This window comes from Benincasa hispida, chromosome 12, assembly GCF_027475165.1.
Source record: "Benincasa hispida cultivar pf3 chromosome 12, pf3_genome.v1.1, whole genome shotgun sequence".
NCBI classification, from domain to species: Eukaryota; Viridiplantae; Streptophyta; class Magnoliopsida; order Cucurbitales; family Cucurbitaceae; genus Benincasa; species Benincasa hispida.
The window spans coordinates 85814712-85886800 of NC_143489.1; the positions used below are offsets into that span (position 1 = coordinate 85814712).

At 35.5% G+C, this 72089-nt stretch overlaps 3 protein-coding genes across 3 annotated transcripts; 1 reads left to right on the forward strand and 2 right to left on the reverse strand.

Moving 5' to 3' along the window:
* Positions 1–26665: 26665 nt before the first annotated feature.
* LOC120068210 (Protein kinase superfamily protein) lies at positions 26666–29410 on the reverse strand. The gene has a single exon (XM_039019917.2). The coding sequence runs from the start codon at positions 29269–29271 to the stop codon at positions 27301–27303; it is 1971 nt and encodes a 656-aa protein (XP_038875845.1). The 5' UTR covers positions 29272–29410; the 3' UTR covers positions 26666–27300.
* A 7026-nt stretch (positions 29411–36436) lies between these two features.
* Positions 36437–49698, reverse strand: NTMC2T4 (Calcium-dependent lipid-binding (CaLB domain) family protein). Its single transcript, XM_039018477.2, has 13 exons — positions 49322–49698; positions 49152–49243; positions 48924–49051; positions 48137–48238; positions 47204–47254; positions 46607–46727; positions 39082–39203; positions 38876–38974; positions 38626–38706; positions 38440–38525; positions 38126–38351; positions 37429–37593; positions 36437–37088 (listed from the first exon to the last, which is right to left on the reverse strand). The coding sequence occupies exons 3-13, from the start codon at positions 49026–49028 to the stop codon at positions 36714–36716; spliced, it is 1533 nt and encodes a 510-aa protein (XP_038874405.1). The 5' UTR covers positions 49029–49051; positions 49152–49243; positions 49322–49698; the 3' UTR covers positions 36437–36713.
* A 6892-nt stretch (positions 49699–56590) lies between these two features.
* On the forward strand, positions 56591–60516 carry LOC120092530 (phosphorylated adapter RNA export-like protein). Its single transcript, XM_039050640.2, has 5 exons — positions 56591–56837; positions 57657–57916; positions 58115–58220; positions 59331–59474; positions 59983–60516. The coding sequence occupies exons 2-5, from the start codon at positions 57669–57671 to the stop codon at positions 60241–60243; spliced, it is 759 nt and encodes a 252-aa protein (XP_038906568.1). The 5' UTR covers positions 56591–56837; positions 57657–57668; the 3' UTR covers positions 60244–60516.
* Positions 60517–72089: the final 11573 nt, after the last annotated feature.

Consider the following 72089-nt stretch of genomic DNA (forward strand, 5'->3'; position numbering starts at 1 on the left):
GCAATATCCCCTCCATTCTTTTATTCAATCGTCGCATGCACAATCACCACAAACGTATAACTACAAGTCCCTGTGTTCGACCTCGAATTACTCGAGAAACTTGCGCCCATGTTATACTTGGCGTGAACGCAAGAAAACTTGTGGTAGGACGCATGGTCATCGCATACATTTATTAACTCATATTCATTCCAACACATGACCATCGACACATGACTATCAACGCATATCTTAGGAACCTGCATTGCATACTGCATCTAAGAAAAGTTGGTTGTCGAGTAAAATTGACTTCCAATTTCCCATCATCAATATGCGAGCAGAACCTTGAACCCTACCCAAACAAATTACACTACCACCGAAAAAGAACTTTTTGCGGTGATCGCTGGAGAAATTCAGAGCTTACTTGCTGGGATACAAAGTGATCGTTCACACCGACCACTCAAAAATCAAATATTTAATGACAAAGAAAGACGCAAAGCCGAGGTTGATTCGATGGGTTCTCCTCCTTTAAGAATTCAACATGGAAATCATTGATCACAAAGGGACGGAGAACAAGGTTTCGGACCACCTATCAAGATTAGAAAATCTGGAAGTTAACCGCAACTAGTCAGAGGTGAATGAAACCTTCCTAGACGCTGTTCAAAATTGAAGAATTACCATGGTACGCAGATGTGGTAAATTATCTGGTATGTGCACAATTCCCAGAAAACTACACAGCCCACCAAAAGAGGCAGCTCATGCATAAATGTAAATCCTATTATTGGGACGAGCCAAATCTTTACAAGAGAAGGTCAGACCAGATTTTGCGCCTATGTATATCAGAAGCTGCTCACCAGCGCATACTATCCCAATGCCATGACTCACCATATTATGGAGATTTTGGAGGTCAACGCACAGCAGCAAAGGTATTACAAAGTGGATATTTCTAGCCAACTTTATTCAAGGACACGAGGGACTATGCAATGAAATGTGAAAGGTGCCAACGCATAGGCAACATTTCACGGAAGAATGTGATGCCGATGAATATTATCTTAGAATTAGAGTTATTCGGCATATGGGGCATAAACTTTATGAGGCCATTTCCACCATTAAATGGTCATAAATACATCCTATTGGCCATCGATTTTGTTTCCAAATGGGTTTAAGCGGTATCGTGCATCACAAGCGATACGGCAGTAGTCTCTAAGTTCTTGCGGAAAAACATCTTCACTCATTTTGGCACCCTATGTGTCATATTAAATGATGAAGGCTCCCATTTTGTTATAGCGTCATCAACAAATTGCTTCTCAAGTATAATATCCACCATAAGGTCACCACTGCATACCATCCACAGAATAACGGCTAAGCTGAGGTGTCCAATAGGGAAATCAAGCTGATCCTAGAGAAGGTGGTAAAGCCTTCATGCAAAGATTCGATCATGAAACTGGACGATGCACTGTGGGCATATAAGACTGCCTACAAAACACTTATAGGCATGTCCCCGTATGCGCTGGTGTTTAGAAAGTCATGCCACTTACCGCTTCAATTGGAACACAAAGCAATGTGGGGAGTGAAAAAGCTCAATTTTGATTTAAAGGCCGCAGGGAGCCAAGGAAACTTCAATTGGTCGAACTAGATGAATAGAGAACTCAAGCATATGAGAATTCCAAGATCTACAAGAAGCGTACAAAACATTGGCATGACAAATAACTATGCGAGAAGAAGCTCCAAGTCGGATAGAAGGTCTTATTATACAATTCTCGGCTACGATTTTTTCCCAGAAAATTAAAATCACGATGGTCTGGTTCATTTATAATCAAAGAGGTTTTCCCGCATGGAGTGGTTGAGTTAACCAATGAGAACGGGACCAACGCATTCAAAGTCAACGGGAAAAGAGTCGAGATATATCACGGAGAAGATTTACATCGCGAGAAAACCTCCGTAGACTTGAGGAATTCCGAATAAAGAAGAAGTGGGCAGTCCCTGTGCAATCATACGATTCAAACTCATCATGGACGCAATCTTTTTTAAGTATCCTTTGAAATCTTCATTTCATGAACTTACTCTACCTTCTTATATCCTTTATCCTTTTTATATCCTTTTTTTACATCATCATTTCAAAAAAAAAAAAATTAACTCTGTCTTTATTATTTTTTACCCTCTCGATGTTTTTAGCAATGATCATGGTAAACGATTGCGAGGGAACTACGCGATAACCGAAAAACGTGACTAGTTCGTTCAGCCATCGCAATAGAACAAATCAGCTCCCCGCAAAGAAGGATGCGATGATAGTTGATGCGGGCTACAGAGCAAATTTGGGAGTTGTATCTTTCTTTGACTTTGTCAACTCCAAATTTTACACTCTTGCATCTCATTCTTAACATTGATAATTTTATCATCGCATCCTATGTAGTTGGCGCAATCATTAAATTTTGATTACTTTATTTAGTCACTGCAATATTTTCCATTCCAAGTATGATTTCAATGATGAAACGCATGCCTCTATTTCTTATCGTATGTACTAGAATCAACTCAATTTCAGGACAGTCAATTCATGAAATATTTCTAGAAGTTAGTGGTCCACCACCTTTCTTTCAAAGTGACTTTTACAAAACATCCTAAGAGCATTGCATGAATTCTTTCAATCTATAAACAACAAGGACATTGCTGCATTTAAATTTAGGGGTGCCGGTATTTATTTTCAACCTTACTACTTTTAGACATTTGAAAAAAATAATAATAATAATAACGTTGAGATCGGATCCTACTCGTAGTTGGATGTTCGCATGAAACCTGTGAAGGCAAGCCAAAACGAAGGTAGGAATCATGATCAATGCATAAAAAAGGTGATCAAAACTCCGCTACCAAATGGGCATGAGTTTAGACTGAGAAAGAGCACCTTGCTCGTAGTTGGATGCTTGCATGACACCCGTGGGGGCAAGCCAAAACGAAGGCTAGGCACTTAGATTAGCGCAAGGTCACAAAAAGAATATCTAAACCGCGCAAGGATAAAAATCATTTGGAAAAACCGCGGTTGAAAAAAGTTTTGAAATAAACCGTGTGATGTCCTAGAAACAAGTAAAAGTCTTTTTGAAGGTTAAACTTGCGGTCCCTATGTTTTAGAAATATTTAGGAAGAGACCAAGATAGAAATCTTGGTTCATAAAATTTGAATAAGGCGCCTCGAGAAATCTAGGTAAGGAAGAGGTGGCTGACTCTCTAAAGAAAATCTTAGTTTATGCTTGAGGACAAACATTGTTTTAAATTTGGGGGTGTGATAACGGGCAAAAATGCACGTTATTACAACGCAAATATATAAAACAATGTGGGTATGCGACGATAAAAATATACAAAATCGTGTCCAAAGGCATTAAGTTGAGAATATTGTGGTCGCATTCGCCCATCACATTAAAGTAGCTAATTTACTAATTTTGTGCAGGAAAATGCGTTGGCGCAAAGCAAATTGCGATCCAAGGAATTCGACGCCCGAGTGTATTAGAAGATTGCAACCGCAAAGCCATGCGATCGTATGAGCTCACGAAGATTTGCTTGGATCACAATTTGCTTTGCGCCAATGCATTTTCCTGCACAAAATAAGTAAATTGCCTGCTTTAATGCGATGGGCGCATGCGATCGCAATATTCTCAAACTTAATGCCTTTGGACACAATTTTGTATATTTTTATCGTCGCATACCCACATTGTTTTATATCTTTGCATTGTAATAACGTGCATTTCTGCCCATTATCAGGCACATCTCATCGGAATGGTGCAGCAGAGAGGAGAAACAAAACCTTGTTAGACATGCTTTGGTCGATGATGAGTTATGTTTCCTTATCGAACTCGTTTTGGGGTTTTTCAGTGGAGACTGTAGTGTATATACTCAACTATGTTCCTTCCAAGAGTGTTGTGAGAATACCTCTAGAGTTGTGGAATGGCGTAAAGCTAGTTTACGTCACTTCCGCATATGGGGTTGCCCAGCACGTGTGCTTGAGGCTAATCCAAAGAAATTGGAACCATGATCGAGGTTGTACCTCTTTGTAGGCTACTCCAAAGGTACTCGAGGGGGTTACTTTTATGATCCTATGGAAAACATAGTGTTTGTGTCTATAAACGCTACCTTCCTAGAGGAGGATCATATTAGGGAGCACTGTCCACGTAGTAAGCTCGTGTTACATGAGCTTTCCAACGAAACTACTGAAACTTCAACAATAGTTGTTGAAGGGCCTGCTTCATCAACAAGATTTGTTGATGATAGTTCATCTGGTAGGTCGGTTTCACCTCAAGAGTTGAGGGATTCTCGACGCATTTGCCGTTGGCAGTTTGAGACAGATCCTCTATGCATCTGTCGTTGGCAATTTGATGTATGCGATGCTGTGTACTAGACCGAACATCTATTACACTGTGGGGATAGTCAGTAGATATCAGTCTAATCCAGGATAGGGTCACTGGACCGCAGTCAAGAATATCCTCAAGTATCTTTAGAGAACGAGGGACTACATGCACGTGTATGGATCTAAATATTTGATTCTTACTAGATACACGAACTGTGACTTTCAGACTGATAAGGTTTCTCGAAAATCCACTTCAGGCTCAATGTTCACTCTTAACGGAGGAGCTATAGTATAGTGAAGCACTAAGTAGGGGTGCACCGCCGACTCCACGATGGAGGCTGAGTACGTAGCGGCTTGTGAAGCTGCTAAGGAGGCCATTTGGCTCAGGAAGTTCTTGAAAAATATGGAAGTTGTTCCAGACATGTCTAGGCCCATCACCCTCTATTGTGACAATAGTGGTGTTGTGGCGAATACCAAGGAGCCTAGGAGTCACAGGCGTAGTAAACATATAGAGCAAAAGTATCATCTCATTTGCGAGATAGTACATCAAGGGGACGTGATAGTCATGAAGATCGCTTCGGAGCACAACGTTGTTGACCCATTTACGAAGGCTCTACAATCTACAATTTTTTAGGGTAATCTTCAGAGCATGGGCCTATGAGACTGCTCGCAGCTGGACGATGGCAAGTGGAAGATATTTGTACTGGGCCTTAGTGCCCTAGTTTATTGTTATGTATTAGTTGTTTGTACACCCCACTCACTTTAGGATAAGTGGGAGATTGTTGGGGATGATGCCCTAAACTCTCGTTGGGTCCTGTAGTTTGTAAACATAGTATTGAACAAACGCTTATGATATAATAATATATGATATTTTCTTCACTATTGTCTATGGAATATTAGATGTTTTAATTGCTTTACCACAAAGAGATAAACTAATATCCTTGGTTGTCATAGTAACTTAAACATTATGTGGAGACATATAGGTGAATCATGTCTTAAGTGATAACCAAAATGGTCTACAGTATATGGAAACCTTATCATGTTAACGCTACGAATGTGGACCGCTTTGTAGAATAGTTACAAGTGTTGTGACTTGCAACAGATGGTCTGTTCCTGATCATTCATGTGGAGACATGCGAGCGAGGGTGTCCTATACAAAGGCGTTTGTATAAGACCGAACCATGAAGTGTATAGTCTCGTTATATAACATTGTTCATGATGGAGACTTCACTTCACTAGGATGACCATAGGTAATATGACCTCAATCCTGAGTGGGTTGGGAACTCCTGCCTTCGAGGGCGGTCCTTTGATTTGCATGGGTGCGAATGGCCAGATCGCCGACTCAAACCTACCACTTTGGGGATTCATCTTATTGGGAGCTGGAAACTCAGCTACATAAGATGGAATTCACTTCTTCCTCGAAATAAGGGTAAGTAGATAGATTTCTCCCTTAAGGGCTAATTTCAGGGCTTGAACGATGTGGCGCCACACATCTTCTCATGGCTCGAGAGGTACCCACACATAGTAGGACTACGTTGCATTGTTCATTAGAGGGATCAGTGGTACTTAAGGAGTTAGATGTAACTACAGGGGTAAGATGGTAAATTGGTCCAACTATACTTACGAGCATTTGTGAAGGGTTATCGCACTGTTGATTGCTTATATCCAATGGATACAGAAATATATTTGTGGTGAGAAGAGTGCAGCTATCGGTCTTTAGTGGAATGTTTGGCAGTTAACGAATCGTAGATTGTGGCTAAATAGTTTAGTCAGCTATTCACGTACCGTTGGAGCTTTATTTAGAATTCGTATTCAGCATTTTTATTTATTTGTAATTATTTACGATTATGACCCTAGGGTTGCACTATATAAACTCTCTAACCCTAGAAGCGTTGTTTTGATGTAATTTTCTGAAAACATTCTCCATAATAATATTGTTCTCCCTCTGCCCATGGACGTAGCTAACACACTGCTAGTGAACCACGTGATCTTCTCTCTCTCTACGTTCCTTTTGTGTTCTTTAATTGTCGATTTCGTAACAATATAATATGTCAATTCCACTCACATTTCTCCCTTAATGTTCACATGGTGAGATTCATGCTTGGCCTCGTGGTGCCCTGGGAGCATCTGCCTTCAGATAATGTTTGCATGAGTCAATATTAAGGTGGATGGAGAGAGTATTTATAGTAAGTGGATAAAGGATGTGTGTCAATATGTCCTGCGGCCTTCTTCATTGGTTTGCACCGTTAGATCTTCTTGCACGGCCTCGTGGCACTCTAGGAGTGTCCCCCTTCGGATGGTTTGTCCAATTGGTCAATATCAAGGTGAACTCCATAAATGGATAGGGTCGCTTTAGTTTTTGCCCCAGTCAGATTTTTTCCCTTCGGATTGGTTGCTTGGGTCGAAAATCTAGGATCTAAAATGAAGGGTCACACTTATGCAAAATTATTAAGCAAGTTAATGATTTCTTGATCAAATCAATGATGGCTAGTCATTATAACTGGTTGAACGTGTCTCAATTCAGATGAGGGATAAATTGACTACCCTTCGGTGGCTTTTGTCCTAAACCACTAAAGTGTTATTGCAAAACTAGATGTCACACGAGATTCATTTAGATTTTACTAAACCAGTTTGGATTTTGTTTTTCAAGAGTATTTGCTAAAATCTAATGTAGATCAATGTGTTTGTTTTTTCAGCAACATGTATGATTTTCTGTTAGTTGCCTCTTTTACTTTGATCGATTACATACATTGGAAATAGTCTCTTAAAACATATTTCGTGGTAAACGACCTCGAGTTTGTCATGGTTTAGGAGTGTCCTCAAGTCCTGACCCTTAATGCACCGTGAAATGTTTGTAATGCATATGAGGTGTCAATGAAGGCTAACTCATTAGCTCGACTTCACATTTTGGCTAGCATATCTTATGCATTAGCCAAAAGGGTTGAGAACATGGTCATTGCACGTGAGATCATAGACTCGCTGCAAAAATTGTTTGACCATCAGTTCTCACTTTTTGAGCAAAAAGGGATCGATGACAAAGATACCAGTAGTGTCAGTTCCAAAGATAATCTCCAGTTATTTTTTAATGTCAAGGCACTAAAAGAGAAAACAATTGTTGCTGACTTTGATGAAGTTCATCGATGAGAATTGAAAAGGAACTTGGAGCTTATTTAGGTTCAGATACTGATCTCACTACTCTCCAAAAGAGGAAGAAGTCTAAAGACAATAAATGTGACTTATTAGTCTTTGAGATGTGCTTGGTAGAGAATGATGATTCTGTCTGGATACTTGATTCAGGTGCTACTAATCCCGTAAGTTCTTCCTACCAAGGATTTAGTTCCTGGAAAACGTTGGAAGATGGAGAGTTGACTCTTCGAGTCGGTACAGGTGAGGTTATTTTAGCTGTTACTATAGGCAGGTTGAAATTATTTTTGGACAAGAAACGTTTTCTGTTACTAGATAATGTTTCTGTAGTTTCTCATATCAAAAGGAACTTAATCTCGATTTCTTGTCTGATTGAACAAGGTTATACTGTCTTCTTTTCTTAGAATAAAGTCAAGAATGGTATGGAGATTGGTTTTGGTTCAACGGAAGATAACTTGTATGTACTAAGGTCGTTAGTCATAAAAGCCTTTCTTAATGCTGAAATGTTCAAAATGGCAACAACTGCAAAAAGACCAAAGGTTTCTCCTAAGGAAAATGCCTATCTTTGGCATCTAAGGTTAGGTACATCAACCTCAATAGGATTAAAAAGTTGGTGAAATGTGGACTTCTAAAAAGTTTAGAAGAAAACTCATTGTTGGTTGTTGAATCATGCCTTGAAGGCAAGATGACCAAACGACCTTTTACTGGAAAAGGTTATAGAGCCAAGGAAACCTTAAAGCTTATACATTCAGACCTCTGTGGCCCGATGAGTGTTAGAGCTCGAAGTAGGTATGAATACTACATCTATTTCATAGATGATTATTCAAGATAAGGGTATCCATACCTAATGCAACATTAGTCTGACGTTCTTGAAAAGTTCAAGGAGTATAAGGCTGAAGTTGAAAAGTTGTTAGGTAAGAAGATAAAAACACTATGGTCAAATCGTGGTGGAGAGTATATAGACCTCGAATTCTAGAACTATATTATAGAACATGGAATTACGTCCCAACTCTCGGCCCTAGGTACACCTCAGAAAAATGGTGTATCAAAAAGGATAAACAGACACTGTTGGACATGGTTCGGTCTATGATGAGTTATACTCACCTTCCATATTCGTTTTGGCATTTGCAATGGTGACTGCATGTTTTATTTTGACCAACGTTCCCTCAAAAAGTGTTTCTGAAACACCTTTTGAGCTGTGGAAAGGCCGTAAAAGTAGTTTACACCACTTTAGAATTTGGGGATGTCCTGCCCATGTGCTCATGGCTAACCTTAAAAGGTTGGAACTGCGTTTGAAAGTTTTCCTCTTTATAGGGTACCCCAAGGAAACAAGGGGTAGATACTTCCATGATCCGAGTGAGAATAAGGTGTTTGTGTTGACAAATGCTATCTTCTTGGAAGAATACAACATCAGAGATCATAAACCACGACGCAAGCTTATTTTACATGAGATTTCTAGTGAGACTTTGAGAGTTCAACAAGGGTTATTGAATAGACTGATAGATCAACAAGAGTTGTTGATATCGATTCATCTAGTCAACCATCTCAAGAGTTGAGACTGCCTCGACGTAGTGGGAGGGTTGGAACCCACCAGAATGCTACATGGGTTTGACTGAAGCCCAAAACATCATGTCTGATGATGGAGTCGAGGATCCATTATCTTATAAGCAAGCAATAGAGGATGTTGACAAAGATGAGTGGATTAAAGCCATAAATCAGGAAATAGAGTCTATTTACTTCAATTCTGTCAGGGAACTTGTGGATCATCCTCATGAGGTAAAACCTATAAGGTGTATGGATCTACAAGAGAAAACGAGGCGTAGATGGAAAGGTGCAAACCTTTAAGGCTAGATTCGTGGCAAAAGGTTATACCCAGATTTAGGGAGTGGATTATGAGGAAACTTTCTCACCTATTGTCGTGTTGAAGCCTAACAGGATTCTTCTATCCATAGCCACATTTAATGATTATGAGATATGAAAAATGGACGTCAAGACTTCCTTTCTAAATGGTAATCTTGAGGAGACCATCTACATGGCTCAACCAGAGGGATTCATTGTTCCAGATCAACAGCAAAAGGTTTTCAAGCTTAATAGGTCCATTTATGGGCTGAAACAAGCATCTAGATCATGGAACATTAGATTTGATAGTGCGATCAAATCATTTGGCTTTGATCAAAATATTAATGAGCCTCGTGTTAACAAGAAAATTATCAACAACTTAGTAGCTTTCTTGGTGTTGTATGTGGATGATATCCTATTCATTGAGAATGATGTAGGTTTTCTGACTGACATTAAGAAGTGGCCAGCTGCCTAATTCCAAATGAAAGATTTGGGAGAGGCGTAGTATGTTCTAGGGATCCAGATTATTCGGGATCGTAAGAACAAGAGGTTGACCTTGTCTCAGGCATCATACATTGACAAGTTGTTGATCAGGTACTCGATGCAGAATTCCAAGAGGGGTTTATTACCCTTCAGGCATGAAATTATTTTGTCTAAGGAATAGTGTACTAAGACACCTTAAGAAGTTGAGGAAATAAGATGGATTCCCTATGATTTGGCTGTTGGAAGCTCATGTATGCAATGTTATGTACTAGACCTGACATTTCTTATGCAGTAGGGATTGTCAGTCAATATTAGTCCAATCCAGAATTAGATCACTGGATGTCGGTCAAGATGATTCTCACGTATCTTCGGAGAATGAGAGACTATATGTTCGTGTATGGAGATCAAGATTTGATCCTTATAGGATACTCAGACTCTAACTTTCAGACTGATAGAGATTCTCAGAAATCGACATCAGGGTCAGTGTTCACTCTGAATGAAGGGGTTATAGTTTGGCAAAGCATTAAGCAAGAATGCATCGCGAACACCACTATGGAAGCCGAATACGTAGCCACTTGTGAAGCTGCTAAAGAGGTTGTTTGGTTTAAGAAGTTCCTTACAAATTTGGAAGTTGTTCCAAATATGTCTATGTTGATCGCTCTCTGTTGTGATAACAGCGAGGCTGTGGCAAATTCTAAAGAATCTCAGAGTCACCGACGAGGCAAGCATATTGAACGGAAGTATCATTTGATCATGGAGATTGTGCATCGCGGTGATGTGATAGTCACAAAGATCACATCAAAGCACAACATTGTCGATTCGTTTACAAAGGCTTTCATGACTAAAGTGTTGGAGGGTCATCTGGAGAGTCTAGGTCTATGAGACATGCGGCACCTTGTCTAGGGCAAGTGGGAGATGATACTGGGGTATAGAATATACCCTAGTTTATTATATATTGTACTATTTTATGTATTGTACATTAGACTCCCAAGGCATTAAGATAAGTGGAAGATTGTTGGGATTGGTGTCCTAATTCTCTCAGTGGTCTCGTAGTTTGTAAACGTTTTGTACACACTTTGTTATTAATAAAATAACTGTTATTTTATTTGCATTTACTCAAATCCAATAAACTAAAATCCGTGGTTATTTCATGTAACTTAAGCATGTATGTGAGACATACAAGTGGATCATGCCTTAAGTAATAACCTAAATGGTCTGTAGTATAAGAATAAAGGAAGGATACCTTATTTTGGTGACACTACGGATACGACCCACTTTATAGATGTTTACAAGTGTTATAAAGTGCTACAAATGGTCTGATCCTGACCATTCATGTGGAGACATGCGAGCGGGGGTTTCCTATACAAAGAGTTTGTATAAGACTGGACCACGAGATGTAGTATCTTTATATAACGTCGTTGATAATTGAGACTTACATTTTACTAAAATGACCATAGGTGACATGACCTTAATCCTGAGTGAGTTGGACACTCCTGCCTATGAGGGTGGTCCTTTGATTAGTACGGGTGAGAGTGGCCAAACTGCCAACTCAACAATCCTACCTTTTTGGGGATTCGTCTGATTGGGAGCTAGGAACTCAGTTACACAAAACGGAATTTACTCCTTCCCCAAAGCAGGGGTAAGTAGATAAAATGCTCCCTTAAGGGCTGATTCCGGGTCTTGAACATAGTGGTCACACCCTTTCTTTGGAAGAGAGAACTCAGTCATGGTAGGACAATGACTTATTATACATTAGAGGAATCAGGGATACTTAAAGAGTTAGATGTAACTACATGGGCAAAACAGTAAATGGACCCAATTGTATTTACGAGCGATTTGTGAAAGATTATCGCACTGTTGATTGGTTATATGGATAAAGAAATATATCTGTAGTGAGAAGAGTGCAGCTGTCAGTCTTGAGTGGAGTGACCAATAGTTAACGGATGGTGGATCTCATGACTAAAGAGTTTAGTCAATTATTCACATACCGTTTGAGCTTCAAGCTACAGGTCCATGAGGTCCCCTTGGAAGCTCAATGGGTTCAAGTTGAGAATCAGATTTTGGGTTAGTTTGAAGTGTTCAAATTAACAAGAGGAAATTCAATTATATGTGATATAATTGATATGATGTATTAGATACATTAATTGGAAGAATTAATATAAATATGATTTATATTAAGTATCATAAAATAGAAAAAGAATTATGGTTTTTATATGTTTCATATGATGAAATATTAAAACAATTGGTTATAAATATAATATGATAAGTTGGTTATCATATTTATTTACAATATATTAATTATATGATAATTAATTCTTTTTCTCTAATAACTAATTTGAGTGGGAGGTTATTGAAAGTGTTATGGTAATCGTGAGATAAAAAAGAAAATTGTTTTCCAAAATTAAAAGTTGATTCATTCGAAAAAACTCACGGAAAAAGGCTATCAAGTAAAAAAAGTTTTTAATAAGCGATAGCGTTGACAGAGTCTACACGATCAGTTAAGAGTTGACTATACAATAGTTACTCTTTTGATCGTTGCTACATGATCGAGTAGCAAAATCTATATGGTAGACTTCATTTTCTAAACGATCAAGTACATCATCAATACGATAGACGGTGTTCATATCTCCCACTTACTCGATCGTCTACTCGATTGTATACCTCCTGTCTTCCTTAAGCCAAGATCATACAGAGCCCACAACTCCTGAATTCTCACACCGAGAATACCAAGGTAACACTTGTGGTGGTGTTCTAACTCAGTTTGTGAATCAAGTTGGACTCGACTCGTGTCGAGGCTCATTCAAACGTTCGTGGAGGTATCAATCCGTTTGTGAATCAAGTTGGACTCGACTCGTGTCGAGGCTCATTCAAACGTTCGTGGAGGTATCATTCCGTTTGTTGCGTTCGAGTGCATTTATGGACGCATTGGAGACTGATCGAGGGATATTTGAAGAATAGTTCTTCAAATGTACGCTTACTCTATCCCTAGTATTATCTTGCTGTAATTTCTTTTTATGCATAATCTATTTATTTTCTATTAGACTGTGATTGTTGTGTTCATTCTGAATGGGATTTGGAACGATCCACTTCCGCTGCTCATGGAGATCTCTGTTTAAGATTTCCTTCAATTGGTATCAAAGCTAAGTTATTCTAATATTCCAAATTCCATTGTTGTATTGAACTTCTTTTACAGTTGTGGTGGGTTTTAAGTTTTATACAATGCTTTCAAGAGTTAAATGTGTTTGTGGATGTGTTAATGGATGTTTACAGGATGGTTGCCTCTGTTTAAACCTTCCTTTGAGTTTACAAAGTGTTAATTTGTAAAGGCCCTCATTTTTTGGCATAATTAACAAGCAATCGAGTTTGTATTCAAAGTGTTTGAAGTTTTTTGAGTCATTGGTGATGAAGTTTCGAAGCATGGAGATGCAGTTCTCGTCGAGGAAGAAGACCAAAGGTTGGTCACATTGCATTCCAAATAGTCTTCCCAACCCCATCTCATTCCATTGATCTCACACAAGCTTGTTGTCTGTTACTGAGGAATCATCACATTGCATTCCAATGCATTACACATTTTGTCAATGCATCCTCCCTTTCCAACCTCTTTCACTTGCATGTATGTTGATTTAGTTTAGTTTATAATCTCAATACACATATCTATACTTGAATCATCACTGCGAAAGTTCATTTAACCATCTTGCATTTAGTACTAACTAATCCTTTCGTTCGACCCTGGGCTTGCCAGAAAACTTGGGCTAGGTTTATATTTGGATCTAACTCAAGAAAACTTGTATGGAAATAGAGCTTTGTATGGAATATTAATCTCAATCACCTAATGCATTGACTCAAAATAAGAAAGAAAATAGGCACAAGGGAAAAATGACAACAAGTTTTGGTGCCGTTGCCAGGGATTAGGCAACGTGGCTAATAGTTATTCGGTTGATTGAATCTTTCTTGCACGACTCTCAATCAATGGAGTATTACAAGCTGAACCTGAGCTTGTAAATGTTTTATAAGCACAGAAGATACTTCTAAGCCGAAATATGACCCTGAGATTGAAAGAACCATCTGTCAAGGAATCATAGCTAATAGAAGGTGGAGGCAAAGGCAAAAATAAAAGGTTGACGATCAAAATAACTAAAACATGGCTCAACAATTAGCAAATATTATCAATAATCCCATCTTGATGGCGAACAATAGCACGCGAGCAATGCGTGAATATGTTTCACTTATTCTATATGACTTTGCGCCTGGGATCATATATCCAACCCCTGATGGGACGCGATTTGAAATGAAATCTGTAATGTTATAGATGTTACAAGCTGTAGGAAAGTTTGGCGGCGCACTTAAAACATTTCTAAGAGACAAGCAGTCGCAACATAGGAATTTCATGGTTCAAACCAACAAAAGAGATTGTAGGATATATTAACACATATCTTTCACCCACTTACTATGAACTACTTCCCCCATTCACTTTGGTCTTGATCTATGACGAACACTTTCCGTATGGAGGTCACTCTCAGGGTGACACGAAGTGCTGCACGGATCTCACGGTGGCAATTATATAGGGACATGAGAATTGAAATCAATATATCATATATGTGATTTTCCATTGAACAGCTTCTCCTCATTCACCATGATCAATTCAGCAAACACTTTCTGTATGGAGGTCACTCTTAGGGTGACACGAAGTGCCGCCTGAACCTTTTGGTGTGAACATCTTGAGAACGTGACAATTTTAAAATCAAAACATCATATTTGATTTTAAAGTGAACAACTTCCCCCATTTACCAAAATCTCGATTCATGTAAACACTTTCCATATGGAGGTCACTTCCAGGGTGACACGAAGTGCCACATGAATTTTTTATTGTGAATTCTTAGGGACGTGAGAGCTAGAAATAATCATATCATATATGTTTATTAATATCCCACTGAAGTGTTCTAACATATCATATGAAGGAATTATTACCAAAGAGAACCCATGAATGGAAGCACGATCGATCCAAATTCATTGTGACAAAATTACAAGCATTCACAAATATACAAACTAGTTATGCATCTTTAACAAAATTACGACATGTTTTATAAATTAAATACAAAAAAAGTGAGAGACTTACCTTTGAAGAACTCTTCTTCCACATATCTCTCACTCTCGTGAATAACTTGAAACAACAACCTCTCATTGTAGCTTAGCACGCCAACCCAATCGTCTACTAGTTACGAACAGTCTTCTCCACGAACAAGTAACCTCTTGGACACCACCACTCAGTAACCTTGGTATTCTTGGAGTGAGAATCCAGGAGGTGTGGGTTCTATTATGAATTTGGTAGAGGGTTGGAGGAAACTACGATCACACTATACGGCCAAGCAAGTGGGAGAAGTATTGTTTATCATATAACTTTGTGTGCTTGATCGTTTAATAAATCTCAGCAGGTACACGATCGTTTAGAAAAAATAGGTTTGATCGTTTATACGATCGTTTAGTGAATATCGCTAGCCATGCGATCATTTAGTAAAATTTTACACAATCGTTTAGAGAAAAGCACATGTACACGATCGTTTAGACAAACACTTGAAGGTTGTCGTGTAGTCTCTCGTGAGCTAAACGATTAGCAGTGTACTTAATGAAGCGATTCTTTACAAAATGAAATCATCTTCCATTTTATCCTTCGGTTATGAAAACTAAATATAACCTCCCACTTTCACGCACGGTTAAAGGAGAAACCGCCTACAATTATCTCATAATTGTTTTAATTATAAATCAATATAATAACTAACTAATCATATTATATTTATAACCTATAGTTTTAATATCACATCATATGTAACATTTTAACCATAGTCCTTTTCTCCTTTACTTGATATAAATCATATTCATATCAAATTCCTCCAATTAATGTATCTCATACATCATATCAATTATATCACATATAACTGAATCAGTTTCATCATATCATAATAATTAAGCACTCTCATGTCAATTTGAACACTTCAAACTGACCCAAAAAATGATTCTCAACTTGAATCCATTGAGCCCAAGGGGACCTTATGAACCTGTAGCTTGAAGCTTCAACTGTACGTGAATAGCTGACTAAACTCTTTAGTCACGAGATCCACCATCCGTTAACTGTCAAACACTCCACTAAAGACGGACAGCTGCACTCTTCTTACTACAGATGTATTTCCGTGTCCATCAGATATAACCAGTCAATAGCACGATAACCCTTCACAGATGCTCGTAAGTACAGCTGGGCCAATTTACTGTTTTGCCTTGTAGTTACTTTAACTTCTTAAGTACAAATGATCCCTCTAATGAATAATACATCATAGTCCTACTATGAGTGGACACCTCTCAGGCCTTAAGAATGTGTGTAGTGCCACATCGTTCAAGCCCCAGAATCAGCCCTTAAGGGAGCAATCTATCTACTTACCCCTACCTCGGGGAATAAGTGAATTCCATCTTGTGTAGCTGATTTTCCAGATCCTCAATCAGACGAATTCCCAAAGTGGTAGGTTTGAGTCGACAATCTGGCCACTCGCACCAATGAAAATCAAAGGACCGCCCTCATAGGTAGGAATTTCTAACTCACTCAGGATTAAGGTCATGTTACCTATTATCATTCTAGAGGAATGAAAGTTTCTGTCATAAACGGCGTTATATAACGAGACTAAACACTTCATGGTCCGGTCTTATACAAAATCCTTTGTATAGGACACCCCCGCTCGCATGTCTTCATATGAATGATCAGGACCAGACTATCTGTAGCACGTCACAACACTTAGTAACTATCTACAAAGTGGGTCACATTTGTAGTGTCACCAGCATAAGGTTTCCCTCCTATATCTATATACTACAGACCATTTAGGTTATCACTTAAGGCATGATCCACTTGTATGTCTCCACATACATGCTTAAGTTACAACGACAACCAGGGATATTAGTTTATTGGTTTGTGGTAAATGCAGATAAAATATCTCATAGTTCATGGATAGTAGTGAAGAAAATATTTCATATTATTACATCACAAGCGTTTGTTCATACAGGTGTTTACAAACTACAGGACCCTACGAGAGTTTAAGGCATCAACCCTAACAATTTCCCACTTTTCCTAAAGCGAGTGGGTGTACAAGATAACAAGAAGTACAAAACAATAAACTATGGCACTAAGGCCCAATACAAAAATCTCCCACTTACCCTAGTCCAGCCATGGGCGGTCCTGTAGACCCTTGCTCTGAAGGTGACCCTCAAAAACTGTAGTCATGAGAGCCTTCATAAACGGGTCAGCAACGTTGTGCTCTAAAGCGACCTTCGTGACTATCACATCCCCTCGATGCACTATCTCGCAGATGAGATGATACTTCCGCTCTATATGTTTGTCGCGCTTGTGACTCCTAGGCTCCCTGGAGTTTGCCACAGCATCACTATTATCACAATAAAGGGTGATGGGCCTAGACATGTCTGGAACAACTTCCAGAGTTCTGCATCGAGTACTTGAGAAACATCTTGTCAATGTACAATGCCTGAGATTTGAATACTAAGAACAAACTGAGCCTCTCTCAAATCTTTCATTTGAAATTAGGTCGCTAACCAGTTCTTAACTAATGTCAGTAAACCTACATCATTCCCAATGAGTAGGATATCGTCTACATACAACACTAGGAAAACTACTGAACTGTTGATGATTTTCTTGTAGACACAAGGCTCATCAACGTTTTGGTCAAAGCCATACGATTTTATCGCAGTATCAAACCGAATATTCCAAGATTGAGATGCCTGTTTCAGCCCATAAATGGACCGATTCAGTTTGCAAACCTTTTGCTCTTGACCTTGGGCTATGAATCCCTCAGTTTGCACCATAGAAATGGTCTCCTCAAGATTACCATTCAGAAAGGCAGTCTTGACGTCCATTTTCCATATCTCATAGTCATAATATGAGGCAATGGACAGGAGGATGCGGATAGACTTTAACATGGCAACGGGCGAGAAATTCTTCTCATAGTCAGCTCCCTCCACCTGGGTATAACCCTTTGCCACAAGTCTAGCCTTGAAGGTTTGCACTTTCCCATCGGTACCCTGTTTCTTCTCGTAGATCCATTTACAACCTATAGGTTTGACCCCATCAGGTTGATCTACAAGATCCCATACTGAGTTGAAGTACATAGACTCCATCTCGAGATCCAGTGCTTTGACCCATTCATCCCGGTTAACATCCTTCATTGTCTTCTGATAAGACATCGGGTCCTCAACCTCGTCATCGGGTACCATAGCCCGGATTTCAGTGAAACCTATATAACAAACAGGTGGGTTCGCAACCCTCCCACTACATCGAGGTTCCCTCAACTATTGAGGTGGTTCTAACCTACCAAATATGGAGATCAAGTTTCTTTTCATTTTGGGTACATAATACAAATTTTTTTAAAAAAATGAAAGACTCTTCAAAATACAACTTGATATCTTCCACTGCTTCAGCTAAAATGACTTCTCATGTTCCTACTTTGAAAGAGTTGATTCCAAGAACTAGTTTCCTGTAGAAAAGTGTAAACATGGTTAGCAGCGCCTGAATCTAATATTCAGGTTAAGTGAGAATTTTTCACTAAGCATGTTTCAATTACAAGTAAATCTGATTTGACCTTGATTTGACTTTTCTACTCTCTTTTTAGGAAGATATTTTGGGCAGTTGCGTTTCCAATGCCCATCTTCTCCACAATGAAAACATTTTCCTTTGGGAGCCTTAATTTTCTTAGCAGCAGTTTTCTTCTTCCCTTTTCCTTTTTTCTTCATTTGGATACTTTTATCTTTAGAAGAGGAAGAGGCAAACTTCTTTTTGTTTGAAGGATTTATTCCTGAAGATGATCCCTTCAAAAAAAAAATTTGTGAAACAACGTTTGTTTCACTTTCTTTTAATTTCATCATCGATTGGTAAGTCTAGAGTTTGTTCAATAGAGTAGTCAGGTTGTAAATAATCTTATTCATTACAACATTAGTTCGGAAGGTCAAGAAGCTCTTCGAAAGAGACTCCAAGGTCATACTAACTTGACTAGTCTCATCTATGATAGTGCTATGAGCTTTTGCAATGTTGAAATGGACCATCATGTCCAGGACATGCTCCATAACATTGGTCCCATCTTTCTTGTGAGAGTTATAAACATATTTTATAGCCTCATATCATACTGAAGATGATGGTTGCTCCAACATCTCTTACAACGATGCCATGATTTCACGGGCAATGGGCATGGCTTCATGTTTCTTATTGAGCACATCAAATATGCTTGCCAAGATGTAGGCTCTCGCCTTCTCATTAGCCCGTACCCATCTATCATAAGCTTGTTAAACATTTCAGTTAGCGTTTAAACTGGGAAGAGGAGGACATTCCTCCATTAAAACAAACCTCGAATCCTCAACCACTAATATTGTGTTTAAGTTCGATTTCCAATTAGAGTAACCCTCTCCATTGAATTTATCATAAGCAAAAAGTCGTATAATCGAATTCAAAAAATAAACAAATTTTATCCAATTTTAGCAAAAGTAATAAAGTACTCATATTTCTTTATTTATTTGCAACGATACTTTAGTGAGTTTGAATAGATGTTACTGAGGGGAAATCAAAAACTCCTTCACTGAAGCAAGATAATCTTGACCAAATACTATAACCATAATAACTCTTATTCCTATAGTTATTCGTTTGCCATTTGTTGGGGTTAATGCCCTAAATCTCGTAGGGTCCTATAGTTTGTAAACTTTGTATGAACAAACTCTTATGTGATTAATAATATATGATATTTTTATTCACTTTGTCTATTAAATATGTGATATTTTAGTTGCATTAACCACAAACCAATAAACTAACATCCAAGGTTATCGTTGTAACTTAAACATATAGGTGGAGACATACAAGTGGATCATGTTTAAGTGATAACCTAAATGGGTATATAGATAAGGTTGGGTACCTTATCCTGGTGACACTATAAGTATGGCTTGCTTTATAGGTGTTACAATTGTTATAAAGTGCTACAAATGATCTAATCCTGACCATTCATGTATTAAACATGCGAGTGGGGATATTCTATACAAAGAAGTTTGTATAATACCGGACCATGAAATGTTTAGTCTCATTATATAACACTGTTCATAATAGACATTTTCATTTCACCAGGATGATCATAGGTAACATGACCTTAATCCTGAATGAGTTGTGAACTCCTGTCTATAAAGGCGACCCTTTGATTTATTTGTGTGAGAGTGGCCAGAACACCGACTCAATAAGCCTACCATTTTGGGGATTCGTATGATTGGGGAGCTGGGAAAATAGTTACACAAGATGGAATTTACTCCTTTTCCCAAGCAGGGATAAGTAGATAAATTACTCCCTTAAGGGCTGATTCCGGGTCTTGAACAATATGGTGACACACCCTATCCAGGCCCTAGAGGGGTTTAGTCATAGTGGGACTATGATCTATTATTTATTAAAGGGCTCAATGGTACTTAAGAAGTCAGAGGTAACTACAGGGGCAAAACAATAATTTGGCCTAGCTGTACTCACGAGCAATTTGTGAAGGGTCATCGTACTGTTGATTGGTTATATCCAATGAACACAAGAATATATCTTAATGCAAAGAGTACAGCTGTCGATCTTTTGTGGAGTGCCCGACAGTTAACGGATGGTGGATAATGTAATTAAAAAGTTAATTAATTATTCACGTACCGTTGAAGCTTCAAGCTACAGATCCATAAGGTCCCCTTGGTAGCTCAAAAGAATTTAGTTGAGAATCAGTTTTTGGGTTAATTTGAATTGTTCAAATTAATAAGAAGGAAAGTAATTATATATGATATAATTGTTATAATGTATTTGCTACATTATAGTTCATTTGGAGGGAACAAATATTTGAATAAATTCAAATATATTTTGCTATGAATGTGATTCATAGTTGTTAAATTTAATATAAATAGGATTTATATTCAATGCCATAAAATAGAGAAAATGAACTATAGTTTATATTGTATATGATATAATATTAAAATTATAGGTTATGTGTTATATTTGATATAACATATAGTTTAATATAAATAAGATATGTTAAGTTAGTTATCATATTTTTTTATATTATTTTTATTATTTTAAATAATAATTCCTTTTTTCTCTCCAACCACCTTAGTGAGTGGTTAATTGGTTTTTTGTGGCAAATGGGATAAAAGAAAATATTTTTTCTTTTCTTCCGCCAGAGACAACACTACACAACTGGCATTCTTACTGTACGATTAAAGAACAGAAACGTTCTGTGTTTTCAATCTTCTTCCTCCTCCAAACTCAAATAAACCCTCAAAACCAAAATAGTTAGAGCCCACCACTCATGGACTCTCACCCTGAGTATACCGAAGGCTTCTTGTGGTAGTTTCTGCTTTGGTTCGTGAAGTTTTTTAAGAAAGTTTTCAAGGGTTGATGTGTTCGAGTTCGTGACCATTCGGGGGATTTGCAAAAAGAAAAGTTCTTTAAAGGTAGTATCTTTTAAACTCTATTTCTTTATAAAAGCATTCTGTAATTTGTTTATGAATGCATATCTTGTATATTTACTGTAATCGTATAAGAAGTTTTCTCCTTGTACGGCTCGAGGAAATTCAAAGTTATGTATAGAATTCTAATTAAATTTTGTTTTCAATAAAAATGGAATTTGGAGGATCCACTTCTGCTCAAGGATCTCTGTAAAATGAGTTCCTTCAATTGGTATCAGAGCCAGTTGTAGTTCTGATACCAAATTCCATTTTCTGCATTGAAATCGTTTACAATAATGGTGGGTTTTAATTTCTCCAATGCATTTATGTGATAAATCTTTGTGGATGGTTGTTGATGGATGTTTCGAGATAGTAATATTGGTCTATGGCTTTCTGTTTACTTTTACAAAGTTAATTTGTAAGGGCGCCTGTGTTTTTGGGCAATAAACTTGCATCGAGTCTGTATTCATTTAGTTTTGAGTCGCTCGTGAAGCTTCAGAATAAAGGTTGCAATGCATTTCGATGGAGAAGACGAAGCGATGTTGGTCGCATCGTGTAGCTAGAGCTAAACGATCATTTAGATTTTGTTATGCGATCGGGTAGAGTTTTCTACATGATCGTGTAGCATCTGATAAATGATCACATAGCTAATGCTATGCGATCGTGTAGAGTTTGCTACACAATCGTGTTGTGTTGGCTGCATGATTGCATAAGCGCTCGATGGTAGATGATCGTGTAGTATACTCAACGCAAAGCTTACGTACTAAACGATTGTGTAGACTATCATGCTCATCGCATAGTCAGTAGCTACACGATCGCATAGTATACGATACTCAATGCTCGCTACACGATCGTGTAGACTATCATGCTCATCGCATAGCCTTTAGCTACACGATCGCGTTAAAGGAAATCTTAAATATAGATCTTCATGAGCAGCGGAAGTGGATCGTTCCAAATTCCATTCAGGATGAACACAACAATTATAGCCTAATCGAAAACTAATAGATTATGCATAAATAGAAATTACAACATGCTACGAGAAAATACAAGGGATAGAGTATGCGTACCTTTAAAGAACTCTTCTTCAAGTATCCCTCGATCAGTCTCCAATACGTCCAAAGCAACACTCGAATGCAATGAACAGAACACGGCCTCCATGAACATCTGAATGCTCCTCAAACCCAATCGAGTCCAACTTGATCCACGAACTGAATTAGAACACCACCACAAGTGTTACCTTGGTATTCTCGGTGTGAGAATCCATGAGTTGTAGGCTCTGTATGATCTTGGCTTGAGGAAGATAGGAGATATACGATCGAGTAGACGATCAAGTAAGTGGGAGATAAGAAGATTGTCTATCGTATAGACGATATACTCGACCGTTTAGAAAACAAAATCCTATCGTATAGACTTTTCTACTCGATCATGTAGCAACGATCAACAAGTAACTATCATATAGTCAACTCTTAACAATCGTGTATGCTCTCAACGGCTATCGCTTAGTAAAAACTCTTTTTACTTAATAGCCTTTTTCCGTGAGAATTTTTTGAATGAATCAACTTCTAAATTTGGAAAACAATTTTCCTTTTATCTCAAGGTTACCATAAAACTTCTAATAACCTCCCACTCAAAATGGTTTTTAGAGAAAAAGAATTAATTATCATATAATTAATATATTATAAATAAATATGATAACCAACTTATCATATTATACTTATAGCCTATAGTTTTAATATTTCATCGTATGAAACATATAAACCATAGTTCTTTTTCTATTTTATGGTATTTAATATAAATCATATTTATATTAATTCCTCCAATTAATGTATCTAATACATTATATCAATTATATCACATATAATTGAATTTCCTCTTATTAATTTGAACACTTCAAATCAACCCAAAATCTGATTCTCAACTTGAACCCATTGAGTTATTAAGGGGACCTTATAGACCTGTAGCTTGAAGCTCCAACAGTACGTGAATAACTGACTAAACTCTTTAGTTACGAGATTCACCATTCATTAACTGTCGGGCACTTCATTAAAAACCGGTAGCTGCACTCTTCGCACTACAGATATATTTCTGTGTCTATATAACCAATCATCAATGCGATAACCCTTCACAAATCACTCGTAAGTACAGTTGGACCAATTTACCATTTTGCCCCTATAGTTACATTTAACTCCTTAAGTACCATGGATTCCTCTAATGAACAATAAGTCATAGTTCTACTATGACTGAGTCCCTTCTTTCAAAGAGAGGATGTGGCCACTATGTTCAAGACCTGAAATCAGCCCTTAAGGGAGCAATTTATCTACTTACCCCTGCTTTGGGAAGGAGTGAATTTCGTCTTGTGTAGCCGAGTTTCCAGCTCCCCAATCAGACGAATCCCCAAAAAGGTAGCCTTGTTGAGTTGGCAGAAATTTGTTTAATTAATTAAAAATCAAAATAAATTTTTATTTTTATTTCAATTTCAAAAATTGAAATTTTAGCTTTGATTTTAATTAATTTTGAATTAATTAAAATTAAATATTGAAAATGGAAATTGAATTTTTGAACTTAGTAGTGGATTTTTTTCATATTTTGGTGAAGTAAGGAGGTGTTTCTCCTAAATTAACACACCTTGCCCGTTGTTTCCATGCATTTTGAAGTGGCATCAGCTGGTCTCTTGAGTGTCTGCATAAAAGGGAATGATAAAACTCTTCAATTCCTTCACAAATTCAGCCCAATTATGAGTTCCACCATTCAAATTCAAGGTTGGGAATAGTGAGAAGATCTCCCAGTGGTCCACGACTTCAATTGGAGAAGGTTGCAGCTCAAATTTGTGTTTGAAGAGGATCTTCAAAGGTATGTGTTGAAACCTTCTTAATACTCTATGAACATGCTTATTTTGATGTCAAAATTAAGGAATTAGAATGCTTAATGAACTTGTTTTCTTCTGTTGTATATTCTTGTAATCCAACATCAAATACTCTAGTACAAGAATTTTTTTCAAAAAAAAAATCTCAAAAACCAATCTTAAACATAAACTTGATTTTTTAAGCACATGCTTAGGATGACTTTGTTATTTTTGGGTTTTAGCAAATTCCCAAGGTTTTATGTTAAGAAGAATCCTCTAGTAATACATCAAAAAAGAAAAGAACAAAATAAACTTTTAAAAAAATGATTGATATATCATTTATTGAAATCTTTCAAATATATATGAATTTTTTTCAAAATAATTTCAACTAAAAAAAAGTTAATATTATTCAAACATATACATCTTCTTCATTGAAAGTTGAAATGACCTAACTCAATTTTTTAACCCTTTGTTGTTTGAGGGAGTCAGTTTAATGTGTATATATATAGAAAATGTAAATGTGAGGCAAATTACCAACAAGAACGTAGTTCAACTAACATAGTATTTATATTATTGATCTCGAGATTTGATGTTCGATTCTCTCACTCCACATTTTAATTACAATACTTTTTAAAAAAATAAATGTGAGGCGAATTAATGAAGAAATGTATAGAAATATTGTTATTGTCAAAAGATATGAAATGTGGGGCATTTATTGAGGCTGAAGGAAAGATGACTCAGGTTTTTTAAAATAATAACGAACAAGAATTAAAGGTATTTATTTATTCACCACCTTCACCGCAACCGTACCACCTACATTTGTGCTACACCCTACCCTATAAATAATTAAATATTTACCCTTTAAATTTTGGGGGGGGGAAATGTATCAATCTTTATATTTTATTTAGTCAACCATTGACCATTGTGATTAGGTGGAGGTGATGGTTAAGTCATATGAGATGTTTTATCCACTTTAACTATACATGTTATAGTCAAAATGAGTCTCATTTTCTGAAATTTACCCATGAACTTATCCTACATCTTAAGGGTGAGGGAGAAGACAAAAGAAAATTTGAATGGACGTGATCCATCAACTTTTATTGAAGTGTTAAAATATTAAATTTCAAATAATTTTGATAATATAAAATTAAGATGCCTAAAAAAATACAAATTGAGAGGACTTTGAAGCAAAATGGCATAAAAGCTAATTCTTTTATAAGAAAAGAAAAGAAAATGCAAGTTTTAATAGAGTTATTTAATTGTTAATAATTCTATCCCCAATCAAGCTTAGTTTGTGTGATGGTTGATTTTCGTTGAAATTAGTGAATTTTTAAAAAGTTCAAACATTGATTCTTGTTAAAATGATGGGGTTACTTATAAAACTGTGTCGAGAATAATAATTGCAATGTTACCTACAATTGGGTTCAATTTGATCCGAAAGAAAATTTTAAGATGAAAATTAATACAACTAACAATGTTTAGGGTAAAAATTAGAGTTGTTTGTAAATATAGAAAAACGAATCAAAATAATAAAATATCAAAATTTATGTACAATAAACCAAGATGGATCGACTCTCTGTCTAGTCTATTGTAGATAGATTGTGGTATTTTAATATTATTTATAAATATTTTCAACGATTTTGCCATTTAAAATAACTTTCTTAAAAATTATCTTTTTTAAAAAAAAAAAACAAAATTAAAAAAAAAAAATTAAAAAATTATCCCTAAACTTAACAAATTGTGCTCAATTTTGCCATAAACTTTGAATTCATCTAATGACACTTTAAATTTAAACAAGTGTAAAAACCTTTACCTTATGAACTTAAAAATATATTAGAAATGTTTAATATCGCTTTAAAAACTGACATTATATGTGATTCTTTATCTTTACAATTTATGAGTTTTGAAAATGTTAGCGAAGGATGTTTTTGTATGTGATCCAACTAACTTTTGTGTAAAAAAAACATTTTATTAAAATTAGTAAATCTTAAAGATTTTTTTTTCTTATTCTTAAGATTAGTAATAGCACATTGAAATTTACATCTAACAAAATTAACACCCTTTTCGAAAACTCATTCAAATAGTTTTTCTTGATCCATCTCGAACGAGATCGACCGACTGATTGTTTGAAGTCTTCTCGATACATCTCCAGCAAATTTTGATACAATATTTGGTAAAAATAACTGAATTTAGAGAAAATTTAAAAATATATAAGATTTGGTATAAGATCAAGAAACATTACATAATAACGAGCTAATTTTATAAAATGAAAACTCAATCTCTAATTTTTTTTCTTAAAAAAAAAAAGCCTCTAACAAATAACAACAAAGGTTTTAGTCTGTGATTAATTTTATTGAGTTCAATTTCATTCACTGAAAGAAAGTAAATAAGGTTAAATTTGTGCAGTAAATAATAGAGACTAATGAATATTATAGGGTTTGAATTCAACAGCTACAAAACAATTAATAAAACTGGTGGCACATTTACAAGGGTAGTTATGCATGTGAAGTAATGCATCTGTTGAACTGATCATATACTAAAACTATCAACATTTCACATTCATTGCTAATAAAGATGGCGGTCACATTATATAGCGAAATAATTTCTTCGGTAAAATTAATAATAACTACAGCTCAATAGTTAAATTAGATCCACTGTTTTGTAATGGTTGAACTAAAAAAAAAAAGACGCTTTATATGGGTGTCCCACCCTCCAACCCCAGCATTACTAAAAGGGTTAAGTTCTACAAATTTGGCTACCCAATGACCATCCCCACCACTTTCACTTTTGGCAGCAAAAAGTTGTACTGAAACTCATGCTAGTTAAGCACAGAAAGAAAAGGGGGAAAATGTCAACTTTTAAAGTAAAAGATTTGGCCTTTTAAGGAGCTTTATATCAAGTGAAGTCAGTGATGGGATGATTTGAGGGGTGAGGGCGGTAATGAAGTTTGTAGATTAAGGAAAAGCTTAGCTTTGGCCTTTTTGGTAATGGTACATATGATATCATATTCTTCACTTTAATCCCACTTGGGGTTTTTCTAAAATTTCACCTTGTGGGGAGCTATTGACAAGATCATGGCCTCTGCCAATTGCTTTTGAATCCATTTCTGACCAACAGTATATCCATGGGAAGGAAGAAATTACCAACACCATTTGCATAGAGTTCAACACTGAATCAAAAATGACAAATAACAACATCTAATTCTGGCTCACCAACTGCCCGGCCTTCCTCTGAGACTTGAAGAGGAAGTTGGACGGAGGTGACGGTGAAAACTCAAACGGTAAATGGGGTGGCTCAGCATCACCTGAAAGAACTGCCACTATCTCCTTCATGGTAGGGCGTTTGGATGGTGATCTCTGCAAACATAGCAATGCAATTGTAATACAAAGCAATGCCTGTTCCTTATCCAAGGAATGAATGGATGGATCAACAAGATCCAAGAGTTTGCCATTGCGGGCGAGTTGTCGAGCCCACGAGATGAGATTTGCCCTCTCAAACTCTGATATCGGTGATGCCATTACCTGTAACGGTCGTCGCCCCGAAACTAGAACTAATAACAAAACACCAAAACTGTAAACATCACATTTCTCGGATATCTGTCCCCCGCCGCCGTACTCGGGGGCGATATAACAAACAGTTCCTCTCATACTAGGAGTGCTGCTGATTCCACCACTCTTTGGGATGTCACTTGTTGCTCCATCTATGCTGTTTCTTTTACCATTTCTAAGATCACCACTTAATCCATCCAACCACCAATCAATGCTACCTTTACTGTTCTTATTCACCTTCTTCTTCCTCTCTTTGGTTGAATCTTCATCTCTATGCCAACATAGCTCTCTGCAACTACTTGAGCTAAGCTCTTTCTTCTTCTTCTTCCTTGCGAGTTCCTCGCAAAACTCCTCCTTCCACCATTCCCTTGGCTTCTTCCTGTTCTTCTCTTTCTTCCTCATTCTCCCTTCATCTAAAGAAGCCCACCATTCCAATCTCCTCTTCTGCTTCTTCTGCTCCAATTTCCCACTTGAAGAAGCAATGGAGCTTTCAGATTCAACCCATTCACTCTTGGGTCTGTCTTTTTTTATCTCATTCCCAATCCATTCCATCACATAATCCTTAACTCTCCCAGATTCTGAACCATCAACGGCAGTTTCCTGTTTCCACCACCAATCCCTACCAGACCCACCCTTCTTCCTCTCTTTCCCACTCTCAACACTAATCCTATCAAAATTCCCCTCTGATAAACTCACTTTATCTGTAGCCGGTGTCGCCACCGTCTCCGGTGAATCAAGGACAGTAATAACACAGCTATCAGGCAAACGATCTATAGCAACATTCTCCTCAAACCCAAAAGTCAAAACACTCTCGGTTTCCTCCAAAATCGATCCATTATCTCCGATAACCTCTCTAACTCTACCGCCATCATCGCCACCGCCACAGCCATCTTCCTCCTCGGATTTCAGCCTTGCAAGGCCGAAATCCCCAATTTTGGCCTCGAAATCGGCGTCAAGCAGAATGTTACTAGGTTTAATATCGCCATGAATCACAGGGGGGTTACAAAAATGGTGAAGATACTGCAAAGCAGAAGCAATACGGAGAGAAATTTCAAACCTCTTACGCCATGGCATAAGCTCGGGGCATTTTCTGTCGAACAGGGCATCCTGTAGGCTCCGATTGGGCATAAGCTCGTAAACCAAAATCAGTCTTCTCCGACGCCGGTCGGAGGAGTGGCCGAGGAGGGAGACAATGTTAGGGTCATTAAGAACAGAGGCGATCGAGAGCTCATTATGAAACTCGCGCTCGCCCTGAAGAGAACCAGGGGAGTCCATGATTTTGACAGCGACGGAGAGGCCTGAGGGGAGAACGGCCTTGTAGACGGAGCCAAAGCCGCCGTGGCCGAGGCGGTTGGAGGGGGAAAACGCCGCCGTGGCGCGGCGGAGGAGGGAGTAGGAGAATCGGCGAGGGAGTTTTTGGGGATTTTCTTGGTGGGTTTCTGAAGGAGCGGTTCGATTGCGGGAGAGTTTCCGGTAGAGAAGGAAAATGGTTAAGAGGAGAATGATGAGCGATGCTGTTAAGGATATGGCTAAGATGATGAAAAGACGACTCGGGCGGTGGTGATGGTGGTGACGGTGGTCGACGATGAGCGGCGGTGGGGCAGCGGAGAGAGATGGCATGATTGGTAAATAGTGAAGGAATAAAGGGTAGTTTAGTGGAGTGAAAGATTCATTATGATGGGGAGGAGGGAGAGAGGAAAGACTGAACTCAGACAGAAATAGAGTTGAAGGAGAAGGAGAAGGAGAAGGAGAACTCCTCTCTCTCTCTCTTGAATGTAAATATTTGTTTTTTTTAAAAAAAAAAAAAAAAATTGAACTTAATAAATAATATTTTTTAAAAAATAAGAAAAAAGAGCTTAAATTACCCTTCAGATTTCTATTAGGTCCTCTTGATTCCAAAATTTTCAATCTAGTCCATGTGATTGCGTTGAATGGACTAAATGTTGTTTTCCCTAAAACACCATCTATTTGTTCTTCTACTCACATATGACACTCTAAGCTTCTACAACTATTTTGTTCTTATTTTTAATAACTATTTGATTTTTTAAACTAAGTTTATAAACCACTTTTTTTTTCCTCTTTTATCTACTTTTGAGGTTATTTTCAAAATTTAAAAAAAAAAAATGTTTTTAGTAACGTATTTAAAATTTTGGTATTTTGACTATAAATTTATATAGTTCTTCAAAAAGATTTTAAAAAATGAGGGTAAAAAATTGTGAATTATAATATACTATTTTAAAATTGAACTTTCAAAACATCTATTTTAAGTGTAAAGTTTTAAAAATTATTTGTTAAGTTTAACCGAACTTCGATACATGCCTATATTAATGCATACCTAGAATCAAAATATTCATTTGTTAGAACTAAAAATAAAGAGAAAGATTGAAATAAATATTTTTAAGGAATTTAAAAAGGAAAATAGGGCTATTGAAAGATTAATAATAAAAATAGAATAAAAGAAAATGGAATAAGCCAGAAAATTTAATAACCAAAATTATATTGATTTTGGTTATTAAATTATAGTGGCTGACAGGAACGTGGTCATTCTCAGACGGTAACAGTGGAATGGGCTTAATAAGATTGAAGGGTATGCCATACATGGGAAGCAATTAAGGGAGGAAGTGTATTACACGCGCGATCGTATACTTGCAATTCCTTAAACCAAGTATTCAATGAATCCACATGACTAAATATGGCTTCTTTCCGCATGAGCCAGCGGTACCGAAATAATTTTAGTTTTACTTATTTATTTATTTGGTGCAAATTTTCAAATCTCAAAGATCCTCCTATAGTTATTATCGAGAGATTATCTTGGGGAACATAGCCTTCTATTGCAATCTATGTCCACCAAATTTTTATTCCTTTTCTTTTTATTACATCAGTTTTATTTTTTTTTTAACTAAATGTATTTTCTTTTTCTTTTTTTTTTATAATTTTTCTTTCACCCAAAAAAACCTCAAAACATTCTTCAAGTCACAACTTTTACATATTTGAAAATTTAGGCCATGTGTTTGATTTTTTTGTTTTTATTTTTTAAAACTAAATCTATTTCATCTATATTTCTTATAATTGAATTCTTAGTCAAATTCTAAACCAACTTTTTTTAGTTCTCAAAATTTGACTTGATTTTTTAAAAATTCGGAGATGAAAGTAATCTTCATAGACATAATTTAAAAACAAAATAATTACTTAAAGGGACCTTAATATTTGAAATTGAACTATCCTGACTATTTTTGTCATATGTATTTTTAGGTAAAAATGAGCTGAATGTTTTATATTTAGTTAATAGATAGAATAAGTTTATGCGAGTTTAACTATAATTATGCTACAAATTTTTTATTTTTTTTCTTTTAGAATTTAGAAATAAAAATGGAAAAAATATAAAAGCTAATAAAGTTGAGTTGTGATTTAACATTGGTTGGTTTATTTAGATAGTTGAGAGAGAGAGAGGGGGGGTTGGATCATGAATGTTTAAAATTTTATTCTCTAGAAAAGAGTGATGAAAGGGAAGGCAGAGGTCAGTGGAAAACGTGCAATTTCAGGTTGGGGTTTGACCTCTTAAGCAAATGTTTTGTTCTACTCAAATAAATAAATATAAATATAAATAAATAAGTTTTTTTTTCATAACTTCCTTTTTTTTTCTTTTTTCTTTATTCTTAATTCTTATTGTATATTCTGAATTGACCAAACAACTACTTTCCAGTTCCATTGCTTCATAACCTTCTTTCCTATTCCTTTTTTATTTTTTCAAATCTCATTTTTTTTATCACAATTTTAGCATTCCATAAATTCCTTTAAAATATTTTCATAATTTTCTATTAAAATATTTTTGACATATACATAAAAGTTTATGTCCAAAATAAAACGACAAAAATAGCTGTTATTTTAAAATATAGGAACCAAACTTATTCATCTTAAATTTTTAGTAATACATCTTGTTTTTAAGATTTAAAATTTTTTAAAGTTTGTCAACAAGAGCACAACTCAACTAGCATAAAACTTGCAATATTGATTTCAAGGTTAGATGTCTGATTCCCCGCACTACATATTGTCAAGCAAATTTCATATTCAATATCACTAGTATAAAACTTGAACACGAGAAAGAAAATAAACTCAACATGTCTTTTTTTTTCATATATGATGACAATTTTTAGTTTCAAATTGTTGAAACTCTTCTTTAAAAGAAAAAGAAACCTTATACAAACTTTCAGAAACTTTAACTAGTAGTTTTCAAAATAGAAAAATAAAACAAAATATTTGTAAATATTGTAAAATATCAGTATTTATCAGTTGATAAATACTGACAGACTACTATCATCTATCATTAATAGACATTAATATACACTATAATATTTTGATACTAATAAAAATGTCTATCAGTATCTATCACTAATAAACTGTGATATTTTGTTATGTTTGAAAATATTTCAATATTTTTGTCATTTAAAACAATTTTTCTTTTATTTATATTATAAAGTAATACTAAACTATAAAAACTCAAAAAAAATAAATTTATTTCTAGAAGTACGAAATAAAAATTAAATTTTAAAAGAGGGAGAGACACGGATGGTTATGTTGTAAAAGAAAAAAATAGTTAGTTATATATTAAAATATTTTGATAGTTAGGTCTTTGAAATTCCAAATCATATATTATATAAACAAAAACAATAATGAAAAAATGTGGATAACTGAGACATCACATGCTTTTGGTCAATAATTCATTTAATATTCACACTTGACCTTATACATTCTTTAATCATTTAATCAAACGATGTCATATCATATGAAATAAAGTATATATCATATAGTTTCCATTTTACACAATATACAAATAATGCCACGAGTATATTAGTATTCCCGAAAATAAATGGAGTCAAAATAGTGATAGAGACATTCTATTTGAACTTAATAAACTAAACTAGATATTCAATTATTTCGAATTTGCGTGATAATTATGTTATTTTTCATATGAAAAAATTATTTATAGATTTTTTATATTAATTATAAACAACGATATTTTATCGATATAAAAAAATGGTAATGGGTATTGGGTGGGGTACTTTATATTAGATATATTAGTTGTATACTTTGTATCTTGTATACTTTGTTTAAGATACAAAATGATATTTTAGGAATGTTATATTGGCAAATCATTTTCAATACAACAAACTTGTAAATATGACAAATAATTTTGCTACTCGATATAAATTTTCAATAATTTTGTTACTCGATAAAAATTTTCAGTTTGCTTTTTGATATTTCAGTGGCATCCCTTGTATATTCATTTTTGTTTTTCAATCAAAGTCCTAATCATCACTCAATGTTAAAACAAGAATGGTGCAAGTTTAGAACTTTGAAGGAGGCTACTTAGAAAATTATTTAAAGTCGGGTAATTTTTCTTTTTCTTTTTCTTTTTCTTTTTCTTCTTTTTGCTTCTTTTAAAATTTCAACAATAAGGAAATTCAAGTTTTTGAGATTTTATTAATGATATTTTTAGAATCCAATGTACTCATTAAACACGAAACGATGAGGTAATTTTTAGTAGATAAAGTTGAATCTTGTGGTCAAGTTAAACGACTGAATGTCCAAATGTAAACAAAATTGAATGTTGTTTTTTAAAATTAAATTTATAAACAGAGTTTTTTTTTATTTATTTACTTTTAAAGATGTTTTAAAATTCAAACCATGTTTCAGAAATTAAAATAAAATCGTTTAGTTTTAAAAAATTATATTAGATTAAGAATTCGAACTTGATTTAAAAAGAAAAACATTGTCGAGAATCAAAGAGTTACGATTAGATAACCAAAACTTAAATATTTTCTAGGAAAATTACAAAGTTTTGAAGAATATGTGCATTTGGTTCATGAGTTTAAAAATACACCCTTTTAGTTCTCAAGTTTATAAAAAATAGGTCTATTTAGTCTCTAAATTTTCAAAATGTACCTTTTTAGTCCTCAAATTTATAAAAATTGGTTTAAAATGTCCTTGAAGTATTTTTTGTTTGATTTTTTAAAAATAATTATATGATATTTAAAATTAGAAAAAAAAATAGTTTTAGAGGAGATGTGATTTTTAAAAATTAGTCTTCTAATTTAAAATGAAATATAAATATTCAAAATAATAGTATAAAGTTATTAAGAGATTTTTTTAACCTATTTTTAAAAACTCAAAGATTAAAAAGATACATTTTGAAAACTTAGGGATCAAATGGGTCTATTCTTATAAACCTACAATTACAAAAGTACATAACTCAGGACCAAACATATATATTCTTCAAAACTCGATGACTAAAAAGGTAAGTTTCCTATATTTTTTTTATTTGAAAAGAAAATTTAAATATTACATTAAAAATTAAAAATATATTAACCACGACACTAATACTTCGGATACTTTAGTGTATAGGTTATGTAACCATCGGCTATCTATAAACAAAATGTAGCTTTGTGAAGGGAATCTAACAATAATGAACTAACAAACAATTCACCTTTCATTTTTTTGTTTATTTTATTATTATTATTATTATTATTATTATTATTTTGGAAAAAATACACATATATATCTCTCTGTGAATTGCAGCAAAAGAGACTAAAACATGTGGAAGTCACATTATACATCTCAGTTATTTTATTTTTATTTTATTTTTACAAACCCTATGGTGTTTTTTTTTGTTTTTACTCTGTCTCCAAAATAAATACATAAATAATAACAATATAGTAAAGAAAACTTCGGAACTTGTTTAGATAATAAAATTTCACACAACTCTCGAATCTTTTTTCAGTTTTTTATATATAACAATTTAATCGGTTCTGCATGGTTATCATTATTGGTTTGTTGTTTGGTAATTTGCTAATTTAATTATGAGAAGTATTTGTTTCATTTTGAGTTTGATGTTATAGAACTCAAAATTTGAAAATTTCCCAACACTATTTTGGTTCCTGCGAGTTTTATTTATTTATTTATTTTTATACTTAAAAGTTTCATAGAAAACTTACGAGAAAAAGAGATAAAGAAAAGCATGTCAATCAAGTTTTCAATTAAATGTGCTTAAAACAAGTTTTCAATTAAAATTTTGTGAATATAATTAATGACAACTGACCTTTTTTTTTTTATTTATTTTAAGTCTCTCTATTCCATTTATGAAACTTTAATTATATCCCAAAATCTCAAAATATGAATCATTATTAATCTGTATCATTAAAATTATTAACTAAGTATTTATATAACATATCTATTAAAAAAATGTCATCTAGTATATCACAACATGACAAACAGAAGAATAGTAAAATTTTAGATATCACGACATTCTACTAAATTAACCACATCAATGACAACTATACATGTACGTGTGTGTATTTTAACCCTTGTTTAATGGGAGAGAAGGGTAGTGTGAGTAGACAAGTTTTACCCCAAAAAGGAACAGTTGGGATGTAGTTTTCAAGAGAACAAAGAGGTTTGTGTAGGCATTGAGTGAGAACAAAAAGAGTGTAAGGAAACAAACAAAAATATCATTAAATGTGGTATAAAGTAATTTCACTTTCAACTCCAACTAAGCTACAAAAAGATCTCAATCACTTTGATGCGAATAGGCTTTGTAATTTGTATTGTATTGCCATTTTTTTTACTGTTCCCATTATTCTTCGCTTAAATGCCCACACACATCCACTGCACTGCCATTGCAAATGCACACCAACAACTCTATATAATACATTTGGACAAAAATAAAAAGTAATGCCATAACTAGACTAACTAACAAAAGAAATCAGTATTGTTACCACATCAGATACTTATAAGTAGTAAGTGAATTCTGGTTTGATTAGCTGTCAAATATTTATCGGTGCTTAGATCAAACTAAAGTTGAATAGAGTAATGATTAATTGTGTGTAATAATTATTGGGTGGATTATTTCAGGTGCCTCCTACCTAAGGATAGAGTACCAAGTTTTTTTTTTTTAATGGTCTAATCAAAGCATTAGTTTTTTTTTTTTAAATTAACAAAAAAATGAGATTAAAAAACTTGACCTATTGAATAATGGTACGTGTCTTGAGCATATTGACCATTGAGATGTATTTAGATTGACATATAATTGAGTATATGAAGAGATTCTAAGCCTAAGGCATAATACCATATGATGGTGGACTTCATGAACTATGTCACCTCTTTTAAGGTGGTTGATATATGTTTGCAATTCCATAGGATTCTCTTCTTCAAAATCTAGTCATTAAATGCTTCTAAGACGTGGGGCCAAAATTTGAAGAGGAACATGTTCGAAAGTGATGAATATTAAATTCATTGCCTCTACTCTACTTTGCAACGTGCTTATGTCCCGATTACATCTCTAATACTCATCACATCATCTTCAAGTTAAACCAAGCTTTTCTTGAGCATCTTTTAACTTCATCACTTCGATATCACTCGAGATGAGCTTTTCAACCTCTTGTCCTACCTTAGATAAGAACAAACTTATCCTTTACATGTGGGACTTATTTATATTAGAAATATCAGGGCATACGTTTTCTAAACTGACCCAAAACTAAGAACAAAAAAAATATATAAATAACATCATTATCTTCAAAGCACCTTTACTATTTAATAATAGAACCCTAAAACAATCTTAATTATCCCCACTGTATGAACACAGTTTTAAGTAGAATAAAAACAATGCTGTTGAAGTATCAAACTGAACACTCTCCAATGAAAGAACTACAGAAGGATTCAACTTCCTCATTAAACATGAAATAGACAAGTGATTCAGATCAAACAGTATCTAATAAGAGAACTCTAGTCGTCATAGTAATAGATTACATTTATTCGATACGTGATCGAGAAAAGATATGCATACAAACCAATTTTTCACAAGTTATTCTTCTGCAACAAATTCACGTTGTAGGGAAGAACTTTACAAGATTTATGCAAACTTTCCCAATTCCAATACATAAAACAACATGAAATCGCTACAAGTTGAAGAACGAAAAAAGTTGACAAAAGAATTTTAAACGATACAAACCCAGATGATATTTCACAATTCCTAGCTGCCACACGCGCCGGCGCACCAACGAACATAACTACAATGGCTTGGCTCCACCGTTTTCCTGGACACTGTTTACTGGGGTTGATGAAGAACTGCTCCTTCTAGAGTGACTAGATTGCCCGGTGATGGTCCGCCCCATAAACCTTCCAGCTTTTGAGAGACCACTGCCAACAGCACCAAGCCCGCTTCCAACAATGCCAACACCAGTGCCAATGCCACTACCCACCATACCAACTCCGGTGCCAACCATGCCCACACCAGACCCAACAAAAGATGCTGCTCCCTCCAGCGCATCCATCGTGCTACCTAAAACTCCCTCCTCCTTCAGTTTCTTTCTCTCTTCAAGGATCCTCTTCTCTTCTTCCAAAGCTTTCAACTGCTCCTCCTTGTTAAACTCATGGTAATGAACCTGTGCAACAACCCAAATAAAATAAACAAACTGGATACCTTTTTTAGTTCAACGACAAGTGGAGTTGGAGGGATCAAACCTCTAACCTCTTGGTTGAGAATATATGTCTAATGCTAAGGTTGGCAAATAAATAAAATACCTATATAAGTGATAGTAGCTCGGTAGCTTTCCATAGAGTTGTTTCTAAAAACTTCGATAAAAAAATCTTACAAACAATAGGTTTGATGTACAACTATTCACAAGTTTAACCATTTCAATAACTATTTAAGTTGTTCTTAATGATAGGGCCACGTAAGAACAAAATAAGTGCAAGCAAACCGAATCCAGTACTGAACTCTACCTTAATCGTAAGAGTTCCTCGATCTTTCTTGTCTTTCACTTTCAGCGTGTTGAGTGATGCAAGCAATCGCAACTCAACCTCCTTACTCACCTCTCCTTGAAGGTCAATCAGAGGTAATTTCGCTATCCCCAGTTGCTTATCTTGACCAATGTCCTTATCAAAAACCTGTTTGAAGTGTAAACAAATAACATAAATTCCTGCAGCCGGTACGAATGGTAGGCTGTTCTGACATATGCAGGGAAATGAGGTTTCTATCCAATTCTTCCATTCTCTTTCCATTTTGGAGTGGGAGAGATGGAAAGGGTGAGAAGCTTGGCAATATCATGAAAGTACAGAGTCAGGCATAAAAAACTTGAGGATTAAAAGGGAAAAAAGGGTGACAGCAGAAATTCAATGCAAATTCAAGCAAGCACCATGTGTATATATATATATATATATATAACTTCGCCCTTTTTACGTGTCGTGTGTGAATTCTTGGACTAAAAACCTATCAACAAGGAAAATTCCAATAAAAAAATTTAGCAAATATCAAGCATTATTTAGCCTCAAACACATAATAATCAACTGCAAAATGGGTGATGATGGATAAAACCGAAGCTTTTGAAGACAAAACCATCTAGTGCAAAACATAAAGAGAGAGAAACTGAAAACGTGTCCATTAACTAATAACAGAAAAGGAGTATGAGTGCTTCAGAACCTCGAGGATAACAGACTGTGTCTCCTTGTCCTCTACAATAAAGTCAAGGTCCTCGTTCCAAACAGGGTTTAGATTGTTTTCAACCGTTTTTGTTTTTAGTTTATATAGTGGGCGAACATGTGCAGTAACATAAGGATCGGATTTTCCTATCATTTCCATGTTCTTCAAGTTGTTAGCTTTCACCACAGTCACAGTAAGCTTTCCTTGTGGTTTAAGCTCTAACTCACTGCAAATTAATTAAGAGAAAAAACAATTGCTCAGGAAGAATGGCAGAAACCAAATCAATATCATTCCAAAGAGAGAAATTACGTAACCTTAAATCAACAGGTATGCCACCAATTTGAACGACAATCCTATGGGGCCATTTGAGCGTATCAGTAACAATTGTATTCACGGTATCCTGCAACATGTGGTGTAAGCATTCAACGAAAAGTACCAAAACTGACACAAAGATATGAATTAAATTTTTTGAAGAAGTTTGAATACTGTAAGTAACTTACATCAATCATATCAGAAATTCCAGGAATAGCAGTTAGGCTTCCACCAACAGCCTTGAGATTATATAAAATTTTTGGCTCCGGCTGAGTGCAAACAGAAAAATACTTGGTAGCATTTCTTAAAGTTCAACGACTTCAAACAACCAAACATTTAAGCCATACCCTCCCATTAAGAGTTTTAAAATCTAAATAACAGTAAAATTAAATAAACCATCAATGTTTGTAACAACATAAATGCCATATCAAAGGGTACCTCAGCAAGCAAGGCAACAACAACAGCAGAAATACAAGGTATCTCTTCAGCTAGTTGAAAAATAACCCGAATGACGGTAAAAACTTGAAGATCCTTCAGCTGTAGTATAAAATATAATATTGGTCAAATAAACGTTCTCTAGATCAAAGCGCATTAGGTAAGAAAAACTACAAAATACATATTAAGTAACTTAAATCATGCACTACCTGAATAGGTATTGAAGCAACAAGAGCGGCTTCAACAGCTAAAATGATGCTTGGGTCTCCACCCCATCGAAAATCAATATCCATCGTGATCTGGCCTTTCTTTAGACTCTGAACACGTATACCTGCAAAAATAAGGAAAATTCAATACCCAAAAAAAAAAAAAAAAAAAAAAAAGAACATTTTGTCTACAAGAACTTGGATAATGACAAGTATTTCATGGACTGCACAAATGAAGATAGGGGGGCTGAGAGAGGAAGTGAACAACAGTAGTTGAAGGAATCAGAGCTGTAGACTGTTAGAAATCCAGCCCTGCAATTAGAAATTCCCAACAAGTTTCCCAAGAACAGAGCAATAGTCTGATATATATTTTATTTATGAACATCAAGGGAAAAGTTACAATGACAAGCAACAGAAATGGAACAAAGAACAAGGAATCAAACAACCAAGAGTCACCTAATTTCCAGCACATTCAAGAGGGCTGGATATCCTCTCCACCAAGCTATCACTCCTCACCAAAAATTCCCCCTTCCCCCTTAGGGGGGGCTCTCTTCTTAAACCCCTCATCACTGGTCCCCCCCTTTCTAACTAACCGTCAGAACATTACCACTTATTCCTTCCTTCCCTCATTATTCCCTTTTGTGCCCCTACATTTATAAGTGTTTATAATTGGGGGTCTTACAAAACCCCCCGGTTTTTCAATCACCTTGTCCGCAGGGTGAAAATAAGGATATTGTTGCTTCATTCCCACAACTCCTTCCCATGTGGCCTCGCTTTCTGAGTAGTTCTTTGATAACTGGCAGAAATGTCAGTTATTATAAGCCTTTTATTTAGAATTATGAGAGCTAATAAGTAGAAAATGCGGTGATAATACTTGGAATTTGCGAAAAATCGAGTTTTGCGTCGATTAGCACCTAAATCCTCACTGACCCCAATATTATGCGTTACTCCGTGCCAAAGTGTCTATTTTTGTAGCTATCGCAGGAATCAAACGCATGCGTTGGAAATAAGCAATCGTAAACAAACGCATGCGCTGAAGCCAGATGACCACAAAAACAAACGCATGCGCTGAAAACCGAACTATCGCATAGACGAATGCATGCGGTGATCGAATGTGTCCATCGCATGGAAGTTGCGGTGATCGAATGCGTCCATCACATGAAAGTTGCGGTGATCAATTGGAGATTGCGGCCACGAAGTGACAACCATAATAGAAGGGCAATCGCAAGATGGGTAGAACGCACTGATACTTCAGCTGAATCAAGCTCGGACGCATACCTTGGGAGTATCAACAAAATAAGACGATGTGACATTGCCCATACCGCGACAAAGGCAGCAGTGAGACATAACGCAATCATAATAGCTGTCGGCGTTTAAACCCTATAAATAGCCCCTTCGACCTTCATTTCAAAGCATCCGAACTTCTGCTTCAAGGCAGAGGTTTGCGATCACAGATGAGAGCTTGAGCAAGATTTTCAGTGAGAATTCTTCACCTCCACAAACTAGACCGAGTGACGACCAGAGCTTTCGCCGGAGATAGAGCTCGAGAGAGACATCTCCACCATTCATCCATGGCACCACCGGCAGCCTAGACGCAGAGTCCTTCATTTCTCTTCTAACCTCTGTATTGTATTACATTTTAGCTTAAGATATTAAGACATTTTGTAATCAATGCATCTCTTGATTCCTTCAATGTCATCTTCTTCATCATCTTTATCTTTATCATCATTTACCTTCATCATTTATTTATCAAAGGCGATCGCATACTTAATCGTGTAGCCTAGAGATAGGACGCATGTAGCAACCCATCGAGAGGTGTGCGTTGTGCGAGTATAGTGAGTTAATCCTGTGTGCTTGGTGAAAGGCTGTAGCAACGCTTGTCTATGGGTTGTTGCATTGCTTGTCTATAAGTTAAATAGTCGTGTCTAACTTCCTGAGAAGGTAAGAGATGGAACGCACTAAAGCAAAGTATGCATTGTTCCTAGAAATAGGCACAATCTTATGCTCGACGCAACCATGCACTATAGAGATATAGTCATGCGGCTGACCACCGAGAGGTGTGTCATGCGTTAGTGTGACGAGTTGGGATTACTCGAGCGATTTAAGATAATAAACATTACTATGCGTTAATGGTTATTGTGTATCTACCTATTCTCATCGCAAGTCTTCTATTGCTCAATCTGTTTAGTTAGGAGTAGGAGTAGTGTGTAAATCCATTAAACTTCTTTTTTTTATTTTTTTCATCGACTCAAACGCATTGCTTCACAAGCATTATTGAGTGACAAGTCCCTGTGTTCGACCTCGGATTACCCGAGAAACTTGCGTTCGTGTTATACTTGGCACGAGCGTAAGAAAACTTATGATAGGAACGTGTGGTCATTGCATACTAGATTAACGCATTTTCATTCCAACGCATGACCTCAGACGCATGGGCGTAAACGCATAGCTTAAGCCATGTCTAATGCATGATTGCGTGTACAACCCCATCCCTAATTTTCCTTCCAACATTCTTCCATTTTACGAGCCATTTGCCCCTCAACAACTCGGTGTTCCAGCGAACTCCCAAGATAGTCTTCGGTATCATCTGCAATTCAAAGTCATGATAAATCAGGAGACTGATGTTGCACCTGTGTTGTCTTGCCCAGACAACATTTTAGTTGAGAGACATGGAAAATGTTATGGATCTTAGCGTCAGTTGGGAGTTCCAATTTGTAAGCCACCTTTCCAATCCTTCCTACCACTCTATACAGTCCATAGAACCTAGGGGCCAGCTTTTCACACCTCCTTTGTGCCAAGGTGCATTGTCTATAGGGTCGGAGTTTAAAAAATACCAGCTCCCCAATTTCAAACTCAACCTCCCGACGGTGCTGATCAGCATATCGTTTCATTCGTTCTTGGGCAACTGCCAAGTGTTCCTTCAAGGCAACAAGAGCCTAATCTCTTTCCAAGAGTTGTTGCTCCAAGGTGTCATTGGATGTCCTTCTATCTCCATATGAGATCAACGATGGGATTGGATGGCCAAAAACTACCTGTATGGTGTAGTATTGATAGAGGCATGAAAGGTTGTTTTATACCAGTATTCTGCCCATGGAACCCACTTGTACCATCGTCGTGGTTGCTCATTACAGAAACAACGAAGATATGTTTCCACGCATCTGTTAACCCTCTCAATTTGGCCATCCGTCTGGGGATGAAAAGCAGTACTTCTTTTGAGGGCCACCCCATGTACTAACACAGCTCAACCCAAAAATTGCTCACAAAGATCTTGTCCCGATCTGACACAATAGAACGAGGAAACCCATGGTGGCGCACCACTTCCCAAATAAACACTTCACTATCTTCTTGGCGGTATATGGATGGTTATGGGAATGAAATGTGCATACTTGCTTAGCCGATCTACCACTACCATCAATGAATCCTTCCCATAAGATTTAGGTAGCCCTTCCACAAAGTCCATGGAGATGTCTTCCCACACGTGGTCAAGTATTGACAAGGGTTAAAGTAGCCCTGTTGGGGCCATAGACTCACTTTTATTTCTCTAGAATATCATACACTCCTCTACATGCCTCTTAACATCTTCGTTCATTCCCTTCATTTGAAGTTCTCCGGATAGCCTTTTGTAAGTCCGTAAATACCTAGAATGCCCCTCAAGGATTGAATCATGGAAGGTAGAAAGAAACATGGGAATGTAAGTCGAATTCTGAGATAAGACCAGCCTTTTTTTTTTGTATAACAGAATCCCCTGTTCTACTGAAAATTTGGTGACGCTCGCGGGGTCCTCTTCGAGTTTCTCTCGGATGTGTTGTAATTCCTCGTCTGCGAATACTTCTTGTTGGATTACTTGGGTATCGATTAGAGAGGGAGCTATTATCGTTAACAATTTCTCCGTTGGAGGTTGCCGAGAAAGCACATACGCGGCCTTATTATTTAAATTGGACTGGTACAAAATCTTAAAGTCGTAACCCAACAATTTAGTCAACCACCGCTAGAATTGGGGTTGGACTTCTCGTTGTTCTAGTAGGAATTTGAGAGCCTTTTGGTCTGAAATGACCGTGAATTTCCGTCCCAACAGATATGGCCTCCACTTTTGCATAGAAAGTACCACCGCCATAAGCTCTTGTTCATATATAGATTTCCCTTGAGCTCGAGCAGATAGTGGTTGGCTAATGTAAGTTACTGGTCATTCTTGCATCAGCACTACCCCCAATCCTGTTCTGGATGCGTCAGTCTCAATGATAATAGGTAGCTCAAAGTTTGGCAAGGCTAGCACCAGAAGAATTGTCATAGCTTGCTTTAAGGTCTCAAAGGCTATGGTTGCTTCATCGAACCAATAGAAGGCATCTTTTTGTAATAGCTTAGTTAATGGGGTTGCCACCTTTTCATAATACTTGACAAACCTCCAATAATATCCGGTGAGACCAAGGAATCCCCGAAGCTCGGTCACATTCTTGGGTATCAGCCACTGCACCAAACCACGAATTTTGTCCTCATTCGCGTCCACACCTTCAGCTGAAACCCAATGCCCCAGGTATTGGATCCTTTTCTGGCCGAAAATGCACTTCTTCCGGTTGGCATCATTTGGTGATCTTGCAAAACATTCATAACCATTCCCAAATGCTTAGCGTGAGTATCCTCATCCGAGCTATATACTAATATATCATAAAAAACTAGTATGCACCTTCGCAAAAATGGTTTAAAAATCTGATTCATTAGAGATTGAAATGTGGCCGAAGCATTGGTCAAGTCGAAGGGCCTTACAGAAATTCGTAGTGTCCCTCATGCGTTCTAAAAGTTGTCCTTTCCACGTCTGGTCCGTACATCCTGATCTGATGATACCCTGACTTGAGGTCCAATTTCGAGAAGATTACTGAGCCTTGTAGTTCATCCATCAGTTCTTCGATCACCAGTATGGGAAATTTGTCAGCCACTATCGCCTGATTAGGCTTCTGATAGTCAACACAAAAACACCAACCCCCATCTTTTTTTTTTAAAACTAACAACACCGGACTTGAATACGGGTTGTGACTTGGTCGAATGATCCCCGCCTCCAGCATTCTGCAACCAGCTTCTCTATCTCGTTCTTTTGGGCATGACTGTATTGATATGGTTGAATATTCACTGGTGGCTCTCCTTCCTTCGTTAGGATTCTGTGATCCACCACTCTTTCTGGGGAAGCGAAGTTGGAGTTTCAAATATCCCGTGGAACTTGTCCAAAAGGTCCTGTATATAGCTGGGTACCTCCCCCTGATCCTTCTCGTTCGTCTCGTTGCTTATTCTTTCCGCCGGTTCCACTTCCAAATGTTGAAACTCTACCAAGAACCCCATGTCGTCTTCCTCCCAAGGTTAAGGTTACCTCCAACATGGTTAAGGTAGGGTCTCCCTTCAACAAGATCTTATGAGGGCCAGAGGTGAACGTCATTGTCAAGCTCGACTAGTGGGCCTCCATGTACCCCATATTACAAAGCCAAATCATCCCCAAAATCACATCCACTCGGCTAAGTTCCAAAGGTAGGAAGTCCTCTATTATAGTCAGTTCCAACAACACCACCACTACCGACTTACACACTCCCTTCCCTCTTATCGCATCAACGTTGCCTACTATCACTCAGTAATTTGACGTCTCGATCATCGGCAACTTCAACTCCTCCACTAATGTCTGATGTATAAAATTGTGAGACGCTCAACAATCGATCATGATCACCACCTCTCTCCCGGCTAACATTCCTTTCAGTTTCATGGTTCCTTTTCCAGACAACCCTAGTACGACCTCAAAGAAATTTCCACGTCGGTTGCAATGTCTAGGGCTTTCACCTCCAGTTCAATAGCTTCTAACTCGTTCGATTCCTCTGCCAATTTTTCGTCCTCCTGGTAGATTAACAGATTGAGATCTCGTTTCTCTCTCAATTGGCACCGATGCTCTGGGATTATTTCTCATCACACTGAAAACACAATCCCTCATCCCTTTTCTCCTTCACCTCTGAGTGCGATAATCTTCAAAATGTCCTCTCCTTTCTCACGGCTCCTTTTTTTTCCACTACACTTTTTAGTGTTTCATTTGGTGCCCAATTTCCTTGCATTTTGGGCTCACCTTGCACAATCTATTTGTTAGAGACATTTTGGGCCGCTGTTGGGCCCAAGCCCACTTCCTGCTGAGCCATCTGTAGTGCCAAGTTCCAATCACTCACGGCTTGGGCATCTTTCGTACATACATCCAAGCCGACAGGATGTCGACTTACTACTTTTTCCTTGATCATAAGGGCTAACCCATTGAGGAAGGTTTCCTCCAGCACCTCCTCCGACATAGTCGAAATCGCCGCGTAGGTCTCGAACTTCTTCCAATAGTTTTCATATGATCCTTCCTATTTAATTCGTAAGAGTCGTGAAAGGAGTGTACCTTCTTGCATGGGTCAAAACCTATCGAACATCCGTCGTTTCAAATCCTCCCATGTCCGTGTCAGTTTCCGGTTGTGAGCCCATCTGAACCAATCCAAAACTTCAGGCAAAATGCGATGACGGAGACCTTAATCTTCTCTTCATCCGTCAACTCATGTATCTCGAAGTAATGTTCCGCCTATACACCCATGAATCAGGGTGCTCATTGGTAAATGTGGGCATTTCTAACCTCTTGTATTTGCTGCAATTGTTTGATCCTCCATGAGGCGTCATCTGCGAGCTCTCCCCTTCTTCTCCTTCCTTATCCATCTTGGATTTCTGAGTTTCCCTCGTGATGCTCGATTTCTCTTTTTCTCGCATCTCTGTCAAATATTGCAAGGCAATACCTATTCGTTCCAGGCTCTTCTTCATTCCAGTCATTCCTTCTCAGAGTTCAGCGGTTCCCTTCGTATTGTTGTCTACCTTCTCTTCCATCTCAAGTTTCTTCTCGGCTCACGTCTTTCCCAGATTTCCGAACTTGGCTCTGATATCAATTTGTTAGGAATCCACACCTGCAATTAGAAATTCCCAACAAGTTTTCCAAGAATAGAGCAATACTCTGATATATATTTTATTTATGAACTTCAAGGGAAAAGTTACAATGACAAGCAACAGAAATGGAACAACGAACAAGGAATCAAACAACCAAGAGTGACCTAATTTCCAGCACATTCAAGAGGGCTGGATATCCTCTCCACCAAGCTATCGCTCCTCACCAACAACCCCCCCCACCAACTAACCATCAGAATATTACCATTTAGTCATTCCTTCCCTCATTATTCCCTTTTGTGCCCCTACGTTATAAGTGTTTATAATTGGGGGACTTACATAGGCATGCCATGTAAGTTAGCTATAGTTTCTTTCCAAGGATTTGGGTGGGGAATCCCCTACGGCAATTAAAGAAAAATAGGATGCTATTCACAATAATTGAAAATCCATCAGTTTTTTTTTTGACATAAGGAATAATTTAATCTGCTTGACATCAAGGACTATCTCTCGTCATATTTTCAAGCAAACAATGGCCAAAATTTGAAAGAATAACGTAACTACCAACAGAATGGAGGCAAACGGGGATTCGAGATAATTAAATCCGAACCTTCAATTTTAGGAGCCACTGAGCCTAGAGATAATTTGCTGAACTTTAATGAAGTAATTCCTGTGGGTCTATACTCTTCCAGCAGAGGTTCAACAGATTCCTTTATGACCAATTCTGCTGCCTGCAAGTAGGCAGATGAATTAAACTCAAAAGAATAAGGGGTCATCTTAAAATGCATGACGATCAACAGTTCTTTTTTAGAAATATAACTTTCATTATCAAAAGACACGATTGCAAAAAAAGGAATGATAAAAAAGAATGGCAAACATAACCTAAAGTGATATATTCAACATAAAAAAAGGAGGGATAATCGACAGTTTTTCAATTTTCTTTTTCTAAAACATATTTGCATATTCTCAAATAAGAAAGCATCAAAAATATTTTATTATATGTAGTAATAATGTTGTAAGATGAATACTCATTGTTTCTTGGAATTCCTAAAGGAAAGTTGAGTGATAAGCCCAAAGACGATAAAATATAAACCACATTTATACAAAAGCGTGCTGTGTCCTTTATACCAGGATCTTAGAAGAGATGTTAAAGGTAGGATATTCATAAATAAAGTTTTAACACTGCAAATGTAGCTAAGAAACTTACATCTGCAACAAACGGCCACATTTTGCTCAGTAACTTGTTAAGCCATTTCACCTAAAATGAGAGAACAAAAATACGATCAAAGTACATCTCAATATAGTAGACATAGTTAATGTAGATAAGAAATAAAAACAAAAGTGATTGAAGTATTATAATCAACAAAATTCTAAGTATATTGCTCAAAGACAAGAAATAAAAAAAAACAAAAAAAAGGTCATGTCCATTTTCAACCAAATGACCAACAACACAAAGCTGAAACTGCTCGATTTTTCAAGATATCTTCTTATTTAGACTAGCCACACCCAAAATTATACTAAAAGAAGGGAAAATAAATCTCCCTTAGAGAAAAGTCAGCTTATGTCAAACTGGAAAAACAAATTCATACAACAATTTCAACAAAAACTCACAAGAAGTAATATGATGGTTATCTAGCTCAAGACCTACTGCAGAAACTCACATCAATATGGTGAAAGAGCACAAAACGATCCTCTCTTTTGCAACAAACAACGATAATTTGTTCTTCACAAAAAGATGTTCTAATAAAAAAAAATGTTAACCTTCAAGGATATCGCATTACAACACATGACTAAGTCCAAAAAAGGAGAAAAATCAAACATTAAGAAATATAAAATTAAAATTAAAATTAAAGTATTTAAAAACTGAAACAGACATCAAACTCTCTAATGGGGAAATAAACCAAGCTTGACATCATGAACAATGCAAATGGGTAAAACTAAGTAAACATAGAATTATTAACAAATAGTTTAATTGGATAACTTTGTCTTGAAAGATATTCCCAAAATCACATAAAGAAAAAGCTTCTTATCATTCTTCCATCACGTACACCATCATTTGAAATTATAAAACAATACAACTAGCATGACAAAGCATTCTTACGACAGTGAATGAAAAGAGAAGCATAAAGAGAAAAGAAACCTGCTCATAAACAGGGAAGGAGATCCATTCAGGAAAATTATCCCCACATAATTTCTTCAAGTCATCTCTACTGAGAGAACCCAGAATTTTCATATCAGCAGCCTGCACAATGAAATCAACAACAAACATGTTCTCAGAAAACAAAGTAATGGCCAGACTACATACACTATATGCTATAACTCATATAGAAACGAAATTAGTCCAGAATCTATAGTCAAAACATTTCCATTGCCAGTCAAATTGCATTATCTTTCACTGACCACATTGGTAGACTCGGATAATTTTCTAATAGACACTATCAGCAGTGGAATTTCCTTTTTGTGGGCTTCGTGGGCTTGACTTTGTATATGCCTTGTATTCTTTCCTCTTTTCTCAATGAAAGTTGTATTTCAATAAAATAATAATAATAGTAGTAGAAACTATCGGTGTTTCCTTAATAAATTCATAGAGAACTACAATCTCCCAAGAAGCCCCAGATAATCACTTTCACTGCAAAATTTGCACAGGGACTATCAATGAAAAAGAAATGAAGAACTCCTGTAGCCAAGATCCAATCAAGTCCCTTTATAATAATCTTTAGGAACTAGTAACTGTGTATATCAAGAAATTCGTCAAATAAGAAACAAATTTATCCAGAATTCTACGTACCGACAAAATATACAATTCCCGTACCCAAACATCAACGAAAAGAGACATACATGATGAACCAAAATTAACACGAGTTTGAGCAAAGATAAGCTGAGGAAACTCCAAAAACATCCTAAAAGACACAGAACAAACAACTTACCTTCGCAACTCTTTTGGTGCTTCTGTGCCTCATCATGTGCTGCCACCCGGCCATCAATGCAATCCCAAAGATAACCCCCATAAAGATCCCAGAAATCAACCCCATTTTCGCGGAATTCTCGACCCCAACTCCAGAAAGAAAGAAAAAATTGCAGACGGACACAAACAATCAGATCGTAGAGCAAAAGAAAATAGTTGCAACAAAAACGAAACCCAATAACAAAATTACCAGAAAACTTGAACTGGAAGAAGGAGAAGCAGAAACAAAAGGTGGGTCACTGAGCTTCGCGCGTTTGAGTGAAGAAAAAGGGAAGCAGATTCCTGAGAGAAGGGAAAACGGAATTGGGTCACTCTCGCAACGTTTCGAAAAGGGAAAATAATAAAATTCAACAATCACACCTCTCTCTCTCTCTCGCTAGAAACGTAAAGGTTTTGATGGCTTTTCTGAAACGGTTGATTTGTTTCTTCAAATGGGTCGATGATTTTTAAGAGAGAGATTAGAGGGAGAGTGGACGTTGGTAACAATGCCATCGAGTCTCGGCCATGAGAATTGATGAATTGGGGAAAATGGTAGGACACGGGCGATAATCTTCACCCTTTAGCTTCACCATCTAAGCATTTAATTCGAACTTCCCATGTTCATCTCCCATTCCATTTTGTAAAAACAAACAAAAAGGACAAAAAAAAATCTTCGATTTTCTCCTCTCTCTCTCTCAATAATTATTTTCCATCTTGTTTTAATATTGAAATAAAGGAGGGTTCATCGTGTGGTACTTGTTTGAGAAGTGTTAAATCATGGACAGTGATATACGTTTATGGCTAAATTTAAGAAAAAATGTCCACTTTATTATAAATAGTTTGATAATGTATGTTGTTTAAATGATCATATTTAATGTTCATTGATCTTGTGTCATATCTCATTTTTTATTAAAGTATTGTCTATATGTTTTAACATTATACATTATTAGTGTTCAGGTAATCTATCTCTTATTTGTCAAATTTCTTATAAATATTGGTATTTGGTGAATTGTGGAAGATACAAATTTGGCAATTTCCATAAAAATTGAAGAAATTAAAGAATTTATAGAATTTATTATTTTATATTTTACTAATTTATTTTATTTTGTTTATTTATATATTATGTTTAGTTTATTTTATTATTATATTATATTATATTTATTTTAATACTATATTGTCAGTATCCATGTTCCTATTGTGTTTCTTAAGTTCACAACACGTTATCATCACGAGCTCCTATCATTTTTCTCGCTAAATGTAGGTCCTAGAAGTATGTGAGTTTTTCTCTTTTTGTTATAATTAATTAATTAAATATTGTTTTACATATTTAATATATATTAAAGTTTTAATATAAATATAATATTTTGTAATAGTATTACTATGAAAATATTATAAAATTAGAATTTGTGGCATTTGATATTAATGGTACTAATTATTTGTCTTTGATGTCAAAATACACCTGGATGTCATAAAAATGTGATTATCGCAAATATATATATATATATTCCTAAAGCTCATCATAGATGGACATATCTGAGACTCCAAAATTTTAAATCAATATGTTAGAAAAGATATTTTTCTACCTTTTGGATATGCTACTGCAGTAGCAATATCGCGAGAAATGTTTTAAAGAGTATTATGAACTAATTTCATATCTTTTCATGACTGGACAAAATAACGAGTTATTAATGAAAAATCAGGAATCACGACTAACGGGAACAATATCATTTCCTGAAGTGAATGTTGTGAATGTTAATAATCGTGGTCGAGGTCGTGGTCGTGGTCGTGGTCGTGGTCGTGACCGTTGCAGAGGAAGAAATAATTATAATTTTCATGGTGTTCGTTCTAATCATTCAAATTTCAAAAGAACCACACAACATGATGATCACAAATGAAAAGCTCCACGAGATAGGAGCTCAAAAAGTGTTGAAAATAAATGCTTTTGATGTACAATGACTGGGCATTGGTCACGTACTTATCCTACGTCAAAACACTAAGTAGGAAAAAGTGAAAAAAAATGTGGAAACAAACTTTGAATACCGAGATAATGACATATTTGACCCATCCCACATGACAATTTTGGATGTGGTTGACTTCTTTGAATCTCACGAAGAGAAAATCGACAAAATTGATGGAATATCGAGTGTTTCCTTTGACTTTAAAATATCTAGATTTATTTTTTATTTTTTTTTTGTTCATCTCCAATTTTTTTTCTTAGTAGATGTTAAACTTTGTATATTCCACATGTTGTTTTTCTTATTGTAATTATTTTTTTTAATGAAGAGACCCGGATCATTTTCATATGTTGGATGACTAAAAAATAGTAAATAAAATCTATGTCTGGTAAACAGTATAACTACATATACAATACTTATAAGTAGAAAATATTTTTTCAAACTGACAATTCTGAAAGCAAAAGTCAATAGAATATCAGGTTATGCAAACCTGATTGAAGGCTTTGGAAAAGCAAATATTATTTTGTCTAAAGGAACAAAGTTTATAGTTGACAATGCATTGTTCTCTAGTCAATCAAAGAGAAATCTACTTAGTTTTAAAGATATACGTCGCAATGGTTATCATGTTGAGACTGATAGAAAGAAATAAAATGGAGTATTTTATATTATATCTACTGTCTCGTACGAAAAACGTATATTGGAAAAGTTATCTGATTTATCTTATGGATTATATTATACTCATATACGAGTAATTGAAACATATGCAACAATGAACCTGAAATCTATGAATTCAGACATATTTACAATTTGGCATGACAGATCAGGTCATCCAGGGTCTATAATAATAAGAATAATTATTTAGAATTCAAACAAACACCCATTGAAGAACTAGAAGATTTTTCAATCTAATGAATTATCACGTGATGCTTGGAAAATTGATAATTAAACCATCGCCAATTAAAGTGAGAATTAAATCATCTGCATTTTTAGAACAAATTCATTGTTATATATGTAGACCTATTAACTCACCAAGTGGACCATTTAGATATTTTATGGTATTAATGGACGCATCCAACAAATGGTCACACGTGTGCTTATTATCAAGTCGAAATCTTATATTTGCAATATTACTTGCTCAAATAATTAAGTTGAGAACACAATTTATTGATTATACAATTAAGACTATTCGTCTTGATAATGCTAGTAAATTTACATCCCAAGCCTTTGATAATTATCCTATATCAATTGGGATAAGTGTTGAATATCTTGTAGCTCATGCATACAAAAAACGGTTTAGCAAAATCATTCATAAAACGTTTGCAATTAATTGCTAGACAATTGCTTTTGCATGTAATGTCACTTGTACGTATTAGGCCAGTATCTTATCATAAGTACTCGTCATTATAATTAGCTTATGACCATGAACCAAATATTTCCCATCTAAGAATTTTTGGATGTGCAGTACATGTTCCAATTGCTCCTCATACTAAGATGGGTCTTCAATGGAGGTTAGGAGTATATATTGAATGTGATTCTTCATAAATTATTAAATATCTTGAACCCCTGACAGGTGATGTATTTACTACACAAATGGCTAATTGTCATTTTAATGAGACAAATTTTCCAATATTAGGGGGAGAAATTAAGAAGTTGGAAAAAGAAATTACATGAAATGCATTATTATTGTCTCATTTAGATCCCCGTACAAATCAATGTAAACTTGAAGTTCAAAAGATAATTCATTTGCAAAATATAGCAAATCAGTTACCAGATGCATCTATAAATATAAAGAAAATAACTAAATCACATATACTAACTGCAAATGTTCCATCGAAATTTGATAACAGCAAGTTGTCACTAATGAGTTTGGAACACGCTAGAAGCATGGTAGATTGGTGGGTTCCAAAGAAAAAATCCTAAAAAAAAATTAATAGTAAAAAAATATTGGTTGATAATATAAATACCCATGAAGAAATCATTGACAGGACTAGTGAGGAAGGTGAAATAATTAAAGATGATAATGATATTTCAAACAACTATGTCATGACACGAAAAATATGAAATCGAACTCATATAATTATGGACAACATTTTTGTGTATAATGTTGCTCTTTATATTATATCTAAAAATGAGGATTTTGAACCAAGATCTATTGAATAATGTCGACATGCAAAATATTGGCTTCAACAGAAAGAAGCAATCGAGGCAGAATTAAACTCACTTTCAAAATATCAGGTTTTTGGACCATAGTCCAAACACCCGAATGTGTCAAACCAGTGAATACAAATGGGTATTCGTGAGAAAAATAAATAAAAATAATGTGATCACAAGATATAAAGCAATATTAGTTGTACAAGGTTTCTCACAAAGATCTAGTATTGATTAAAATATTCTCCGATGGTGGATGCAATTACATTAAAATATTTAATTGGTCTGACTGTGTATGAAAATCTGGACATGCATCTTATGGATGCAATCACGACATATTTATATGGATCTCTTGATAATGATATTTATATAAGAATCCCATAAGGATTAAAATTACTTGAAATATATAAATCAAATTCTCGGAAATTATATTCAATAAAGTTACAGAGATCGCTATATGTATTAAAACAATAAGGATGAAAGTGGTACAATTGCCTGAGTGGATATTTATCGAAAGAAAGATATCAAAACAATCAATATGTTCATGTGTTTTTTTATAAGAAATCATAGTCAGTATTTGTTATTATAATTGTATATGTCAATGGCTTAAATATAATTGGGACTCCTGAAGTGCTTCCAAATGTAATAGAATATCTTAATAAATAATTTGAGATGAAAGATTTAAAAAAAAACAAAATTTTGTCTTGGCTTACAAATTGAGAATTTAGTAGATGAGATTTGTTCATCAGTAAACTCATACAGTAAACTTTTTGAAAATGTTTTATATGGACAAAGCACATCTATTGAACATTCCAATAGAAGTTCATTCACTAGTTGTGAAAAAAGTTATATTTCAACCTCGAGATGATAATGGAGAACTTCTTTGTCCTGAAGTATCATATCTTAGTGCAATTGGTGCACTTATGTATCTTGCTAGTAATACAAGATCAGATGTTGCATTTTCAATAAATTTATCAGCAAGATATAGTTCTTCTCCAATAAAAAGACATTGGAATGGAATTAAGCATATACTCCGTTATCTCTGAGGAACGATTGATATGAGTTTGTTTTATTCAAATAAATCAGATTTTGATCTAGTTGGTTATGTAGATTGTGAATATTTATCTCATCCACACAAAACTATATCTTAAATAAGTTATTTATTTACATATGGAGGAACTACTGTATCGTAGTGGTCAGTGAAACAGACCCTAACGATTACTTCCTCAAATCATGCTAAAATTCTTGTAATTCATCAAGCTAGTCGAGAATGTGTTTCGCAAAGATCAATGATTCAGAATTCGTGAAACATGTGGTTTGTCTTCTAAAAAAAATCTTCCAACAAGATTATACGAAAAACAACACAGCTTGCATATTCCAAATAAAAAAATGATATATTAAATGAAATAGAATAAAACATATTTCACCAAAATTTTTCTACACTCGTAATCTCGAAGAAAATGATGATATCACCGTACAACAAATTTGTTCGAAAGATAACATGATAAACTTATTTACAAAGATATTACCTACTACAATCTTTGAAAAACTAGTGCATAACATTGGAATACGATGACTCAGATATCTCAAGTGATGCTTCGAGTAAATATACTTTTCAGGAGTATAAATTAAATGAAATATGTACTATTTTATCTTCATTGAGATTTTTTTTTCCATTGGATTTTTTCCCTAGGTTTTAACGAGGCATATTTCATATATATAAATAAATAAATAAAGGGGAGAATTTAGAAAAAAATATTTTTTATTTTGCTAATTTATTTTATTTTGTTTATTTATATATTATGTTTGATTTATTTATTTTTGTTATTATATTATATTTTAATTTATTTATTTTTGTTATTATATTATATTATATTTATTTTAATATTATATTTTATTGGTATTCAGTTCCTGTTGTATTCCTCAAGTTCACGACATACTTCAAAACAAAAGGGAATTAATGTAAGTTTGATGAGGATTAATTTTCGATTTATCAATTTTCTTATATGAGTTCAGTTGAATAGCCATTGATATGACCTTCATTTTTAGAGATCAAGGATTTAATTCTCATCCCCATCGTTGTACTGAAAAATAAAGGCCCTAGTAACCATTTTATTGTTTATTGTTTATTTTTGAAAATTAAGTATAGAGACACTGCTTCCACCTCCAAATTTATTATTTTGTTATCTACTTTTTATTAATGGTTTAAAAACCAAGTCAAATTTTGAAAGCTAAAAAAAGTAGTTTTTTAATACTTGTTTTTGTTTTTTGAATTTGGCTAAGATTCCAACCACTGTACTAAACAGAGATGCAAATCATGGTAAGAAATGAAGAGGAAATATGTTTCATTTTCGAAAACAAAAAACAAAAAACATAATGATTACCAAACGAAACCAAAGTTATCAGGTTCTAAAATATGGGCTTACTTTCTAAGTTTTCAATAGTTATTTTTTTAGTTGAAAGATATAAAAGCTATGGAATAGAAGTGGTATTTACAAATTTAATTTTAAAAAATTAAATAGTTACTAAATGAGGCTAAATAATTCAATGCCAATAATATTAAAGCTAATAATAATATGAGTGATCATAACCGCATGCTTAAAAATAAATATGTGTATATATACATTCGTTTCTTTCATGTAAATATGTATGTTGTTGATTTCAATCTCTCATCTCGTTTCTTGATTTATAGCACGTGTGTTAATCACCTTGACTCATGAACACGTGTGCCTTTTTAGTGTTTGAAAATAATCAAGCACAAAATTTTAAAAATATTCAGTCTAATTGTAAGTTGAGTTGAAGTAATGAAAAAAAGATTTGTTACGTAGTGTACATATTGACGAAGATTGTTGAGCTTTTGTCACTATTATTTGTTGTCATCATTCTCAATCTTATTAAAGATGTCATAAAAGAACTCGGACATCTGAAGAATTTTCTCATTCCCTCTTAATTTTTCTTAATGTGTTAACTACTCCATTGTCTTTTTAAAGTTAATCATTGGCTAACTCAACAAAATGACCAAATAGAAATTAACTTATAAACCATTGGAAATCAATATGGTCATTTTTTAAATTTAAAGAACCAAATAAAGACAAAATCTAAATCTAAAAAATAAAAAATATCAACGACATATTAGACACAAAATCAAAAAATTTGAGAATTATTAGATATTTTTAAACTCTAGAGACTTATTAGAAGCTAAATTTAATTTGAGAACTTGTTAGACACTTTAAAATTAAGAAACTTTGAGAGATACATATATATAAATTCAAGAGCTAAACTTGTAATTTTAATATTGTTTTAAAGAAAAATTACTTTTTGGTCCCGAAATTTTGGACTTAATTTCTATTTGATCCTTAGTTTAATTTGAATAGAGTCTAAAAATTTCAAAATTTTATAATTTTACCTTTGGAGGGGCTTTGAATTTCATATCTAAATTTCAATAATTACAATTTTAACTTTTTTTTTTTTTTTTTTTTTTTTTTTTTTGTTTTAAAAGAAGAAAGAGTATTATTTATTTTTTATTTTTTAAAAAAACCCTAAATACTATTTCCTCTCCCTCCTACCCCACTGTATCAGCACTGAGCAGTTCGGCACCATTTTTTCCCCTTTTTCCTTCTTCTCCAATCTTCATATCTCCTTCGAACATTCTCTTCTCTTCTACTCTACAACTACAACCCACGATCGCACCCCCTCTCCCCCGCAGTCGCATCCCATTTCCATCGCTCCCTCTCTTAAGATTTCCCGTTAAAGCTTCGCCCTCCACTCGATTATTTCCTATCTCCGCCTTCTGGGTAAGTTTTAAATTTAGTGTTTGATTGAATTTGAACCGCACCCATCTCAGTTATTAACTTCTTTTTCTCCTCTTCTTCTTTTATGGTTTATACTAAGATGCCTGAACTGTATTTTTGTATCTGTCACTCACCCTTTAAGTTCAATTAATTAGTGGGAGGCTGTTGACTACACTTTGCCGTTTATATTTTACATTTTTGGTTCTTGTTTTGAAGCTATGATCGATCAGGAAATGGATTGTTTTATGTATGCTCTACTTTGTATTTACCATATTGAATTAATGCCATTTTTTTTACCTGTAATTTTGTGCCAAGAAAGGGAGCATTCCTCCGATGGATTTTTCCAAAATCTTTTAGAATTGAGAACAAAATTTTTATTTTCAAAGTTTTCAGTATCAAGGTTCCCTTAAGGGAAGAGCTTCACTTTGTTCCGAGGATGAAAATGGGAGCTAACATTTTTTGCTGTTTGCCCGCGAGAGAAGTTCCTCAAGATTCTTTCAATAGTGTTGGCAACAAAATCTTTGAATGAGCTTGATAAGAAAAACCATTGATCTCTCCTAGGCCTTGGGGTGGGCGCAGACTTTTGGAGAAAAGAGAAAAAAAGTGTTGACAACTAATTTTTGCATTTTACCTTTGAGTAGTTTTTATCTCATTGAATGCCCAAAAATTATGCAAGTGTTGATTTCATTTTCGTCTTGAATATCCTGATAATTTCAAGTTGCAGTTTATATATGTTCCCTGAAACTTTCTTTAGGATGTCTAATTATTTTCTGAAATCTATTGTGTTTCTGAATAAAGAGCGTGTCTGATTATTTTATATAGTTGAGGCATCTTATGGATGGACAAGAGAATGTACTTGAGGCCATATATGAAGACAATGACTTGGAGAATGATGATGTTGAAATGGTCGATGTGGAAGGAGAGTTTGTTGGCGACAATATCAATACAGAAAAAAGCAGTCTTACAGATGTCAAATCAGCAAGTATAGATCAGAGAAGTAAAAACCGTAAACGTCGGGCAAAGAAAAAGAAAAACAAAAGAAAAACATGCGAGTCTGGTTCAACTGGCACTGATATTAACAGGTTAAGTGGTATTTTCTAATCATGTTGTATGCATAAAATTGTATGGAAAAAGAAGCAATATTGCAAGCATACTTTCTTTAGATACTTCTTTTTTGTTTGGAAATCCATTTTAGTTTTGTGAAGCAAATTTATGGATAGATTTAACATAAGGAGTTTTTACTCTGATTACTAAATTATGCTGATTTCTGTTTCTTTCAGATTTGTGTTGGATGCATGCAGACGTTTGAAAGAGAAAAAGTCATACATGATGTACACTGCTGTAGGTTGTCTGGGAGTCTCTGCATTAAGCGAACTTATCAAAGAGGTATTATGTTTTTCTTATAACCTGATGAAAGAATATTTTGTTTGTTTGAGTTATGAAAATCTCTGACCTATCCGTTAGTTCAAAAACTTCACTTCTGTGTTTTCTTTTTTTTTTTTTTTTTTTTTTTAATTATTATTATTTTTTAAATGTTTTGTTTGAAAATGAACCGAATTGACTAGCCACTAACTAATCAAACCAACATAAATGAGTTTCATCTGTTTCCCCTTTTGGTTTGCATTCAGCCCCCTAGTGAGTACAACTCATGAACCATTTTACCACTGTGCGATATGCCTTTGTTCAGTACTTTTCGTATCCTCAATACTTTTCCTGGGGCCACACGATTTTGCTGCCTTTCTGCTAAAACTGAAAATCTTCAAACTTAATTTTTTAGTTTTGACTGACCTGCCTAATCATGGCCATCCACTCCAGACTCCAGTAAGTATCATACCACATAGTCACTCTTCATATTTAATCAGTATTATTTCCTACCCTTGCAGATTCTGTTGCTGAAGTCATTTTGCTTCTTTTAACCTTGTTCTCTGAGCTGTGAACCACCATGGCTGGACTACTACATCTGTGCTAAATAAGTTGGTTATTATCCCAGCATATATTGGTTATGATCCCTGTAAGATATTTGTACTTTATTGCAAAAACTTTTAGTATCGATCACAATTGACAATCTCTCTTTTCCATCCACTTCCCTGAAAATACTACTCCACCTGATTATTCTGACTGAATCTGGACTTCGTTCAAATGCTCTAGAAAGTTTTAAAACGTACTTTTAATTGGATTGCCCAAACTAAAATATGCAGCTCAATTGTGCATGTCCTATCATCATTTTCATCTTGGGGTTTGAGATTTGCTTTCATGTGAGCTCTTGAAAATCTGTTTTCACTTCTAAAAATTTATAACCGTTAATCCAATTATTGATATGCAGAAATCCTTGCCTTGCTTTGCCCCTTTGAGTTACTGATGATGCTTAACTAGAGATGGGCAGAATAATACTTAATTGATGGTCGATTTTGCTTGTAATTGTTTTAGTATTTCTCTTCTTTTACGATATGGCACCATATGATCTTATGTGCACAATTTGACATGTCGGAATGCCAGGTCAATGCAGTTCAGGCTTGTGGAGGTCAGATGACTGCAGATGGCAGGCGCTTTCGGACGGGAGGTGGCATATTATGGAGCATCATCAAAACCCGGGAACCAAATGCCTATAAAGAGATTATGAAACGAGCAAAAGAGTTTGAGGTATTTAAAAAAACCTTTTTGACATAGTTTAGAACTTGGAACACTGTTACGTGACTTTTTCCTTATTCTTTCCAAATGAATGTGCTACTCTTATTTTGGCCGCATAGAAAAATGTTATCAATATTCCCGAGGACACTGTTAAAAATATTCATTGTCAAGGCAAACTTTTCATCTTTTCGATTCTTTTATCGTATTCAGAGTGGCCTCGGTTTGCTAAGCCTGTATCTAATACATCTCAAGTTGCTGAGCTTATTTACTCTATGTTTTTTCTTTCTCTTTTCTTTTAGATTTTAGTTGCATGTTGAAAAAGAGAAAAGGTAAAAAATAAAGAATTGTATGTTGAAGTGTTGTGCTTTGAAATTCATTCTTATGTTGGAATATGTGTCCAAGTCCAATTTCTTCTGATGATCCTATACATGGAATTATTCCTTTATTAGTTCTTTCTAATTTGATAGTGTGAATGATAATCACAATCATACATTTTTTTGTTTATTTCATGATGGTGCAGAAACAATTCAAGCAACCAAGTATCAGAAGGGAGGCTACAGAAACTGAGAAAGAAAATTCTCAGAGAGTTCCTCACCTGTTCTCTGAAGGATCTTCAGGAGATCAACTGGACAACTTCCAAAGAGTTACTCCAGAGCAGAATCGATCCAAAGAATCAAATGCCGAAGAAAAACGATCTTCCATTCACAATAGATTAAGAGTACCAGTTTCATATGATGATGACCTCCTTCGAGAGAATCCGAAAGAGGAAGATACGACTTGATTGTCTTGATTGTAGTTAGATCTTCCCATTTTTTGAACAATTACTGTTGGTTTTCAGTTCATGCCTAACAAAATCAACAGTTTTTACCTCCCAAAAATGAGGCAGAAGAATGTTCTATACGCTGAGTTTGTTCCATTCATCTTCAGTGCCTTTATGTTCTAGGCTACTTTGGTTGAGCGTTCTGCTTCTTCAGGCGAGGATGGAATTAGCCACATGGAAAGAAATTGGATTTGTTGGTTGTAAATGGAAAAAAGATTTTGCAATTGTTCCTCATACTCCGTCGTCATTTGAAACGATCTGAAGGAATTTGAAACAAGAAATTGTATTAGGGCCTCTTTAGAATAACTTTTCAAGTGTTTTAAAACATGTTTTTAGGTTTAAGAAAATGCGTGTTCATTTTCTAAGCACTTTGGAAAATCATTCCAATTAGACTTTTAATCTTTGCCAGTGGTAATTCTGTCCTCATATTTATACTCTTGCTTGCATCATGAGTATAGTTGACTGCCTTTAGATGTAGGGGAAATTGGTACTGTTGGAAGTAGGTGAATATCGAGTAGAAGTTTTATTCAAATCACACCGCCCAAACTTTCAGTTTCAGTTTTTTTTTTTAAAAAAAAAATTGTTACAATTAGTTCTTTGTATATTGCAAAATCTACCGATATTTCTAAACTACAAGGTTTATTATAATTAAACGCTCAACTACAATTTAAATCGAATATTTTATATTTTATAACATTGTAAAACTCTAATATTAACTATTTAGAGCCACCATCTCGATTTTAAGAAGAGCCTGATTCATACAATATTTATATTTTATGGGTGTTGTAACATTTCATAAACTTTAGAGTTTAATTTCTTATTAAACTCCGGTGGAAGTGAAATCGAATTCAATCAAAGACATCAAGTTTTTGAGGTTTATTTTTTGTTTAGAAGGCTTTCTTTCTTGCTCCGTAAAAGTTTCTAGTTTTTGTAAAATTTCTAAGGACGAGAACAAAATTGCCTATAATCTAGCAACTTTGACTTCTTCTTCATCATCTTCTTTTTAGAGAGTTTTTTCCTCCTTTGTTTATCCCTCATCCTCGAGAAGGATTGTTGTAGGTTTGTTGAATTTTAATTTTTTAAAAAAGAATTTAATTGCAAACATATAACTTCTTAGAGATGATGGATTAAAATGAAAGTTTACAAGTGTAGTTTTACTAACCCTAATGTGTTACAGAGATTTAAAACATGATTGATGAAATTAGAAGGCTTGCATTGCTTGCGAAGCATCTTTTGATGTGTTTTTTTTTTTTTTTTTTTTTGTTAATCTAAATCGCTCATCCTCTCTTAATAGTCTCATGTCTTTTGGGATTTTGATTTTTTTTTGTGGTTGTTGAATGTTATAAACTCTGACTTGATTGATTTTTGGTGGACTCTTTTGGCCCCTATTTTTATTGGATATTCCAAAAAAAGAGAAAAAAACCAAATGTGTTTTTTCTATTCTTGTAGTTGAGCATGATACCTTAATTGTAAATAAAAAAGTTATCTTCCTTCACATCTACTCCTATACACCTATCTCAGGATACCATTAGTTATTTTTTAGTTTTTTAAAAAGAATTTATGATACAATTAGTCATTATTCTACTCTATTGAACAATCAATTTAACTTGTAAGATATTAAATTTTAGTAAGTAGTTACCATGACTTAAACCTATTTCTTTAAAATCATTTGCTATTTACACGGTCTCTTGACCATTAGCGTAGGGAAAATAAAAGATATTGTCTTAACTAGTTGATCTACGGTTAGATAGGTCTATTCTGCCGTGACTCGTCGTCGCACCTTGCCAACGTTCACCATTGTACTTTTCCGTTCTACCAGAAACTTGAAATTTTGGGTAAGATTCAAGGTTCATTTGGTTTTTATTGAATGGGTTTTGAATGCCCATTATTTTTTTGTCTGATTTAAGTTATACCCATGTTGTGTTGTTGCTCAGATAGGGGTTTCGAGATGTTTTTCAGCATTATACAGTAGCTTCGATGGTGAATTTGGGGTCGTTTCAATACATTTTGTGGGTAAGGTCGTAGCTTTTGAGTTGTTGTATTTAGGTCTTAACCCTTGAAATTAAATGTCATGCATGAGATTGAGTTATTGTTTGACATTTATGAATAATTAGGGGTCACACTATGTATGGAGTAAATGATTTGGGGAAGTTTAAGATAGTTTTGTGTATGGAATTAAGCCTGATAAGGTTTAAATTGATTTTTGTTTCAGGTAGTAGTGTTGACTCAATGTCTCTCAAAGCTAGAAAGGGGTAATAAATTATTTACTCTACATTTTTTATTTAATTTGAGATAAGTTACCTACTATCGGTTCGCCATCGGGTTCCTATATTGGCCTGGAATATTATGACATGTTTGTTGGTCAGTTGGAATTATGGACGCTTATGTTTATGCCATGGAATTTCGATATTATGTATTATTGTAATATTTGATCAATGGATGAATTGTGAGACTGTTCTGAAACCTAAGTATGATTTAATACCATGATTGTATGCTTATGCCTAAGTGAGACTGATAGTGACGAAAACCTAAGCATGATTTAAGACCTTGATTGTATGCTTATGCCTAAGTGAGACTAATAGTGATTATTAACATTTTTATTGGGCTATGCACATCGCATGTTGTGAGCCTTTGGGTTCACACGTTATGCCTATGTACGGTGCTCCCTTTGGGATCACCTCTTATGTTTGTGACAGTGTCCTTTCGGGGTTACTACCTATGAAAGCATGTCTTCGGGTTCGCCCCTTATACTTATGCCTATGCCTATACCTACGATGTATTTTGGAAAGCTAACAGTTCGCCTAGTGGGCTCAGTAGTGGGATGCTTACGGGGTATATTTATAAATTCATTCTTTTCTCTCAATGTTTTTTAGGTAAAAGTAAAGATAGACTGGCGAATGACAAGAGGGATTCGTGACCCGGTCATTGGAACATGATGTTGCTTCCACACTTATGTTTTTATTTATTTGATATGTTTTGGTTTAGAAGTCTAGCATTTAAAACTCTTGGTTATTTCATTTATTTGTATATTTATTTATTTGCTCAATTTGTTTTAAATTAAAATCAGGGGTACCTCGAACGGAGTTTTTAGGTTTTTATTATTTGAGTTTGATTTAATGAAATAAAAATTTTATTTCTTTAATTTAAATTTTTCTTCGAGAAATTTATTGTCAAGCCTATGCATATATATTGTAACGTCTTAGAAGTATAATAGAAAGTTGGGTCATTATAGTTGGTATCAAAGCTTAAGTTTTAGGTTCTGTAGACTAACTTACTAGGTAAATCTGGATTGTCCCATTGGCCCTAAATATATTCTTCTTTATCGTCAGGTATGTCCATTAAAAAAAATTCCTTAGGATTGTATGCACCAAACTTTACCTGAATTATGGAGGCACTTTACAAGTTTCTTGTTAGAGTTTTTGATAAAGCTGATTATCTGGTTTTTAGAAGATGGCACCACGAACGAGATCCAGGGCCGCTCGAGGTAAGAATGTTGTAGAAGAACAGAACTTTCATGAACAGGAGGAAATCATGCCACCTATGGACCCTTTTGGGTCATCATGGCAAATAGTTAGAGCAAGAAGTGGGATCCGAAATCCAACCGCGCCCTTGCAAGACCCGAAACCCTCAGAGATCCTAATAGAGTACATTGTCATGGCTGCAACAATTGGAGACATTGTTATGAAGGCTATGGTAGGATAACTAAGGGAGATCCTGGTCGAGCAAATAGCTCAGCAAATGCAGTCGCAACAGATGCCACCCCTGTCGGCTCCGACACCACAAGTTCAGAACCAAGACTGGACACCGAACCAAGTTGTGGTAGGTCATTCTCTGGAGGCTGGATATTTTTTAGACTTTAAGAAATATGATCCCCGACATTTAACGGGTCCCTGAAGGACCCCACTAAAGTAGAGTTATTGTTGTCTGACGTTGTGGAAGAGACTTTTCAATACATGAAGTGCCCAAAAGAGCAGAAATTGCAGTATGATGCCTTTGTACTCGTCGATAATGACAAGCACTGATGGCGCTCAGGAAAGAGGATGATAGAAGCTAATAGGGGCCAAACAACATGGGACCAATTCAAAGAACGATTCTATGAAAAGTACTTTTTTGCCAATGTGAGGTACAATAAACAAGCCGAGTTTATGAACCTAAAACAGGAGACCATGACTGTGGAAGAGTATGAGAAGGGGTTTGACAGGCTGTCTTGCTTCACCCCCGACTTGGTGTTTACTGAAGAAAAAAGAGTTGAAAGATTTGTTTAGGGGCTTCGTGATGAGGTACAATGCATAGTACAAGCATTTGGGCCTACTACCTACGCAACAACATTTCGTGTGCTAGCGCGAGTAGGCTGTCCAACGGGACTAAAGTTTTTAAGTCCTTGACTGTAGAACCCACCTTAGGGCAGAAGAGGAAAGCTGATCAGAGAGTACTTGAGCCTCCGCAGAAGGTTCAAAACACAGACAGATCGCTAGGACACATCAAGCAGCAAACTTCTAATTCAGGAGGAGTTTGAGGGACAGGCATGTGTGCAAATCGTGTGGGAAGCGTCATTGGGGAGGTTGTCTGGTTGGTGTAGGGACCTGCTTCAAGTGTAAACAAGTAGGACATACGGCAAACCGAGGCCCTAGTGGTAGTTCTAGTGTGGTAGGGGCCAACCCCCGAATTCATAACATGGGAGTTCAAGTCGACAACGACAATAGGGTCGAGTTTATGCTATGACTCGGCATGAGGCAGATAAGTCGAAATCAGTGGTGATAGGTACACTTTCCATATTGGACATTATGCTTGTGTATTGTTTGACTTTGGTTCGACGCATTCTTTCATATCCTCTGTGTTTGCAAAGCATGCTAGTATAGAATTAAAGTCGATGCATTATGTATTGTCAGTTTCTACTCCATCTGGAGATGTTATTCATATGACACAAAGGGTAAAAACATGTCAGTCGGTGATAGCAAAGCTACATTAAAGGTGCCCTTGTTAGTCATGGATATGACGAATTTTGATGTGATTTTAGGCATGGATTTGTTGGCTACTAACCACGCCATCATAGATTGTTTTCATAAAGAATTTGTGTTTAGTCAATCTGCAGAAGCTAGCTTTAAGTTCAAATGAGCTAAGACTGAGGCTTTGCCTAGAGTAGTCTCAACTTTAAAAGCTAGGAAAATGGTTAGTCAGGGTGCTTAAGGCCTTTTCGCTAGTGTGGTTGATGTTAGAGACCTTGAGGTCACCTTGTTGTTCGAACCAGTGGTAAGGGAGTATCCTGATGTTTTTCTAGAGGATCTCTCAGGGTTACCACCTTATAGAAAGATAGATTTCACTATCAAATTGGAATCAGGCACTACCTCAATCTCTAAAGCTCTTTATAGAATGAGTCTAGCAGAACTGAAAGAGCTTAAGACCCAGTTGCGAGAGTTGTTTGACAAGGGTTTCATACATCCGAGTGTGTCACCTTGGAATGCACCAATATTGTTCGTGAAGAAAAAGGATGGTTTGTTACGCCTATGCATAGACTACAGAGGGTTGAATAAGGTAACCATTAAGAATAAATATCCGCTCCCCAGAATTAATGATCTATTTGATCAATTACAGGGAGCTACTGTATTCTTCAAAATTGACCTCCGGTCAGGTTACCACCAACTGAGGATAAAGGACAGTGATATCCCTAAGACTACGTTCTGTTTTAGATATGAATATTATGAGTTCATTGTAATGTTGTTTGGTTTGACCAATGCTCCAGCAGTATTCATGGATCTGATGAACAAAGTGTTCAGGGACTTCCTTGACACCTTTTTAATTGTTTTCATTGATGATATCTTGGTCTATTCCAAGACAGAAGCAAAACACGAGGAGCATCTTCGGAAAGTTCTAGGAACGCTGAGGGAGAATAAGTTGTATGCTAAATTCTCAAAGTGTGAATTCTGGCTACGTAAGGTGTATTTTCTTGGGCATTTGGTGTGGGAGGACGGGGTTTCTATGTGAAGGAACTCTTACAGAAGAGAACCCATGAGCGGAAGCAAGATCTTTTCAAGCCCATTGTGACAGAATTAAAGGCATTCACAAACATACAGAACAATTATGCATTTTCTAACAAATTACAACATGCTTTAGAAGTTACATACAAAGGGAACGAGAGACATACCTTTGAAGAACTCTTCTTCTATTAATCTCTCGCTCTCATGAAGACTAGAACAACAACCTCTTAGACACCACCATTCAGTAAATTTGGTATTCTCGGAGTGAGAATCTAGAAGGTGTGGGCTCTGTTGGATTTGGTAGAGAGATGGAGAAAAACAATGATCAAACTATACGATCAAGTAAGTGGGAGAATGAACTGTCTATCGCATAGACTTTGTATGCTTGATCGTTTAGTACAACTCAGCAGGTACACGATCGTTTAGAAAAACACACTTGATTGTTTATATGATCATTTAGCAAATCTCGCTTGGTATGCGATCGTTTAGTAAATCATGATGGATCGTCTATACGATCGTTTAATAAAAAGCACTTTACACGATCATTTAGGCTCTTGTTTAGAAGGCTTGTAGTCTATAGTCAGCTAAATGGTTAGTAAAAGCACTTAATGAAGCGATCCTTTTCAAAATGAAAACGTTTTTCATTTTATCTTTCAGTTATGAAAACTGAACATAACCTCCCATTTACACGCACGGTTAAAGGAGAAACCACTCACAATTATCATATAATTGTTTTAATTATAAATAAATATAATAACTAACTTATCATATTATATTTATAACCTATAGTTTTAATATTACAACATATGTAACATTTAAACCATAGTCCTTTTCTTCTTTATTTATAAATCATATTTATATCAATTCCTCCAATTAATGTATCTCATACAAATTATATCACATATAATTGAACAAATTTAATCATATCATATATAATCAAATTCCCTCTTGTTAATTTGAACACTTCAAACTAACCCAAAAACTGATTCTCAACTTAAATCCATTGAGCTACCAAAAAGACGTTATAAACCTGTAGCTTGAAGCTCCAATGGTACGTGAATAACTGACTAAACTCTTTAATCACGAGATCAACCATCCATTAACTATCAGGCACTTCACTAATGACCGACAGCTGCACTCTTCTCACTATAGATATATTTATGTGTTCATCGGATATAACCAATCAACAATACGATAACCCTTCACAGATTGCTTGTAAGTACAGTTGGGTCAATTTATCGTTTTGCCCCTATAATTACATCTAACTCTTTAAATACCATTGATTCCTCTAATGAACAATACACCATAGTCCTACTATGAGTGGACACCTCTCGAGCCATGAGAAGGTATATGGCGCCATATCGTTCAAGCCCTAGAATCAGCTCTTAAGGGAGCAATCTATCTACTTACCCCTGCTTTGGAAGGAGTGAATTCCATCTTGTGTAGCTGAGTTCCCAGCTCCCCAATCAGACGAATCCCTAAAGTAGTAGGTTTGAGTCAGCACTCTGGCCACTTGCACCCATGCAAATCAAAGGATAGTCCTCATAGGCAGAAGTTCCTTACTCACTCGGGATTAAGGTCATGTTACCTATGGTCATCCTAGTAAAATGAAAGTCACTGTCATTAATGGCGTTATATAACGAGACTAAATACTTTGTGGTCCGGTCTTATACAAACTCCTTTGTATAGGACACCCTACTCGCATGTCTTCACATGAATAATTAGGATCAGACCATTTATAGCATTTTACAACACTTGTAACATCTACAAAGCAGGTCGTATCCGTATTGTCACCAGGATAAGGTTTCCCTCCTTTATCCACATACTACAAACCATTTAGGTTATCACTTAAGGTATGATCCACTTGTATATCTCCACATATATGCTTAAGTTACAACAACAACCAGGGATCTTAGTTTATTGGTTTGTAGTAAATGCAAATAAAATATCTCATATTTCATAGACAATAGTGAAAAAAATATCTCATATTATTACATCACAAGCGTTTGTTTATATAGGTGTTTACAAACTATAGAACCCAACGAGATTTAGGGCATCAACCCCAACACTATGAACCCAGCTAAAATTAAGGCAGTTGCGAGTTGGCCCTGCCCCAAAAAAGTTAATGAGGTTCATAGTTTTCTGGGGTTGGCTGGTTATTATCGTCAATTTGTAGAGAAATTCTCCCGCATAGCCACCACTCTAACTCAGTTGACCAAGAAGAGAGCTTTGTTTGTTTGGTGCAAAACTTGTGAGCACAGTTTCCAGAACCTCAAGCAGAAGCTGGTTTCTACACCAGTTCATATAGTACCAGATGGCTTTAGAAGTTTTGTGATTTACAATGATGCTTCTAAGAAGGGGTTGGATTGTGTGTTTATGCAACACAATAAAGTGGTTGCCTATCCCTCCCTCAAGTTGAAGAATCATGAGCTGAACTATCCTACTCATGACTTAGAACTAGCAACGATGGCTTTTGCCCTGAAAATATGGAGGAACTATTTGTATGGCGAGAAGATTTAGATTTTCAACAATCATAAGAGTTTGAAATACTTCTTCACCCAGAAGGAGTTAAACATGAGATAGTGCAGGTGGTTCAAGTTAGTGAAAAATTACGTTTGTGAGATTCTGTACCACCCAGGCAAGGTAAAATGGTGGCTGATGCTCTCAATAGGAAGACAGGTCATTCGCCTACCTTGATTACTAAACAGGTCTAGCTATGTAATGATTTGAAGCGAGTAGAGATTACATTAGCAATGGAGGAAGTCACATCACTGCTAGCATAGTTGACGATATGACTGACTTTAAGGCAGAGAATCATTGATGTGTAGTAGGAAGATTCGTACCTTGTTTAGAAATTTCGTCAGGTGGAATTAGGTCCAACGATGAATTTTCAGTGTCCTTAAATCATGGTCTTCTGTATTAGGGATGGTTATGTGTACTTGTAAATAATAGTCTTAAGAGTGAATTGTTAACAGAAGCTCATAGCTCCCCATTCTCGATACATCCTGGCAATACTAAGATGTTTTTAAGATTTAAAGCAATATTACTGGTGGTTCAGTATGAAAGGGGAGATAGCTGATTATATCGGTAAGTATTTAGTCTGTCAGCAAGTGAAGGCCCTAAGGAAAAAGCCAAAGGGATTGTTACAACCAATAAATGTACCATAATGGAAGTGGGAAATTGTGTCCATGGACTTCATTATGGGTTTGTCCAAGACAGCGAAAGGTTTTTTTAGTGATATGGGTTGTAGTAGACAGACTCACTAAGGTGATGCATTTCATTCTAGGGAAGCCTACGTACTCGGTGAATAAGTGGGCTCAACTATACATGAAAGAGGTAGTAAGATTGTATGGGGTGTAAGTGTTGATTGTATCCGACAGTGACCTTCGTTTTACCTCCAGTTTTTTAAGAGCCTTCAAGCAGTGTTAGGGACTCGGTTGAACTTCAGTACAACCTTCCACCCTTAACCAGATGGGCAAATGGAGCGCTTGCATTAGACACTAGAAGATATGTTGTGTACTTGTGCGTTAGAGTTTTCAAGGAGTTGGGACTCTCACTTGTATTTGGTAGAGTTTGCATATAATAATGGTTATCAAGCCACCATTAGCATGTCATTATTTGAAGCTCTGTACGGTAAGGGTTGCAGGTCCGATTTGCTAAGGTGAGGTTAGCAAAAGAAAGTTGGTGGGAATTGAGCTAGTGGAGATGACAAATGACACCATCAAGAAGATTAGGGCTCGAATGTTAACGGCGTAGAGTAAAGTTACGGCGAAATTAGGCGTAAACATCTTGAGTACGAGGCAGGTGATAAAGTGTTTCTGAAAGTAGCACCTACGAAAGGTGTTTCGAGGTTTTGGAGGAAGGGAAAGCTAAGCCTACGTTTTGTTAGGCCATTCGAGGAATTGGAATGAATTGACCCTATGACTTATCAGTTGGCCTTGCCACCATCTCTCCTTGCGGTCCATAATGTTTTTCATGTCTCCATGCTGAGGAAGTATGTGACAGATCCATCCCACGTGGTGGACTTTGAGCCCTTATTGCTGAATGAAAACTTGAGCTATAAGGAGAAGCCTATCCAAATCCTAGTTCGAGAAGTGAGGGTTCTGCATAATCGTGAGGTAGCACTAGTAAAGATTTTATGGCAAAATTAGTGGGTTGAGGAAGCAACTTGGTAGCAGGAGGACGAGATGAAGATACAGTACCTAGAGCTCTTCTAGGATTAGAACTTTTGAGGACAAAAGTTTTTTAAGGAGGGAAGAATATGAAGTCCTAAAATTTTAAGGTAATTTTATAATTTAAGTATCTTGTACGGATTGGTTTTTTTTTTTTTTTTTTTTTTGTATTTGAAATTTATTTTGGGTGGAGGAAAAATAGATTTATGTTTATTTTGATAAAGGATGATGGAGGTTTGAATTTAAGTTTGGAAGTTTGTTTTGTCGAGGGATTTAAGGAGATTTCCTTTTTGGAATTAAAAAAAGAAAATATATATACATATATATATATAGGATTGCATCGAGAAACGTGCCAGAGGAAAAAGATTTCATCTTATCTTTCTCTTCCAACCGCACAACGCCGAGCTCCTCCTCTCTTCTGTTTTCATTCACGCTGCCACCCACAGTTGTCGACGTCTCCAGCCGTGCCTCTCCGTTCGATCACGTTGCCAGCCGCCTGACATCTCCAGTCGCATGCAAAGCCGTCGGACGTCGCAGCCCAGCCGTCCGTTCGTCCTCCATTTGTGTCATCCACCACTGCTTACGTCGTTAAGCGGCTGCCTATTCGCATTTGCCTGCTGCCCATTCTGCCATGACTTGCCGCCGCACCTTGCCAGCGTCGGCCATTGTGCTTTTCTGTTCTGCCGAAAACTTGGAATTTTAGGTGAGATTCAAGGTTCATTTGGTTTTATTGAATGGGTTTTGAATGCCCATTGTTTTTGGTCTTATTTAAGTTATACCCATGTTGTGTCGTTGCTTAGATCGGGGTTTGGAGGTGTTTCTCAACATTTTTATTTGACAATAGTAGCTATCCATAAAACCAATAAACTAATATCCAAAGTTATAGTGGATATAACTAAATGGTCTGTAATAGATAAATAAGGTTCTTATCCAGGTGACACTATGAATACGACATCGACATGCTTTGTAGATCTTACAATTGTTGTAAAGTGCTACAAATGATATGATATTGATCATTCGCATGGAGACATGTGGGTAGGGTATTTTATACAAAAGGATTTGTATTTCACCTAGGTGATATGACCTGAATCCTACTTAAGTTGTGAACAATATGGCACCACACAACTCATTGTTGGGATCTGGGGGTAAAACGGTAATTTTGGCCCAACTGTATTTATGAACAATTTGTGAAGGATCATCACACTGTTGACTAGTTATATCCAATTAATACGCAAATATATTTGTAGTGTGAAGAGTGCAGTTGTCGGTTTTTAGTGGAGTGCTCGATAGTTAGTGGATGTTAGATAATTTAATTAAAGAAGTTTAATTAATTACTCAAGTACCATTGGAGCTTCAATCTACAGGTCTATAAGGTCCATTTTATAGCTTAACTGACATTATTGAGAATTAATTTTGGATTATTTTGAATTGTTCAAATTAATTATATGTGATATAATTAATATAATGTATTTGATATGTTATAATATAAAGTTTATTTGAGAGAAAATAAATATGTGAATATGATTCAAATATTAATTGTGTGAATTGGATTCATATAATTAAATTTAATATAAATTTGATTTATATTAAATATCATGAATGATTTAAAGAATTAAGAACTATATGTTTTATTGTATTTGATACAATATAAAAATTATAG

What these genes read in the sequence shown, in the direction of transcription:
- LOC120068210 (XM_039019917.2), bottom strand. Translation starts at nt 29,271, where the DNA reads ATGCCATCTCTCTCCGCTGCCCCACCGCCGCTCATCGTCGACCACCGT.
- NTMC2T4 (XM_039018477.2), bottom strand. Translation starts at nt 49,028, where the DNA reads ATGGGGTTGATTTCTGGGATCTTTATGGGGGTTATCTTTGGGATTGCA. An exon ending in GCACCAAAAGAGTTGCGAAG is followed by an intron (nt 48,239 to 48,923) that starts GTAAGTTGTTTG and finishes TTCATTGTGCAG; the next exon opens with GCTGCTGATATGAAAATTCT. An exon ending in TTGTTGCCTTGCTTGCTGAG is followed by an intron (nt 38,707 to 38,875) that starts GTACCCTTTGAT and finishes GTTTGCACTCAG; the next exon opens with CCGGAGCCAAAAATTTTATA.
- LOC120092530 (XM_039050640.2), top strand. Translation starts at nt 57,669, where the DNA reads ATGGATGGACAAGAGAATGTACTTGAGGCCATATATGAAGACAATGAC. An exon ending in ACTGGCACTGATATTAACAG is followed by an intron (nt 57,917 to 58,114) that starts GTTAAGTGGTAT and finishes TGTTTCTTTCAG; the next exon opens with ATTTGTGTTGGATGCATGCA. An exon ending in AACGAGCAAAAGAGTTTGAG is followed by an intron (nt 59,475 to 59,982) that starts GTATTTAAAAAA and finishes ATGATGGTGCAG; the next exon opens with AAACAATTCAAGCAACCAAG.